The sequence below is a fragment of the Apodemus sylvaticus genome, chromosome 6 (genome assembly GCF_947179515.1).
Source record: "Apodemus sylvaticus chromosome 6, mApoSyl1.1, whole genome shotgun sequence".
Taxonomy (NCBI): Eukaryota; Metazoa; Chordata; class Mammalia; order Rodentia; family Muridae; genus Apodemus; species Apodemus sylvaticus.
In genome coordinates this window covers 15,757,398-15,829,486 of record NC_067477.1, presented here as the reverse complement: position 1 = coordinate 15,829,486, position 72,089 = coordinate 15,757,398, and the positions used below count along the sequence as shown (strand labels likewise).

Below are 72,089 nucleotides of genomic sequence, written 5' to 3'. Positions count from 1 at the left end.
GTTATGAATCAATCGTAATGTAATATGTGTTTTCCAACGGTCTTAGGTGACCCCTATGAAAGGGTCATTCAACCCCCAGGGGGTCACACCCCACAGGAGAATGGCTGGGAGCTGATAATTTTGAGGGGCCTCTGGGATGTTTGGAATGAGTCAGTTCATGACACATGACCTGCATACAGAGTGAAGCTGCAAGTGTCTGTGTAGCTGGGAGTGATCTCCAACACCCGATTCTCCTGAGCTGTCTCTGGAGTACTGGCTCCATAGGTATCTAGACGGCTAGCCCCTTGATGTTCTGAAGCCAACTGTGCAAAGCTTGGGTTTTTTTTTGTTTTTTTGTTTGTTTTCAAAGAGAGCTAATGCACGTTGATGCCCCTTTTCTTTCCTGAAATTTATTCTGAAGCTACTAACTGTGGTGTCTGTCATCTTTATAAAACATGACACAGCACAGTGGTGCATATTTTAGGAATTTACCTTAAGAGAAAATCATCAGAGATTCACTGCATATCATACATGGCTGCCCGTTGCCGGGTCGTAATGAAAAACCTCTAAAGACATCCCATTGCATTACAGTGAATTTCCTCAGCTTCTCAGCAGGAGCTTCTTTAAGACAACGGGCACACACAAATCTATGTGTGCACACATGGGCATGCCTATGCCCACCCGCAAGTGTTCCTTGGAAGACTGCTAGGTCAGTGTGTTCCCTCCGAGAGGAGACGGATGATGGATGAGTTTTGGTGGTGGTGTGTGCACGGTGTGTGCTGTATTTATTAAATTCTGCCTTCCAGATTTTTTTTCTGAGCATTGCATTTGTTCATTCATTCATCATTCACTCATTCATTCATTCTCAGGCATGTAGCCTGTGCAAGCATGACTGTGGACTGGAAATCAACATCATGTGTCTTCCTCACCACTGCTCACCTCAGGTTTCAAGCCAAGGTCTTTCACTGGACCTGGAGTTTTCCTCCTTGACCAGGCTGGCTCACCAGCCCAACGGTCCTGTTCCAGTGCGCATTATAGACACAAGTTGTCGCATCTAAGTTTTATGTGGTTTCTGGGGATCCAAACGCAGGTCCTCATGTTCTCACGGTGAACACTTTACCCACTGAGGCTTCTCTCCAGCCCCTTGCCTTAATCCTTCCAGCCCTGATTTCAGGCATGAGCATCACTGAGGCGTCAATGCAACCCTCGGAAGCTCTCACGCCAGCTTCCCAACCCCGGTGAACCACAGCGTCTCACCAGAACGGGATGAGTGCCAGCTTTCAATGAACCCAGAGTGTTGTTGTCTCAACATTTACCTTTGGCTGGAGGAAAATCCTTGCTATTTCTAGCTGGATCGTTAAGTCTGCCCCGCCATTGTTCTTGAATTAGAATGTGCTTTCTGTAATGGCACCTTCAGCCTAGAGGAGGGAAATTTATTAACACAACTCTTGATCCTTTGACTTTCTGTCGGTCCTTTCCAGAACACAGTCAGTGTGCGTGTGTGGAGAGGACACGCCTCCACAGATCTCAAGTAGTAAGGTTCCCTTGTGTCGTGACCTTCAAAAGTCTCTGGAGGTCATTTGGACACTCACTACATTAAGTGACTAAGACAAGACCATGAATGGATGCTCTATGTAAAGAACTATTTTAAAAACATTTTAAGTGGTTTGCTATATTCTGTCTATCTGTCTATCTACCTATCTATATCTAATTATTTATCATCTATCAATTTATCATCTATCTATATCTTATCATATAATTTCTCCATTTTCTTTTTCTCATCTAATTCTTTTCTGTCTGTTTATCTATCTATCTATCTATCTATCTATCTATCTATCTATCTATCTATCTCTGTGTGTGTATCTACCTATTACACATAATTTAGCATTTATACTTCTATGCAAAATCTAACCAATTCTCATAACCAATGAATGTCAACTACTGAGTGCCTATAAGCACTAGGGATTGCATACAGTACACGGGAGATATGTGTTGTCAAGCTGTTGAACACTGGCTGGAGGGCTTATTCCCCCAACATAGTCACAAAACAGACTTACCCCTAACCTTGAAGCCCAGAGCCTGCAAGCTCAGGTGGACAAAGTGTAGCTTTACCCAGTTCTTTGGCCCTGAGGTGTCGTACTTTCCTATCAGAAACTCTCAGTACCACTTATATCCACTCCGCACACTGCTGATTGTGATGCTGTGGGTGGGGCCATGGGCCTCTTCACTGCAGCACTGCAGAAGACATAAGAGTTTCTACACACTGATATAGACACAGTGATGTAGACACTGATGTAACAACCTTCCTCTGAGCCGCATCCAGACCTTGAGGGCATCATGGGACACATATATGTGCCTACTTATCCGATGTTGAGACAGTGGTCCCTGTGTGGTACTACCTCACAGCATTTAGACTCTAGGAGTCCTGCAAATGCCATGTGGGCTCTGAGGTTTCCGCTGACCCTGAGCCAAGGCCCAGCTTTCCCTCTGTCTGCTTGTAGCTGTAACTGTGCATAAAGACTTCTGCCTCTGACTATCTCTGGTAGCAGGAACTCCAGAGAGGCGGGGATAATGAAAGAGGCGTCCCCCCCACTTTCCCCAGCATCCCCGGACACAGAAACAAGGAATCTAGGTTTTCCTGGCATCACCCATGCGCACTTAAGTGGGTAGGACTTTGGGATCAGACTGCTAACAAAAGCGCTCAAGGCTTCTTGCCATTTGTGACTTTGTTGCTTTTTGTTCTTCCTGGGTTTATTTTGTTTGTTTGTTTTGTATCTGTCACGTTTTGAACAGACTCAGCTAATGCAAGAGTACAAGTGGACGACCCATGGGCCACTCTATGCTATCTGGGTAAGCGCGGCAGGTAAATGCCTTGAGTCCTATCACCCCAAGAAGCCAACAGAAAGAGATACAGATGTGGGTGAGCTCAGCTCCAGGGCCTAGCATCCAAATCCAGTTCCTGGTTGAGGTTCCGGGGGTGAATCTAGGCCCAACAATACATTGGCTCAGCTCTCTGCCGGCCTCTCCCTGAGTTAACACCCCAGCACACACAATACCAGCGAAGGTGATTATCTCTGCTAGCATAATTCCTCACTAACATCTGCTTTCGCCCATAACACTCCACTAATTTCCCCCTCATTTCATTACACATAATTTTCTTTCAACACAATCTACATGTATTAAGTGGTAATGACTTTCCAGTTAAGAGCAAATCGACACCAAGGGACCCCCGTCCCCCCCACGGTTGCCTGCCGAGCCTGACGCTGGCTATTAGAGATAAATTTGGTACCTCAGGAAGCTGGAGCGAGGTAATCAATCAATTAAGCGGTTAGGACATACATTATCAAACTTCCACAGTGCGGGGGGCAGGGGGCCATGCTGATCTTCTTGCCATGATTTTTTTTTTTTTTTAGGAATTCAAAAAAATGAATAAATAAGATGGAGAGCTATTACACAGGCAGGCTGTAATTTGCCACTCAAAGTCGGGGCTGGTGGGGCAGGGCTCGGTGCTGCAGAAGGGCGGGAGGGCCTTTGGCCTAGGATGTACACTTTCTGGGCTTTCTGTAGGGGCCTCCGCATGGGACCTTCTTGTGTTTTCAGAAGGGAAAAAGATGTGAAATAATGGATCCCTTTACCACCCTGTCCAGGAAGGTAAGGGCAGTGAGCTATCCTGTCACCCCAACCTATGGACTAGCAAGCGGGAAAATGGAGAATGACCCGGAGCTCAGAAGTCTGCCTGCAGACCCAGCCTGAACTGCAGTTGTCTCCGTTGTCAATGTCTCTGCAGTCACTGCCTCTGATTCCCTCAGAAGAAGCCAAATGCACAGCGCCCTGAAAATAAATGCAAAACATATTCCAGTCCTTGTTTGCCTAGTACCGTTAACTGTGTGTAGAAAAATAGGTGTATTACTCTCATCCATCTGCCGTAGAAAGGGTTTCAAAATACCCCCAGAAACACAGCAAACTGCCTAGAAAGTGTAAGGCACCAACAAAATAGGATTGTGCCTAATAATATAATTTAGTTGGCTGGTATTTTCCAAAATTCAATTCATCCCATAAATACTGCATGAGCTTGAAATGTGTCTTAGCTGTAACCTGCTTAGTTTCAAAGGTAAATTAGCCTGAAAGAGAGAGAAGCCAAATATATTTAAAAAAAAAAAAGAAAGAAAGAAAACAAATACTGTGGGGATGTGACAAGATAGAGATAAAATACCTTACCGAATAAATTAATAAACAAAACATTTTCAACGCATGCGGCAAACGTAAAAGGTAGAGTGCATAAAACAGGCTCGGGTGATTCATGGTAAGTAAATGCTTAGAACTGATTAAAATAAAATAACGTATAAGCTGTAAGGCCAAAGGACCGTGGCCGCTACAGGTCAAACATGGCTCCAGGAGTCTGCGTATTTTATTTAACACAGAACAAAATGAATAAGGGCATACGCATTGGCAGAATATGCACAAAGATGAAATCTCCTTAGACTCAAAGAAATACAATGTGACACTGATGGGATAATAGCCTTTCCTCTGCTGAATTAATAACCTGCTTTATTAAATATTTTAATAATCATTTAGATTCCATATGTGAAAATTTCATGTGTATACAATATATTTTGTATGTCATGTCCACATGACACATTCTTTCAGCACTTCATGCTCTCTCTCTCTCTCTCTCTCTCTCTCTCTCTCTCTCTCTCTCGTAAATGGCTGAGTCCAATTAGCACTGCCCATATGTGCATGACTTAGAGACCATCCACTGAAATGTGGGAACCCTACCAGTGGCCGGAGTCCCAGAGAAGAGGCCTGCTCCCCCACACATTAGCTGCCAACTGCCAATAGATAGGGAGCTAGGGACCAACCTCCGAAAGTGTCCAGTTTAATCCTCACCCGGCTCCTGCCTGCCCACCCGAGACAAAAGGAAAAGAAAAGAGCACCACAAGTGACCAGTGATCATGCATCACAATCTACACAAAAGCAAAGTTGAGTTAGCTATCACCATGAAGTTCCCACACCGCCCCTCCATCCTGCCCATGCTCAGGAAGTCTTGGGAGCCACCACAGTGGAATAGTTTATCCATGAAGCAGAAAGAAAACTCATGTATATTTTGAGCCCAAATTATGCAAGTCCATTTTGATCAGGATGTGGGTCTGGAAACTCGTCAGTGTCTGGGGTGGTCAGACAGCAAGAGGCTGGGGAACAGTCCTCACAGCTGACAACAGCATTGGGAGAACGACTCATGAGTGTAGCCAGAATCTAACTGGACATGCCCTGTGCGTATCTGCCACATTACCAGTCACGCTCAGTGCTTGTAAAGCTGCCAGACGTGGTTCTGGGAGCCTGGTGTCCAGTCGAGGCAGAGCACCCTGAATAGCTGAGGTAGACCGCTGGCCTGCAGATACAGCTGGGAAATGGGTGGGACCGGGAACCCTTTGGTACCAATTGGTTAAACTCCTCCTGTCACATCTCTCGCTTCTTCCCTCCCCTCCCCTCCCCTCCCCCGATCTCCTCTCTCCTCTCCTCTCCTCCCCTCTCCTCCCCTCCCCTCCCCTCCCCTCTCCTCTCCTCTCCTCTCCTCTCCTCTGCTCTCCTCTCTTCTGCTCTCCTCTGCTCTGCTCTCCTCTTCTCTCCTCTGCTCTCCTCTCTTCTCCTCTCCTCTCCTCTCCTCACCTCTCCTCTCCTCTGCTCTCCTCTGCTCCCCTCTCCTCTCCTCTCCTCTCCTCACCTCTCCTCTCCTCTCCTCTCCTCTGCTCTCCTCACCTCTCCTCTCCTCTGCTCTCCTCTCCTCTCCTCTCCTCTCCTCACCTCACCTCTCCTCTCCTCTGCTCTCCTCTGCTCTCCTCTCCTCACCTCTCCTCTCCTCTCCTCTCCTCACCTCTCCTCTCCTCTGCTCTCCTCTGCTCTCCTCTCCTCTCCTTACCTCTCCTCTCCTCTGCTCTCCTCTCCTCTGCTCTCCTCTCCTCTCCTCTGCTCTCCTCTCCTCTCCTCTGCTCTCCTCTCCTCTCCTCACCTCTCCTCTCCTCTCCTCTGCTCTCCTCTCCTCTCCTCACCTCTCCTCTCCTCTCCTCGCCTCTGCTCTCCTCTCCTCTCCTCTGCTCTCCTCTCCTCTCTTCTCCTCTCCTCTCCTCTGCTCTCTTCTCCTCTCCTCTCCTCTCCTCACCTCTCCTCTCCTCTCCTCACCTCTCCTCTCCTCTCCTCTGCTCTCTTCTCCTCTCCTCTCCTCTGCTCTCCTCTCCTCTGCTCTCCTCTCCTCTGCTCTCCTCTGCTCTGCTCTCCTCTCCTCTGCTCTCCTCTCCTCTGCTCTCCTCTCCTCTGCTCTCCTCTCCTCTGCTCTCCTCTGCTCTGCTCTCCTCTCCTCTGCTCTCCTCTCCTCTGCTCTCCTCTGCTCTCCTCTCCTCTCCTCTCCTCTGCTCTCCTCTCCTCTCCTCACCTCTCCTCTTCTCTGCTCTCCTCTGCTCTCCTCTCCTCTCCTCTGCTCTCCTCTCCTCTCCTCTGCTCTCCTCTGCTCTCCTCTCCTCTCCTCACCTCTCCTCTCCTCTCCTCTCCTCTCCTGTCCTCTGCTCTCCTCTGCTCTCCTCTCCTCTCCTCACCTCTCCTCTCCTCTGCTCTCCTCTCCTCTGCTCTCCTCTCCTCTCCTCTCCTCTCCTCTCCTCTGCTCTGCTCTCCTCTCCTCTCCTCTCCTCTGCTCTGCTCTCCTCTCTTCTCCTCTCCTCTTCTCTGCTCTCCTCTCCTCTGCTCTCCTCCCCTCTGCTCTCTTCACCTCTCCTCTGCTCTCCTCTCCTCTGCTCTGCTCTCCTCTCCTCTCCTCTGCTCTCCTCCCCTCTGCTCTCTTCACCTCTCCTCTGCTCTCCTCTCCTCTGCTCTGCTCTCCTCTCCTCTCCTCTGCTCTCCTCTCCTCTCCTCTCATCTCCTCTCTTCTCCTCTCCTCTCTTCTCCTCTCCTCTGCTCTCTTTTCCTCTCCTCTCTTCTGCTCTCCCCTCCTCTCCTCTCTTCTCCTCTCCTCTCCTCTCTTCTCCTCTCCTCTGTTCTCCTCTCCTCTCCTCTGCTCTCCTCTCTTCTCCTCTACTCTCCTCTCCTCTGCTCTCCTCTCCTCTCTTCTCCTCTCCTCTCCTCTGCTCTCCTCTCTTCTCCTCTCCTCTCCTCTGCTCTCCTCTCTTCTCCTCTCCTCTCCTCTCCTCTCTTCTCCTCTCCTCTCCTCTCTTCTCCTCTCCTCTCCTCTCTTCTCTCTCCTCTCCTCTCTTCTCCTCTCCTCTCCTCTGCTCTCCTCTCTTCTCCTCTCCTCTCCTCTGCTCTCCTCTCTTCTCCTCTCCTCTCCTCTCTTCTCCTCTCCTCTCCTCTGCTCTCCTCTCTTCTCCTCTCCTCTCTTCTCCTCTCCTCTCCTCTGCTCTCCTCTCTTCTCCTCTCCTCTCTTCTCCTCTCCTCTCCTCTCCTCTGCTCTCCTCTCTTCTCCTCTCCTCTCCTCTGCTCTCCTCTCCTCTGCTCTCCTCTCCTCTCTTCTCCTCTCCTCTCCTCTGCTCTCCTCTCTTCTCCTCTCCTCTCCTCTCTTCTCCTCTGCTCTCCTCTCCTCTCTTCTCCTCTCCTCTCTTCTCCTCTCCTCTGCTCTCCTCTCTTCTCCTCTCCTCTCCTCTGCTCTCCTCTCCTCTGCTCTCCTCTCCTCTCTTCTCCTCTCCTCTCCTCTGCTCTCCTCTCTTCTCTTCTCCTCTCCTCTCCTCTCCTCTGCTCTCCTCTCCTCTCCTCTCCTCTCCTCTGCTCTCCTCTCCTCTCCTCTGCTCTCCTCTCTTCTCCTCTCCTCTCCTCTGCTCTCCTCTCTTCTCCTCTCCTCTCCGCTCCTCTCTTCTCCTCTCCTCTCCTCTCCTCTCCTCTCTTCTCTTCTCCTCTCCTCTCCTCTCTTCTCCTCTCCTCTCTTCTCCTCTCCTCTCTTCTCCTCTCCTCTCCTCTGCTCTCCTCTCTTCTCCTCTCCTCTCCTCTCCTCTCCTCTGCTCTCCTCTCTTCTCCTCTCCTCTCCTCTCCTCTCTTCTCCTCTCCTCTCTTCTCCTCTCCTCTCCTCTGCTCTCCTCTCTTCTCCTCTCCTCTCCTCTGCTCCCCTCTCCTCTCCTCTGCTCTCCTCTCTTCTCCTCTCCTCTACTCTCCTCTCTTCTCCTCTCCTCTCCTCTGCTCTCCTCTCTTCTCCTCTCCTCTCCTCTCCTCTCCTCTGCTCTCCTCTCCTCTCTTCTCCTCTCCTCTCCTCTGCTCTCCTCTCCTTTCTTCTTCCCTTCCCTACTTCTGCCTCTCCCAACTTCCCCACACTTTCCTCTTTTCTACCCCACTCTGCTCCCTCCCCGTTCTCTCTGGGCCTCTCCTTCTACCTCCTCTCCTCCCCACTGTCCTCCTAGCTCCTTTTTTCCTTCCATCTTTTTCTCCTAGTCCCCTCTTCCTGATGCTAAAAGTGTCACTCTAGCTCCACTGTGTCCCACCCAGGCGCCCACCACCGAGTACCTTCCCTGGTCCCTGATGATTTTTTTCTGGAGGGACAGGACAGAGAAAGACTTTCTGTCCTTGGATTTCAATTCGATTTGGAAATGTTGTAAAAACATAAGTCAAGAATTTATTGGAGCGCTTTTCAAAAATAAGTAAATCCAGTGAAACCCATTGTTTCTGGATCCAACAGCCCAGCTGCCTGCTTGCCCCCTGTTTAGCTTTTGAACCACAAGCTCCCTACTCATCTAGATTCTCAAGCCAAGAAGCTTTTTAATTTTTTAAGAAGATCCTGTAGACAGGACATTGCGTGAATACCCAATGAACGGTAAAGTAGCTCATGACAAACAAAAGTGCTCACCTAACCATTTGTTTTAAGACAAAAGTAGTAGCATTATGTGGAACAGAGTCTTCTGGAGATTTATTCTGAGGTCATAAGCCGGTGTGGCGTGCAATTCCAGATATAGTTGGTACATTGACCCCAAGGCTTTGTTCAGCCCCCAACCCCCAGCTTCTTTCCTGATCTGGGAAGCAGGATCACATTATAAAACTGTGACTCAAAGGCCCTGCCTCACCCTGCTGCTCTGGATACATACCTCCCCTAGACCCCACAAAAGCTGCTACTTCATGATGCCTGCAGTCTCTTTGTGCCTAAAAAGTGGGCGGCCCACAGTGCTAGGATAGTGTCAGCTTTGCTGATTGCTCTCTCTGGACTCTCTTTCTCCCTCTTACTCCTCTCTTACTCAGCTTCCTTTCCTGTCATGAGATGGACAGCATAAAACCTCACAGATTCACTTCTCCCATTTTCCCATGGGGTTGGGATAAGAGGTCTTGACTCGCAGTCTCTCAGTAACCCCTAATTCCATCGTTGCTTTCTGCTCCTAGTAGGGACAACTTTCTCTTGAACCAGGTTTTTCCTAAAGAGAAGATAAATTCATGCATGCATCACACTAGGCACAGAAGTGCAGTTTATAATTGCTTTGCATGCTGTTGCTTTGTTTAAGAGGTTCCTGCTTGCTCCCCCAGGTTTGGGTTTGGTGGTGGTGTGTGCCTATAATCTCTGCAATTGGGGAACAGGCAGGAGGATGAGTTTGAGGTCAGCACGGTATGCATAAAAAGTTCTGTCCAGGTCAACCAGGGCTACATAGTGAGACCCTGTTATGTGTGTGTATGTGTGTGAGAGGGGGGGCAGTTAGAAGTGGTGCTACAGCCTGGGGACTAGCCACTGGATTTGGACTTAGCATCCTAAAATGTTAGTGTACAGGCAGTAAGGAATTTCACGGTTGGAATATCTGATTTCCTAAACTGGAGAAACTGAGCTAGCCAAAAGCAGGGAGGCTGCAAGGTCAGACCAGGCTCAGGACAGCACTCAGCAATTTTGGATTTTGGGTCAGGAATCTGACTGCACTCCCACGATGGTGGTGGCATCAGGGTTCTTGTGGCAATCATTTTGCTTTCTGGTACAAACATTCTCATAGCCTCCAATAACACGATCACACAAAATCAGTAGCTCTCGGGTCAAACTGCGTTCTCTGGATTCATACAGACTGCCTAAAAGTGACGACTTCATCCAGTGTGCATGCCTATGAATATGTGCATGTTTGCATGGAAGGACCAAGAACTCATTGTCTGTCCACCGTGTGTTTGAGGCAGGGTCTCTCTGTGAACCCCGAGCTCACGGTTTGGGCAGTCTAGTTAGCCTGTTTGCTCACGAGATTACCCATGGAGGCCCGCCAGGCACTGGGATGATGGGTGGTCGCCACCAAGCCCACCTGGCTTTCCCTTAGGCTCTCGGGATCTCAGCTCATGCTTACACCACAGGACCTTTATCCACTGAGCTGTCCCCAATGTTGTTCCTGGTTTCTCTGAACATAGGAAAGTGAGGCTGAAAGGAAGGAGAGCGTGCTGGCACATGGCTGGATGGAGGGATTGGTACTACAGATGACAGATATGTGTCTATGTATCTACGCACACATGACATCTAATGGCTAATTATTTTGTTGTCTGCACAGACCCCTAATGTCTAGATGCTCTAATATGCATCTCATTGCACCAAGGCAGGACCTGGCCTCCCTGCCCTGGCTTCAGAGCCTGGTGCCCACAACTGCAACCAAGTAGTTGCAGAAAAAGTCTTAGAAATAGAAACCTCTGCCGCCTGCCCCCATTGCCTGCCAGAGGCACATGAAGCTACCAAGCGGTGCACCACGGGTCACGGTTCGACCAAGCGGCTTCATTTCTGTTTGTTCCAGACAGGCTCGCACTGCACAGCCTGGGATGGCCCACACAGCATGGCAACCCTCCTGCCAGACTCTGATGGATGAGACAACAGGTGTGTACTACCTGAGTACAAACTCTTATCCTGAGTCCTGGTCTTCATAGATGTTCGTGTTGTCATTGGTCCTTCACTCTGGGGGATTCCAGGTGGAACCCAGTTTGGGATGTCAGGAGACATCATTCCTTTCCCTGAAATGTTTCATGGGATTTCCCAGGACAGGACTTTCAGCTTCCTCCTCCTCCTCCTCCTCCTCCTCCTCCTCCTCCTCCTCCTCCTCCTCCTCCTCCTCCTCCTCTTCCTCTTCCTCCTCCTTTTTCTTCTCCTCCTTTTCTCCTCTTCTTCCTCCCCCCTCCTCCTCCCTTTCCCTCCTCCCCTCTCCTCCCCCTCCCCTTCTCTTTCCCTCCTCCACTCCTCCCACTCCTCCTCCTCCTCTTTCCCTCCTCCCGTCCATTCCTTCATCCTCCTTCCCTTCTCTCTCTCTCCTCCCCCACTCCCTCCACTCCCTTTCCTCTCTCTGGCCTGTCTCTCAGCACAGCAGAAGCCCACCTTGTGCCCGCCCTCTCCATGGTTCAGGAGCACCTCTCTCCTCCAATAAACTGTTTGCATTCCATCTGGTGAGTGTTTGCTCCGAAGACATTTCCCTGTCAATCTCTCTCGCCACATTAAAAATCTGTCATTACGATTGCGTCGCCGCCTGGCTCCTGAGATTTCTGACTGCTTTATTGCTCGCCTGGTTTTTTCTCTTGCCGGCTACAGCCGAGAAGCAGAAATAAAGGTTTGTTGTTGAGACATGGCCGGGAGGGAAGTAGGAGGCGCACATCTGTCAAAGCATTACCTTTCTTCAACCAGGGATTAAGGTGTTTTACTGCGCTGGCTGCCGAGCAGTCACACTGAATAAATTTTCTCAGTAGAACATAAAAATGAACTCATACATTTTGAACCAAGTTTCCTTCTTTGGAGGCAGCCCGTGTCGTGCAGCAGAGACTGCACAGGGGCCCTAAGCTGCCAGGGTGTTTCTTGAGACCCACCCCACCTCCCACAGGAACTGCATTATTTAAATGCCAGTGGAGGGGAGGGAAGCATCTGGATTGGTGGGAGACAAGGCTGGGGAATGCTTCCTGTGAGAAACCAGAAAGATCCTGGCCAGCCCTGGTGACTATAGACTCTTCCCGTTGCTAACTATGCTTTTGGAATGCATATTGCACAATCCCTTCCCAGTGGCATCACAGGCAAGCTTTCTGCACTATCCTGAAATCTTGCACTGAGGAGAGGCTACTTCTGGGAGAGCGGTCCCTGCTACATCTGAGGCTCTTGCTTTGTGCTCTGACCTCTGCACACTGGCTAGCCTGCTTGAGAGTCTCAAAGTCCATTTCGGTTGACGCTCTTTGCTCTTGTATAGAGGAGCGAACGGGCACAAAGATGAGCTCAGGGGAGACCTTGTCTACATTCTGGCCATCAGTGAGCACAGACCTGGGATAGATGTCAGAGGTATGTGTATTCAAGCATCATTCCATTCTACACAGGGAGAGGAACAGTAAGGGTAAGGGAAGAGCAGCAGCATCGTGTTCTGTGTGAGTGTGTTTGTGCTTGTGTGTGTGTGTGTGTGTGTGTGTGTGTGTGTGTGTGTAAGTGAGTGAGTGCTTGTGCACATCGGCATATTCACACATACATAAATGTTCTATGTTCATCTGATATATAAAATCTCCCTTTACCTGACAAGAAGTGCTGGAGACTTTGAAAAGAACTTGTCCTCAGCCATGACATTCACTGGGTTCTTCTTTAAAACATCCATTTATAGGTCAGCTTCAGCAATGAGCACACACACACACACACACACACACACACACACACACGCACACACGCACATGCGCGCGCACACACACGGTGAACTCTGATATCCTTCAGAGGCCCTGAAAGAAGAACATGCTGTGTAGCAAGAGCCCTTTTGTATTGCTTATCAAATGTGGAATTGTTCTTTCAGAGAGCAGGATAAAGGAGAAGACACGGGGAAGAGCCAGCGGTGTTTTGAAGAGGGTTAGGGCAAGGCTATACAATTCTGTAATGCAGTGGAATTCTGTGTCAATGTCCCTAGTTTTCAAGAGGGACAAGCGACCCATCAACTCTCACAGACCTTTCCTCCAGAGCCCAAAGGGTTTCCACCTGGGTTTATTATTCTCAATCCCAGAACCACCACATAGGCATCCTATGGGCAGAAACTTTCTACAGCTTTCCTCCCCTGTTTTTAAGGACCTGCCTTGTGTTTTGTTCAGGAACATTTAGATCACAGAGGATATAGCTGGTTCTTTCCAAAACCTATCAGAGAAGTTTTCTCCTTTCTGTTTCTATGATCAGGCACCATGACCAGAAGCAACTTAATAGAAGCAACAAAGGTTTATTTGAGCTTATGGTTCTATAGGGATGAGAGCCCATCACTTGCAGGCAGCAAGTGGAAGGTCTGGTGTCAGAAGCAGAAAGCTAAGGGCTCACAGTTTTAAACGCAATCAAGAAGAAACGCGATCAAAGTAGAAGCCTCCCTCCCCCCACCCCAAGGCTTTAAACTCAAAGCCCATCCCCAGGGATATGATCCTTCCAGGCTCTTCAAACAATACCACCAGCTGGGGTCCACAAGTTCAAATGCCCAAGCCTAGGAAGGACATTGACATTTAAACAGCCACACCCACCTTCACATTATTTTATCCCTTTTGGAACATTTCTAGGTCCTGAAGGTGACTGATACAGTCTTGGGCAGGAGCTCTCAACCTGTCATGACTGCTCTGAGGTGGTTTTCAACCTGTCAACCACTCTGATGGCTTTCACAGAACGACCCTTTCACAGGAGTCACCTAAGACCATCTGAAAATACAGATATTTACATGATGATTCACAACAGGAGCAATGCTGCAGTTGTGAGGCAGCAATCAAAATAATGTTATGGTTGGGGTCACCACAACATAAGAAACTGTATTAAAGGGTCACATTCAGTGTTAGGTAGGTTGAGAATTGGGGATGCAGGGACTGGCTGGACCAATGGAATAAATTTACAGTGAGAAAGTCAAAGACTCCCACGTAAGTCAACCAGAGAGAGAAAGATTCTATAAAATGTCAGCAAACCTGTACCCCCATGGAAGAGGCCATGGAAGATGGGGGGCTGGGGGTTCCAGAAGAATAATGGAATGAAGGGAACAGATGATTAATAGAATTGCCCTGGGGAGAGACAAAGGACTCAGTCCCCACATTAGCCAACAAAGAGGGGTATTTTGCCAGCAAGCATTCTTGTTAAGGAAGAGGACACAGAACTTTTTGATGCCTGCATTTCTCTTTTCTGGTTTCAGTGACAAAAATGCAGCTCAAGGAAGCAAGACATTTTGTTTATTTTGGGTTACAGTTCATCATGGTGGAGAAAATACAGCTGCAAGGTGGCTGGCCTTGCAGGCCACAATCAGGAAGTAGAAGCAGAGAAACTTTGGGGGCACAGGTCACTGAGACCTGAGCCCAGGCATACATCTAGAGAGCTCTTCCCATTGTAGTCCATCTCATCTCGAAACTTCCTCAGAGTCATACTCAGAAGTTAACTCTTAGATAAGTCTAAATCCTGGCAAGGTGATCTGGGTCGATCTTCACAAACCCCCCTTTCCAGCTAGATGAGGGAATTGATGTGGCTTAGTAAAAGTGGGTGATCGCAGAATTACAAACATTTTCAGATAACATTGAAGATTTACATGGAAAATATTTCTGGTAAAATTCAAGAAATAAACAGACAAACACATTAAAATTGACTATTTCATAGAAATTTTTACATATGTAATGATAGATATAAAAACCCTAAATTAATTGAAGGTGAAATTAGAAACATTTGTGATAAAATGAAAGATTTACATTGAAAACATTTCTGATAGAATAGAGGAAGTATATAGAAAGACATTAAAATTGAAGATTATCATGAAAAATAATGCAGATAAAATGGTAGACATAAAAACATTATTAAATTAATTAAAAGGGGAATTATAAACATTTTCTGATAAAATTGAAGACTTTTTTTCCCATTTTCTTTTTCTTTCTTTATTTTTAATTTTCTATATTCTTTGTTTACATTCCAAATGATTTTCCCTTTCCAGGTTCCCCCCTCCCTCTATGTCCCATAAGTCCTCTTCCCTCCACCAGTTCCCCAATCAACCCCCTCCCACAATCCTGTCCTGGCAATCCCCTACAATGCTGCATCAATCCTTTCCAGGACCAGGGCCCTCTCCTTCCTTCTTCTTGGGAATGATTTGATATGTGGGTTGTGTTTTGTGTATTCTGAGCTTCTGGGCTAATATCCACTTATCAGTGACTGCGTTCCATGTGTGTTCTTTTGTGAATGAGTTACCTCACTTAGTATGATATTTTCTAGTTCCAACCATTTGCCTATGAATTTCATGAATTCTTTGTTTTTAATTGCTGAGTAGTATTCCATTATGTAAATTTACCACATTGTGTAAATATACCACCCTCCATTGAAGGACATCTGGGTTCTTTCCAGCTTCTGGCTATTATAAATATGGCTCCTATGAACATAGTGGAACATGTGTCCTTATTGCATGGTGGGGAATCCTCTGGGTATATGCCCAGGAGTAGTATAGCAGGGTCCTCCAGAAGTGTTGTGCCCAGTTTTCTGAGGAACCACCAGACTGATTTCCAGAGTGGTTGTACAAGCTTGCAATCCCACCAGCAGTGGAGGAGTTTTCCTCTTTCTCCACATCCTCGCCAACACCTGCTGTCTCCTGAGTTTTTAATCTTAACCATTCTGACTTTTGTGAGGTAAAATCTCAGGGTAGTTTTGATTTGCATTTTCCTAATGACTAATGATGTTGAACATTTCTTAAGGTGCTTCTCAGTCATCCAAAGTTCTTCAGGTGAAAATTCTTTGTTTAGATCTGTACCCCATTTTTAATAGGATTATTTGGTTTTCTGGGGTCTAACTTCTTGAGTTCTTTATATATATTGGATATTAGACCTCTGTCGGATGTAGAGTTGATGAAGATCTTTTCCCAATTTGTTGGTTGCTGTTTTGTCCTTTTGACGGTGTCCTTTGCCTTACTTTGTAATTTTATGAGGTCTCATTTGTTAATTCTTGATCTTAGAGCATAAGCTATTGGTATTCTGTTCAGGAACTTTCACCCTGTGCCCATGTCCTCAAGAGTCTTCCCCAATTTCTTTTCTATTAGTTTCAGTGTAAAATTGAAGATTTACATGAGAAATATTTCATTAGTTTATGTCTTTTCGTTGTTGTTGTTGTTGTTTTGTTGTTTTGTTTTGTTTTGTTTGAGACAGGGTTTCTCTGTGTGGCCCTGGCTGTCCTGGAACTCACTCTGTAGACCAGGCTGGCCTCGAACTCAGAAATCCACCTGCCTCTGCCTCCCAAGTGCTGGGATGAAAGGTGTGCACCACCACTGCCTGGCATTCTATGTCTTTTTATTGGGGAGTTGAGTCCATTGTTGTGAAGAGATATTAGGGAACCGAGACAGAGACAGAGAGAGAGAGAGAGAGAGAGAGAGAGAGAGAGAGAGAGAGAGAGAGAGGCAAGGGAGATGAGATGAGAGAAGACAAAACAAGGTGACTCTAAAGGAACAGACACCTAACAGTCAACAACTTCTTAATTAAATTAGAGGGAGATTGACAAAGACAAAAGAGGACAAACACATGCACACACACACACACACACACACACACACACACACACACACATAACAGAAGATTATTCCTGAAGGGACATACAGAAAACACACTGCATGCTTATTGCAGATACAAGGAGAATTCCCCATGAACTCATCCCGTGGGTCTGAGTTCTTCCTAAGGTGTAGTACTGCTCGCATGACACCTGAGATCATGTGATGCTAAGTGCTCTGCTACACTTAAGAGCCAACCTACAGTGCATAGGCAGGAGCAGAGTGAGCATGCCCAGACAAGGATTTGTGAACAGTTTTGGCCCAGGCCAGGAACCTAAGTCAGAATTCCCATGGCCAAGTGGAGCCAACTTGAGCCAAAACCTCTTTCGCTATGGCGCCGCCTTTCTGACCACTCATGCACTGTGCGAATGTCCTAGACTCCTTTTAGCTACACTTTCTGATCATGTGACTGGGCCAGATGAGAGAACCATTGTGAATAACTTTGGTAGCCCCAGAGTTACCTGCCTATAACTAGGATTCTAGAATCCTAGTTATAGACCTTGGCCTGGGTTGCCGTAATGCCTGAACATTACTAGTCACCATCCAGCCACTTGCCAAGGTTTGAACCATTTCCTGGTAGTCTTGCATTCAATTCTATCTATTGCTGATAGCAAGCCACTTGCAAGTCAAGTGTGATTGATTGGTTGCAAAGTCACATATGATTCAGTTCAATCTTATCTTTGGCTACTGTTTTTAATTGGATATTTTATTTATTTATGTCTCAGATGTTATCCTCTTTCCCCATTTCTCCCCCAGAAATCCACTATCCCATTCCTCCTCCTCCTGCTTCTATGAGAATGTGTCCCCACCCATGCACCCACTCCCTTCCTCCTGCCCTTGCATTCCCCTACACTGGAGCATCCAGCCTTCATGGGACCAAGGGTCTCTTCTCCCATTGATGCTTAACAAGGCCATCCTCTGCTACATATATGACTGGAGCCATGGGTCCCTTCATGTGTATTCCTTGGCTGGTGGTTTAGAACCTGGGAGCTCTGGCTAGCTGTTCTTCCTATGGTCTTGCAAACCCCTTCATCTCCTTCAGTCCTTTCTCTAACTCCTCCATTGGGGACCCCATGATCAGTCCAATGGTTGGCTGTGAGCATCTGCCTCTGTATATGTCAGCCTCTGGCAGAGCCTCTCAGGAGACAGCTATATCAGGATCCTGTCAGCAAACCTTTCTCAGCATCCACAATAGTGTTAGATTTTGGTGACTGTATCTGGGATGGATCCCCAGATGGGGCAGTCTCCGGATGGCCTTTCCTTCAGTTTCTGCTCTAGACTTTGTATTTGCTCCCATGAGTATTTTGTTACCCCTTTGAAGAAGGACTGAAGCACCCACACTTTGGTCTTTCTTCTTTTTGAGCTTCATGTGGTCTGTCAGTCTGGAATTCCCTCAGAAAATTGGACATATTACCTGAGGACCCAGCTATACCACTCCTGGGGATATACCCAAAGATGATCCAACATAGAACAACAAGGACACATGCTCCACTTTGCTCATAGCAGCCTTATTTAAAATAGCCAGAAACTGGAAAGAACCCAGATGTCCTTCAACAGAGGAATGGATACAGAAAATGTGGTATATTTACACAATGGAGTACTCAGCTATTAAAAACAATAAATTCATGAAATTCGTAGGCAAATGGATGGAACTAGAAAATATCATCCTGAGTGGGGTAACCCAATCCCAGAAGAGCACACACAGTATGTACTCACTGATAAGTGGATATACCCAAGATATAATTCAGTTCCATTTCTGTGAGATGAGGTAAAAACACATATACACATATACACATATACCATATACACATATACACATATACATATATACCATATACACATATACACATATACCATCATTGCCGGCATCCTTTCCTGCTGAAACCATCATCTCCTTTGGGCTTCCCTCACTAACAGAAGGCCATATGCACACACAGAGACATGAATCCACAATTACATTCTTCTATCCCCACCCAAGTTTTAGAATCAAGTCTTGTGTGATATTTCTTTCCTCACGAACATTTTACAAAACTGACTTTAAGTCCAAAATAATTGCAGTGTGAGGGCATTCATGCAAAGTCCCTGCAAGGACACAGAATGGGATTTACAGATGCATTCTTTTTGGCTTAACAATATCATGTCCACATATGGTCTTGGCAGTCCTCATTGCCTTGGTGAATTCTGGAGTTTTATTGTTCATCAAATAAACCAAATCATAGTTATAAATTATCCCCAGATCATCAGTTTAATTATGTAGAAGGAGTGGGTCCCATTGGATGGAGTACTTTGGATTCACTCTTGCCTCTTTCTGAATGCTTCCTTCCTCCTGTACTTCCCCAGGGTCCTCTTCAGCTGCCTTTGAAGGCATAGGCTCTGCAAACATCATGGCACTTCCAGAGACTAAAATTGTCTTTCTCAAAAAAAAATACATTCAAAAATTTTTAACATGCTCCAGTTTGTAGGAGTCCCTGACTCTTTTGTAAAAAACAAGTTGTTCCTTCCACCACTTACCCTGAGGTTCTACAGCAAACATTGACCAAGAACTCTGTCAATGACAGACAGGGTTATGTGCTGGCATCTAAGAGAAGGCAGGGGGCACTCCTTATCAAGAGAAGGCAGGGCTCAGGGCTTCATCAGCGGGGTGATGGTAGGCTTGGCACGGCCATCCTCTGATCCTGATGCTTTGCCTTACAGTGAGCCTGCAGAGGAGGAGGTTCTTGAGCCTTGTGTTTATTGATCTTCAATTAAAAGCACATTCTTTAGAAAGTTCAGCCATAACTATCATACCCAGTCCCACAGACTCTGAGCTCTTTACTGATGGGGTCTCTTCCCTTCCATCCCCTTCCATACAGACTGCCTTTTCTACATCAAAAGTCTGCCATGGTCTTCAGACATGCTTTCTTCATCTTGACCTTGGTACTTCTAGATAGGAGCATTTAGCTGTTAACATGGGGGAACCAAGAATCAGGCTGGCCACACATGGGTCAGAGTCAATGGGCCATGTGCATGCTGCCCTAGAGGAGATCAGCACTTTTTTTTTTCTGTACCAAGTCCTTAATATGAAATTTCTTAGCCAAGCTCTAAAGGGATCTGATTTCAGGCTGATTCATGTTTAAAACTCAAACTCGGAACGATGCTGCTATGGCTGTGTCCCCTTGCCCTCAGGACCTGTCATCAGGAGAAGATCCCCAAGAAATAGTTGTCCCAGGCAACTGGCATGGGACAGTTAGCCTTTAGCCTTTCTGTCACCCGAGTCCTGGTGTGAGTAGATGTGCAGGTGGCTAACCTAAGCTTCATCCCATGTCATTCAAGTGGGTGTTTAGCCAGTTGACACCATGGCTTGTGGTTAACTCCACTGAAGCACCTGCCAAACTGGGGTGTCCCTCTGCGAGATCACATATGCCACAGGGACAAGAGCTCAGATTCTTCTGGCAAAGAGTGTGGCTAACTGAAAGCAATAAAATGGGGCAGGACTCTGGAATGGGAAGGAAATGAATCGTCGCACATTGTCCTGCAGTTTCTTTGTGAGTGATTTTTTTCCTTTAGCTTTACCTCTTTGATTGCACTTCTTAAAGGAACAAAACTGCACAGGAAAGGGAGTAAATGCTCATTAGAGGATGGAAGAGAGATCGTGATTGGAAAAGACTGTTCTTCAAGAGATGAACTAAGGTTTAGGATGCTGTCACTAACTGGCCAGTGAGAGGAATAAGTGCCACTCTCTGGGGAAAGCTCAGATGTGAGAGCTGGGTACGAATGTCACTGAAGAGTTTCTAAGAAGGTGTGAGGAGTTGGCACTAAAGTGTCAGCAACAGACACAGAAAGCAAAAGAGAGTGTTGAACAGTCATAGATACGATTTCAATAAATTTCAACTGAACTTACCACATAAAAGAGACATTCAGGCAGATACCAGAGTCCAACCAGAGATGCCAGGGTACAACCAGAGATATCAGGATCCAGTTCAGAACCAGAGTTCAGTCAGACACCAGCACACAACCCCGACACTAGAGTACAATCAAAGGTAACCAAGTTCAGTCAGACACCTCAGTACAACCAGAGAGGCTACAGTACAACCGTACATCCAGAGAGTACAACCAGACTCAATGGAGTTGAGTTAGAGGCTTCAAATTTGAGTCAAAGCTACTACAGTTCAGTCTGAGAAATTAGAATTCAGTCAGAGGCCCCAGAATTCAATCGGAAATCCTCAAGTTCAGGCAGAGAGACATCGGATTTCAAAATGGTCTAGTCAGAGACATCAGAATTCTACCAGAGAAATGAGAGTTCATCCAGAGGTATTGGAATTAGGCAAAGAAATGAGGGATCAATAAGACACCAGAGTCCTGAAATGGAAATGAAAGTTTACTCGTAGACATAACCATTTAGTTAGAGGGGCCTGGAGCTCAGATGACCAGCATCAGTCCGGGACACTTAAGAGTTCCGAGGGACTCAGAGTTCAACAACAGACCCAGAGGTCAGTCAATGGTATCAAGTTCAATCTATATCTTTCATATAAAGAAAAATCCCTCCCTTTTTTTAAAATCAGGAAGCACAAGAAAGCATACATTTTCCTATCTACGTTCAAATTCCATTTTATGGGAAAACCATGAAAGTCTTCTATAATCCAGAAAATACAAAATAAATAAAATAAAAATACAAAACTTGAAAAGTTCAGATCAAGGATTAAGTTTGAATCGGACTACATTGGTGCAGCCACCAACCAAGCAGGTTCACTGTGTGTGAATGGCCTCTTCTGGGCAGGAGAGGGTACAAGTTTTGATGCCAGACTGTCTTGGTCAAAGTGTGTCATGTTTATTGTAATGGACATCACATCAGTGAATGTTCATGTACTGTTAGAGCTCTGAGAAGCTGGCTCTGAAAACGCCCCATCACCACCCACCCCTGGTAGAGAGGACAGCAAAACAGCTGAAGTTTAGAATACCATAGTGGACACTGCTATCTATTACTTATCCAGAATGTCTGCAATGGGAGCGAGAACCTGGAAACTCGTCCATGGAGAGACACCTCAATGGGGAAGCCACGCTGCCGGAATCACCTTGCTCAGGTGTTCCCACTGTGCGAAGCGAGCGCCTGATTAGTCAGTGTTTCGCTGTCTGCCTGCTGCTTCTTTCTGCCATGAGTTATATGTGCTTTTCCTTTGCTTGCCATGCACTTAATAAGCTCATGCATTCAAAGGAATTTCCCAAGAAACTTGAAAAACTGGGAAAGAATCCCTTCCCTTGGAGGCCTGTCACAAACATGACTGTGGATGGTACGTAAAGATTCTTGAAAAGTCGTTGGCACAAATTAGGTCCTGAACAACTGTTGACAGAAGGTGGGGGACCAAGAGCTGCCTGGTGTGGTCCTCTGTTCCGGTATCATGGCTTTGGCCGGGCCAAGCAGTAGAAAGCATCTGCCGTCTCTAGAGCTTCTCATCCGTGGCGCTGGTGACATCTTGTCTAATCATCTTTTAGGCATGGCCAGCCCATGCCCTGAAGGATGTTGAGCAACCCTGGCCTCCACCCACTAGATGCCAGTAGCTGCCCTCCTCCAGTTGTGACAAGGGGAATGTGTCTCCAGGCACTGTCAAGTGTCCCCAGAGGGCAAAATCATCCCAGGTTGAACTTACCATCCTAAGAAAAGACAGGGTACACAGGCAGTGGGTGACAGAGACCTTATTGAGGATAGCCTATGGAAATCATATGGGGGCCACTACAGTGTCTCCAGTCTCTGGGCCAACACCAGGCACACAGTAGGTTCTTGGTAAAGTAAGAGTCACAGAAGAATTCTTCCCAAGTACAGGTTATGTCTATATTGAGTAAGGCTACTGTCCTGTCAGGCTACTGTCCCTTGGGCTGGGTGGCTGCAGTGGGCACCACCTCGGGGGCCAGGCCATGCTGGGTGGCTGTTTATCTGTATGCCCAGGGCTGCCTGCTGGGTGTATTAGAGGCCATGCAATAATGATGAGGCCTAGGAGGGGTAATTAAAAGCCACAGTGACATTGATCTGCTGAGATTTCTGAAGGAGCCCAGAGCACACGGGGCAACTCTCATTCTTACCTCATGCAGGCCCAGCCTGATTGGCCCCCTGGGCATTGCTAGGGCCATGGAACCTCACCTGTGGCCGGGAGACTCCCAGGGCAGCAGCCAGGCTGGCTTCAGAGGCTGTGCAAAACAGGAGGCCTGGGCCTGGGGGGCAGCCCAGCTGCCGTGCTCTGCCCAGAGAAGGCAAGGACAGGACACTGTTAAAGACACAGCTCGCATTCACTGGGCCTCAAAAATTCACCTTCTCCCTCCAGGCCTAGAGCCAGGCGGGGAACTTGATGTGTTTCAGGGGACAACTCATCCTTGTCCTTTGGGGCCACGGAGCCCGCATGAAAGATTTCCTCATGAAGGAAAAGTAACGCAACACTGACTTCTTGACCTTCGACCCAGGGCAAGGAACTGAGCATGCTTTCTCCACCAGGAACAGTTATTATATTCTTATAGTAATTATCTCTTCAAAGCAGGACCCTCATAGAATCATTGTTTCCCTGTGTCACACTGATGATCAGCTAGTTATCTTCTCTCTCTTTCTCTGTCTCTCTGTCTCTCTCTCTGTATCTCTCTCTCTCTGTGTGTGTGCTTCTGTAAATGTATGTGCACGCATTTGTGTTCTTGTGTACACACACACACACAGATACACACGTGTATGCCCATGGACATACACATACACTCATACAAGCACAGATGCTTGCAGGACAACCAGAGGACATTTCTCAGGTGCTACCTTTCTTTTGAGATGGGATCTCTCCTTGACCTGGAACTCAGCAAGCAGGCTAGGCTGGCTGACCAGAGAGCCCAAAATATCCACTGTTGAGAGTAAAAACCTACAGCAAAGTATTTGGCTATGATGATATTGTTGTTGTTGTTGTTATTGATGATGATGATGACGATGATGATGATTGATGATAATGATGATGATGATGTTTCTGGGACTCAAACGCAGGTCCTCATGTTTGCAAAGCAAGCACTTTGCCAACTCTCGGCCAGCTCCTGGGCCACGTTTTAAGGTAATTTTGCTCATAGTTCGACAAAACTGAATTTCTACCAGAGTCTGATGACTGGAGATCTCTGCAGTCCTGAGCAAATCCTGTAAGCACACTGTGTCTGAGTGAGCCTGCGAATCAGCAGGGGTAAGAGGACATACACTAAGCCAGCAAGGGCTCAGATGGGACCCTGTTTGCCAGGTATCGATCTTGAGAAGTGGAAACACATTAGCTCTGGGGCCGTGTGTTCGAGTCTGGCCCACACTCCAGATCCTATGACCCAGCAGTCCATTCCACAGACTGGCTCACTGAGGCAGTTCAAACTAGCCTGTGCTGCAGATTACCAGGGTCCACACCGCACAGGAAACCTGGTTGGTTGTTGTTAGGCTTTTTGTTTTGTTTTGGTTTTTGTTTGTGTTTGTTTTGTTTTGAATTCTAGCTGCTAGAATCAGTCACAGGCAGTTGGTTCCTCAAAGCCCCATGACTATCTTCCTTCCTTCCTTCTCTGAAAGAGCAAGCGCTGTACCTCCATACATAATGGCAGCCTCTGGCCTTCCTTGGTGACAGCCAGCCTGTTTTCTGCCCTTGCCTCTGTCATGTGGTTGGGGGACGGGAGCCACACCTCTGATCTCCACATGGTGAAGGGCGAAGGAAGTCAAAACTCTATCAGAGGAGCCGGGTGAGAGGTTTTCTTAAGCCTTGACAAATCAGCTCTCTTCCCGCAAGGACAGAGTTGGATGCTTGCTCTGAGGTCAGAGGACTCAATGTGAAGACACTCTATCTGCCTTGGGATCTGCCTGGAGCAGGTGGAAAATGTCTTCCAGAGTCGTGGAGAGGTGTTCTGAGTTCACGTCCTGGGGAAAGCCAGTCCTGTTGTCTCCAAGGAACCCCACCCTTCCTGTTCCTCGCTGCACTGTGTTAGTTCTGACAGGGGCTGCATGGTGCCAGGCAATGGGAAGTTACAACTCTAACATGCCCAGAATGATGGTGGACTGGACCTGGCTGGGGCCAGGCTTGAGCAGTTTGAGTGAGCACTTATTGAGTGCCCAGGATATATAACCCTACTTACTTCATATAGGTCTAACGCAATGGCCACTTCTATTGGCTCTTCCAGGTTATTACAGCCCCAGGCTACATTACCAGACACTGTCTGTACCTCAGCCCCTGAGGTGATGCTTTGATTCAATCCCAGATGCCTTCCATGAAAGGGGGCCAGAGTGACTGGTGCAGACCAAGGCCTGGTGATGCACCTACGAAAACTATCCATGAAGTCAGTCAGGCCAGCAGACAGGTCCACCTTCCACTGCTGTGAACAAGGGTTATCTCAGCTTTGCCCACACCTTCTTCCATTTCTGAAGAGCTGGCTTATAAACAGAAGCTCCAGTCACCCCTGGGTTACCATCTATGCAGTGGGAGCAAAGAAAACTTTTCTCCTGCTGCTCTGCTGGTGACTGGCCTGTGATCTCAGAGTCAAATGGTTTTCAAAGTTTCTTATCAATTCTCTGTGGGTAAAACCTGACCTGAATTGTTAAAACTCCTTGAGGTCTATAGCTAAAGCTCCATTCTCCTCACGGTGAGAACAAAGACGCTCATGCTGCACCCATAGAAACACAAACTGTCCCTGGGTGTCACCTTGACCCCACGGGGAGCACTGCACACTTCTGATTTATAAAATATAATAAATCACAGCTTTAGGGTTCTGTGAAAGAGACTGGGGATCACAGATCAAATCTGTAGGCCCAGTTCAGAGCTGTATCCCTTCAGCAGCTTGGGGAGGGGGGCAAGTCATAGCAGTTTGACAAATAGAGTGCTGTTGACTACAGTTCTGATTCATGCAACTGTGGTCTGTGATGTCCTCAGCCAATCGGGAGCTCCTGGGAGACTGAGGCCCAGTGTCAGAGACCAGCAGGAGCCTCTTTCAGGCAAGGTTATCCTGAGGTGGTCTGAGGTGTGGGCATACATGGAAGATACCTGAGGAAGGGGTATTCTGATGGAGGGGGGTGGTCCTCACTTCTCTAGACAATTTGTGATGACCTACAGGCCCTGGGCAAAGAGGCAGGGAAAGTTTAATCTCTCCAGAGTTTGCATCTGTGTGCTTGGAGAAGTATAGGGCCCCTGGGAACTGGGGCTGGGGAGGAGGGAAGCGAGAATTAAGACCTGCTGAGGCCACAGCAATTAGCAGGAGCCACCAAGACCTTTTTCTGTGGTAATTGGCTGTCCCTGACCTGGTGCTACAGGGGACGCCCGGGTCTCTAGGGGAGCACTCAGGGACGTCGCCACTCACAAAGGGCTCAGGGCTGACCAGGAGATCCTAGTAAATAAGATGGCACTCAGTTTCCAAAGGGCAAGGAGATGATGTAATAAGTACTCCCTGTGGGCAGGTGCCAGGCATGCCGGCTAAGCATGGCCTAAGGCTCTGGGCCCAGCCTCAGCTGTCCACTTCTGTGCTCGGGGCTGGGCACGTCTTTCTTCCCCTCCTTGGGTCTCTGCTCTCATCTTTGTTTTTCTTCTGCTCGGTCTCTCTCTAGCTCTCTTCCCCTCAGGTTTTCTTCACCTGTGATCTTGTGATTTTTTTTCTTATGTTTCCTGGGCTATTTCTTCTCATGTGCATGCAAGCTCCTGTGTGTTCAGCTGCCCTCGACAGATATAAGTGGTCACCGCAGCTGATGCTTCCTGCTTCTCAAAGAAGAAGCCTAGGATCTCTACAAAGAGAATGGGGATTCATAGCACATTTCAGGCATACATAGCCATTCAGGAAATGTTTGGGGAGCACGCATGAACCTGGCCCACCACTTAGGACAGCACCAAGAATGGAATTGAAGAAGACAGCAGAAACATTAATAAGTAAAAATGCTGTTTCAGGAAATAAACTCCATGAAGAAAAATAAAACCAGACATGGAAATAGACTCTATTGAGAGCAAATAGGGAACAGGGTTGCCAGACAAGGTATCTTGGAGACATTCTGAGGGAAGTGTGGTGTTGACCAGTTGGGGACCATCCCAGCCAAGGAGTAATAAACAGAACACAGGCCCTGCGATAGAAGCCCGCTGGGTGTATTTAAAGGCAAGGGAAGAGCAGTCAGGGGATGATAATAGAAGGAAAGGCTCCATGCTTACCCAGGACTCTCAGATGAAGAGATTTCATAGAAATTGTATGGGTGTTACCAAGATGAGATTCTAACTGGCCTCTGTGAGGAGGAGGAGGAGGAGGAAGAGGAAAGAGGAGGAAGAAGAAGAGAAGGAGGAGGAGGAGGAGGAGGAGGAGGAGGAGGAGGAGGAGGAGGAGACATTCCACAGAACCTTGGTAGGAACAAGAGTAGAAAATATCAAATGGTGTTGGGTGGTGCTGGAACTCACCTTTAACCCCCCAGCACGCAGAAGGCAGAGACAGGTGGATCTCCCCAGGTGGAGGCCAGCCTGATCCATAGATCGAGTCCCAGGAGAGCCAGAGCCACATAGAAAATATCCAATGGAACTCTGAGTTACAGGCAGTGATTAAGGGCCTGTCTAGGAAAAGCTCCCACCAGGCCTCTGAAGATAGAAGCAAACACCACAGCAATGGTCTTGAGGTCTACATCCCATCACCATCAAGGAAAAGCAGCATGGTCCTAAATGAATCTGTTGCTTTCAGCGAGGAATGGAATTCCAGGGGAGACATTTCTTCTTCAGCAACTAAAAACCATTTTTTTTCCCTGTCTGCCAGGTTTCACAGGGCCAGAGTAGAAGTCTAAGGTACTATTGGTAAACTGGGGGTAACAGATGAGGAAAAATTAGTCTTTTGACTTAATACTTGACCCCTTGTAAGTAGATGGACAGGGCACATGCACTGACAGACAAACCTTGATTTCCACAAAGGGCAAAACATATGTCACCCTTGGACCTGACTCAATGTTTTAAATTGTAAAATGTGATTTTGAAAAAGACTCATTACAGGTATTTTTGTTACATGGGAACTCTGCCCTCACCAACGGCACATCTACTCTCTACAGCTTCCCTACCAACACACACACACACACACACACACACACACACACACACCCCTAATATGGGACACCCAATTCACGGAGTACACAGACTCAACTAGTAGACACTCCCGGGAGGATAAAGAAAGGATAGTTTCCACACTTAGCACTGGAGATAAACTTTCTCATCTGCCCACCCCTCCATGCCTTTTGTGTTTCCCTCCCTTTTTCTTCTTCATTAAGCACACGTTTTCTGAGTTCCCATTGGGTTTTGAGTTCCACACTAAGCTCTGTTCAAAAATAAAGTCCCTACGGTTTCTCAAGCCAAGGCCACTTTGAGACACAGGTTGCATGCAGAGCTGCAGTCCATGCTATGAGGTTGTCTTTCCAAAGGAGAAGGCAGTGTGGAACATTAGCTCCCTCTGACTTGGACATTAATGAGACATTAACTCAGCCTGGTGGGAGGAGCTGCTGAGGCTGGGTGGAAGTCGCACACTGAGGAACGAGGGATGATTTGCTCAACTCAAGCTTGGGATGGATGTTGGCTTGTACAGCCATAACCACCAGGCTCCTGTGGAAACAGAGGGCAGCGGAGGGCCCCAGTGAAAGAGCAGAGTTGTTTGTCTGTCCGAGAGGATGTGAGGAAGGACACATGCATTGCTCACTGTATGGAAATTCTGATCACTGGCTGAAGACTCTGAAACCAAACGTGAGTCATGTCATGGGGCTGGAAAGCCCCTACCCCAGTTCCTCCTCAGGGGTTCAGCCAAAACACTGGAAACAGACTGGGGGCCCAGTCTCACAGTCACCAAGCAAAATTTTTGTTCTGACCAAGCATGCTGCTAGGCCCTTGAAGATGTAGTATGAATGTCAGGGCTTCTAAAGGCCTTGAAAGGCAACCTTCTCCAGAGATGAGCCGCTACAGAGGTAGGCGCACTACTAGAGGATATTAGGAAGACAGAAAAGGGGGACTACAGCCTCCAATTAGCTGCAAGGCTCAGGGCAAAAGCACATGGCCTTCACAAATGCCTCACATCAATCTTACCATTTAAGAAGAAAGCACCAGAGCGCACTCCATCTGAAATCGGGTTAAGGTGCGTACGAGCATTCCATGACCCCCACGAAACATATTATCAATATGGGAAATTAGCATTCATTCAAAAGGAGAGATTGACATAATCACAGGTGAGTATAAATAATAAGTTATCTCTGTAAGCAATATCGCACACGCCAATATACGCAATTTGATTTCAGATGGGTCTTCAAGTGTTATTTTAACTCTCAGAGATATATTTTTTTTGATAGCCCTGGAATCAAATTAGTCCACGGTTATGATGGCCATGGGGGAAGATAATTTAAGGAGAGATAAGAATCGCAATATCGGTTACTAGCAGCCTGCTAATGAAACTTCAAAGCTGAAACCTAAGTCAGAGGGTGCAAAAAGCTTCAGAGGAGAAAGTCCCGTGCCTCTGCTGTCCTCAGTCTGTCTGCAGTGGACGCTCTGCCCCATTGCGTTTGAACCTGGGCAGCGTGGACAGCTTTTCTTCTAGCCCACACAGGGTTATTTTGTTTTTTGTGTTTTTTTTTTTCACTTTTAATCCTGAAAATGTGTGACCATGTCATCAGCTCCTTCTTAATTATACCATATTCTTTACATCTGTCCTGCTAAATAACTGTAATTGAAATAGCTCCGGCGTGAATTTTTGTAATGTTCCCCCCAAGACATCCCGAAAGTGACTCACGAGGAAACAGACTGAAGTCACAGCTGGAAACCCGTCAAGGATCATTTCCATTTTTACATGATTAATTTGAATTTAATATCTTAAATCAAAACCTGATTAATTTAAATAAAATTTTGATGGTGCCCTGCTTCTAATATACATTGCAGTAATTAGATTCGGCTTAATGTGATTTTTTTTTTACATAATTAAAAAAAAGGGTGAAGTCAAGTGTAACAATGCAATGTTGATACAAATCTGTCTAAATATATAGAAGGGACCTCGCTTTCGGACATGAGTCAGGTGCAGAGAGCCTGGCTAAGGACGGGGACGTAAGTGGGCCAGGATGAAGGGGGCAAGTCTGGGCTTACCCTGTGTCCACAGCCAAATGGCTTGCACTAATGCAGAAAGTAAGGGTGGATATCATCCTAAAGAAGTGATACATGACTGGCTGTGGTAAAGAGATGTGACCTTACAACTTCCCTAGTGCAAAGCTTTCTTGTTGCGTCCATTAGACAGTGGGCAAGGCTTCTGCTGAGGTCTGAATGGGCCTTGGGTGTGTCTCCTTAAAAGTTCTCGCGCTGGGGATTTGGTGGGGGGAGGGGTACTAATTGGCGGTGGGACTTTAAGAGGCAGAGTCTCGTGGGATGCATGCAAGACAAGGTGTACCGCCTTGAGAAGGGCTGTGATCCGACAAAGTGGGTTAGCTCCCACAAGAGAATCAACTGCAAAGAGACCTGGGGTTTCTCAGCCAGCTCGCCTGCTTCCTGTTCTGACCTCTTTGCATGGCCTTCCATCTTTCTGACACTGGCCCCACCCAGCTCTCACAGGGCAGAATGAAAACTGGTACGCGGGGTGGAATCGATGCTGGCAGCATGCTTTTGTACCTCTAAAACGGACAGACCCCTTTACTTCATCATAATACAACCGCGTTCCAGTGTTTTGTTACAGCAGCACAAAGCAAATCAAGGCAGCCTGCTCTGTCCATGCATCCCTTTGGGAAGGAAGCATTGACAAGAATGATGGGGATGCTGGACCCAGGCAAGCCGGGAGGATGTGATGTCTGTTTGCATATCCCATCTTTGGAAATTCAGCTTCTGCATCAATCTTGAGGGACCCCCCCCCTTTTCTCAGGACTCTGCTCGTCTTAGTAAAGGTCATAATTCTAGAGTCTGGGGCTCTACCCAAGCTTTAGGGGTTTGGGGGTTTGTACTTTCACAACTCCTAGAAACAGGGCACCCACATGCAGACAAAAGGAAAGTCCAATGCCAACTAGGCACAGTGCCGACACGTTCTATAACCAGCAGGACTGGCCGGATCAAAGAGTGCTACAAAGAGGTTCTGGAGGGTTCTCTGATGAACTTGGTCTTTGCTCTCATTGTTTTCAGAAAGCCTGCTGCAGTATTTCCTTCTCAGGCCAGAATTATGCCAGCCTTGGATGGGCTAAGCATGATACCATACTCCACAGAGCCCTCACCTCAGGAAGCCCTCTCTGGATTTGAAGCCATAGACCCAGACCAAGTCCTGAGCCAGGCAAAGATTTAAGAGTCGTACCTGGGCTGAGATCACCTCAGAGGCAAGAAGGATGTATGTGGAGTCCTGCCCAACTTGGACCAGAAAAAAGTGAAAGAGGCACAGCTACACACACACATACACACACACACACACACACACACACTCATATATAAGGACACAACCATACACATTCATGCACACACAATCGTACTAATATATATTCAAATAGTGCTCATGAATATTCAGATACACAAATATCATGCAAACACACATCACCAACATGTGTACCCACACACAAAAATAAACTGGTAACTAGACAAGGTGATTACTATGTTAATTGGCTTCATCTGTGTGACATACAGTGCATGTATGTATATGTGCATGTAAGAAGAAGTCTTATACTTTAAATATCACACTCCTAAAAAAGCCAGTGCATGTTCCGTCTACTTGGTATTTCTTAAATTAATCCAGATTTCTTTTAAATGTGCCTGAGTGAAAACGGTAGAGAATAGGATGCATGCATTATACAGAATAAAGTTAGTCAGGAATGGTAAAAGTTGCCACTGCCAACCCAAATGAAATGCAAAGACTCACTTGCAATCCTGTAAATATCAGATGATTTTCACAGGCACAGTATCATGGAGAGAATAGCAAACTTACCACTCCATGACTCTAACTGATAAAACAATAAAATAAAATAGAGTTGGCAAGACAGCTCAGTGGGTAAGGGTTCTTGCTACCAAGCTTCAAGACCTGAGATCCATCCCCTGGGCCAACATGGGAGAAGAAAAGAGAAAACAGATTACTGTAGGGTGTCCTCTGGCCAGCACAGCACACTGTGATATGAATAAACCCCCATAGACTCTCATGTCACATATATATGACTATATAAATACATAGTTAACTTTAAAAACTATGAAATGTTGTGATATGTCTGTAAGAGGACTCCGACCACACACAAATTCGTCCCACTCCACCCCTTTTACGGTTCTCTTCCTTCTCTCCCCTCCTTGGTTAGTCTCCCCTCCCACTATCTAATTTTCATTTCTTCAAACACACCTTTATCCACACACTCTACTTTCTGTAGGACCTTAGAGAAAGCAAAACAAAACAAAACAGAAGTACCAGAAAATTCCTGTACCAGGAGACAGAGGCACAGGAAATGACTCCTGATAAATTTCAGTGTCTAGGTTCACACTGGCTTTATTTTCAGCGGCCTGATCACCCCTCAGAGGACTAGATGTCATGACCCCTCCCTGTGGGTTGTGGCCATTGTCCCAGTGTGGCGAATCGTGTGAGCAAAGCTAGGTCTCCTGTCGCTCAGTGGTGGGGTAAAACTGACTGGATGGCGCCCGAGCAGGAAGGCATAGGTAAACAGGGGTGGGAGGTGGAGCAACTTGCTCATTAATTGAGTAACTATGGAAAAACTCACTGGACGGTCCCTCGCTGGATTCCCCTGTGGATTCCGTGTTATGAAGTTACTGTGGCTGTCTGCTAACTCTACACTCATGACGCCTGCCACCGTGCTAAGACCCCTCTGAGAGTTGCTTCCTGCACACCCATTTCCCATCATCTCCAGCCTCTGGTCCTCCCCATGTTGTATGTAGACCATGGATCACAGAAAGAGGCAGGGACCAGGGTACCCACCAAGGCTGGCCACAGAATTCAATCCCAGCATCATTTGCTCCTGTAGTGTAGCTTCAGTAGACAGATGAGTGTGGCCACACACTGCCTGGCTGTGGTCCCAACCTGCAAATCTGTAACTAGTGTTGGGAAGTCTCCTGCCGCCATCCAAGCCATCTTCAGACACTTCCATTGACATACCATAAAATGGGTCTAGAGGAAATCACTCATTTGTTATTTATCACCGAGGGTCTGCCAGGATGACTTTAGAACCTGACAGCAGGACTTTTAATGGCAATCAACAATGTCATTTCTTTCCAAATTTAAATACCTGCCCCCCTTTTCTGCATCAAACCCAAGAGTTGGCTAAAAATAGCTGAGCACTGTGTTAGAAGAGAGAATTTTTACCTCTCCAGTACGATCTTTTTTTTCTTTAATGTCAACGTTAAAGTCAAAGCAAAATTAATCAGGAGGGGTTATCTATAATGAATCGCTGCAGGGCAGGAGCAAACGTATCTCCCACAACAGCCAGAAGAAAGTTCTTTCAAAGAGAGCCATGGACCTCAGAGAAAGGTTGTGCATCTTCCACACTTAGCAGTGTGAACTCTCCTTTTGTATCACAAAGCAACAGGGGTTTGTATGGGTTGTGATTTAAATGGTTAATTGAACGGAAGCTGTGAGGAACCGTGCATGGCTATTATTTACTGGCACAATCTTATCTAGGTATACAGAGCTATTTCCAATATGTAAATGCTCTCTGCATTTCTACCAGTTAAAACACTTGAAAATCCAGGAGCCTGGTAAAGAGACCTTGCCTACCCTCTGGCTCTTCACCCTGTATTGTCCTAGGAATTGTCCTTCCTCCCCCCTGCTACAAATTAATGTCATTGCTCAAGCTCCAACCTTGGCCATAAGGATGTAGAATACAACGGAGACTTGTCCGGAGCCCGTGAGTCAGAAGAGAAAAAAAAAGATTCAGAGAGACCTGGTGATTCTTCAAGGTATTGCAATGGGTAGGTGAGATTGTAGAGACTGGAACCCAGCTCACATTCTCCTAAGCCTTATACCTTCTGAGTGGCAGGGAGGTCATCAGAGTGTTAGGCACCAGAGGACTTAAAGACAGGTACACATGCATGGTTGAGCGTCAAAACTGTCTGCCACAAATATATGAATGGAGTATAACAAGGCTTGATCTTTCTTTGTCTAGGAAGAATTAAACATTGCAAATACCTTTATGGCTTCTTCAGTACCCCTTGAATCCCCAATCAGGAAACTATCCTACAAGATTCTGCTTTAACTAGACCCCAAAACTTCACAGAGGCCCCACTAGTGCTCTGCCAAGGTTAGCAATGTTCTCACCAGGACAGGCTTAATCACCATACTGTTGATAGGTCCTGAGGACCAGGCTCTGACATGGGGGACTGGGAACAATCTATGATACAGGCCAGATGCAGGAAGGTCTGGGTCAGAGCAGGATCAAGATGGACAAACCTTTGGAAAAACAACAGAGAGCTCTTGGTATAAACCCCCAGTACTGACTAAGGAAGACCTGGTCTCTCTGATGTGAACAGATGGCTTGCCCTCCTGCACACCACTGGTCTGTTGAGGGGGATGTGCTGATACCTAACACATTGTACCTTGCCTCTGTATAGGGGTCTGGGGAAATGCAAATTGCAGACCCCAAGGAGGCAATGCTCTGCATTTATTCATGGCTCCAAGAGACTCTGAGACCAGGCAGCTCTATCTGAGTGAAAAACATCCAAGATGAGAAGTGGAAAAGAACAAGAAGTGGCCGTCCAGGGACCACAAAGCTCCCATGTCCACTCCAGGGTCCCAGAAACTGTTGAGATGACACAATTCAATATATTTGACTTTGGATAGATTTCTTAATGTCATCCAGGCCAAGGGCTACAGCCATGACCAGAAAAAAACTACCCAAGCTTCCACCACAATAGAAAGACTGCAGCACACAAAAGTATAATGGCTTCCTAAAATCTACAGAGGAGTGTGAAGCACACATTGTCATGAGTTTCTCTGTGATTCTCTCAGTCTTTTGATTAAAAGCAAAACCCCATGTCTGAAACATGTCCTGTCAGAAGCTCAGGTGTGAATTTGACAGAAACCAAGTTCCTTTTGCTCCTGGCTTGCTGGGCGGGGCAGTGCTGTCTCTCCATCCTCTGTGTTCCTCTCTTGTCCTTCAAGTAGTTGAGGAGTGTGACAACCTCCAAAGGAGTCCTCAGTCCCTCGACCCCATCACTGCAGCCCTTTACCCCTGCAGCGCATCACTTCCACGTCTCTGGAGAGCATCACCTTTGCAAATCCATCTCTTGCCCGAGATTCCAGGAGTGTCTCTGGCTTTGTTTCCCTATTATAATAGATGTAAATTAATGTTTTGCCTTTGTTTGCTGCAGTAATCATAGAGGCAAGCATATATTCCTAACAGCTATCTTATTTTCAATTTGCACAGCATACTGTGCTTAATCCCACGAGGCAGCCCATGGCTCTAGATATGAATTTTAAAAAGTAATTAGCCGGAGCAGAAGGTGTATTCCGTGACAAGGAGTGTGCACCACAGCCTGGTCAGAAGGGTCCTCCGGGGGACCCTGCCAGGTCACACAGCCCCCCTGTGGTTTGTGGTGTGTTTTGTGTTTTCTTTCTTTTTTTTCCCCTATCATTGCTGCCTTTGTGCAAACCAGCTGATTTGTTCATGAAAATTTGAATCATGTCTATACTAGAAGCTGGAGTTTCTCTTTGGGGTGGTTGTGTGAGGATCCCCTCCCATTCCATTTCTACTGATATTTATTTCCTATGATATTCATGGCAGGTGATAATTTTTTTTCTTTTTCCTTGTAATGCTTTCCGGAAGGAAGAGTGAAGATGGAGTTGGTTAAGGGTAGATTACATGACCCATCCTTAGGCAGGTCCACAGAATGCCCTGGGCTAAAAGGATGAAGCTCCTATAGGCTTTAGCCATGGGCTGTGCTCCTAGGAACTTGATACTCGGGAGGTCATTTACAGAAACGGCAGGAAATCTGACCAGATGACAGATCTGGGTCCTGCCCATCACCCAAAGGTCAGTCTTGACCCTTTGCACACTCCTGTTCAGTAGGCAGGTATATAAATAGGAAGCCTTTTTGTGCCTGGCACTGAACCAGTGCTGTGAGTATGCGCCCAGATGACCAGGCAGGACCCATCTTGGTGTCCAGGGACACCATCACTGGCAGTAATGGCCAGGACCTTTGAGGATAGTTAGCTTGAGAGGTGCCACCAAGGTATATTTTCTCCCACTGTGAATCTGGGAGGCCTTCCACAAAGAGGCAGCAATGAGACAGTTTGGATCAGGTGACTTGTTTTAATGAGGTCATAAATTTAGCTGAGGTGCTTCAATCTTGATAGGGTAGTGTGTCCTTTAATCAGGTCACATATTCTGACATTACCATCCTTCAGGTCAACAAGAACTGGGCCATTGCAGTAGCGCATTCCTGGTACCAAGTGATTTCTGAGTTGTCCTCCACTTATTTGCTCAGGAGGCTCAGAAACAGCCACTCACCAGGTGGCCAGGGTCATTCTTGCCTCCTAGGGGAGAAGGGACCAGAGAGTTCTGAGCTTCAGGTTCAGTGATGTCCCAGTTCCACAGCCTCTGAGAGGAGCTGAAGACCCTGCAGCTATTTAGACTCAAGTCTGCTGTCATCCAGACACCAAGAGCTGAGCACAGCTTTGACTATGTAACTTGAAGAAAGACAGAAAGGAAAAACACTTATGTAGTTTAAGGTCCTTGTTCCCTTTGTGAGAAGAGCTAGGGAATGTCCCTTCTGAGGAGAAAATGTCATTTCACTTCTAATTCTCAAAAACCTTGTGCTGCCAGAGAAGTGTGTCTGTGTGTCTTCATGTGTGCATGTGTTTATCTGTGTTTGCAGGTGTCTGTTTGAGTCTTGTGTGTCTGTATGTATACATGAACATATGTACATATGTCTGGTTTTGCCTATGTGTTCATATGTACATGTATGTGGGTGTATTTTTATAAGTGTATGTCTTATGCATTATACAGATGTGTGTGTGCCTACATGTGTCTGCATGTGTGTCTGTGTCTGTGTATATGTATACATAATGCTTGTGTATGTGCATATATCTAAGTGTCTGTCTGTATATGCATTTATGTTTTTAAATGTGTCTTTGTATGGGTGTGTATCTGTGTGTATATACCTGTGTCTGTCAGTATATGTTTACTGTTTGCATATATATTAATATATATATACATATGAATATATATTCATCTATATGTGTGTATATGTATGTTTGTATATGCATATGAATATGATGTGTATATGTGTTTGTGTATACACATATGTCTATGTATATTTGTGTGTGGATGTGTCTTTGTAAATACATATGTATGTGCCTGTATATTTTTGTGAAAATGAAAATATATACTTGTACTTGTGTTTTCGTGTGCAAATGTAAGTATGTGTATGTGTGTGTGTATCTCATATCTACGTGAGAGGGAAGAGCAAGCAGGTTTCAGAATGATTTCCAGTGAACTACCAGAGTCTGGATACATGTTCTGACTTTCACTCGGCATCCATCTCATGCTCCCACGCTTGCCTTTGGCCTTCTAGATCTTCAGAGACTTTATTCACTGTGGTCACACAGGGGGCTTGGCGGTGCAGTGGATTGAAAAGTATTTAATACGACAAATCTCTAGAGCTCTGTACCTGGAGCACAGAGTGGCTGTGGAAGGCTTGGCTGCCTTCCTCTTCTTCAAACAAACCAAGAAGGTTGCCATCCCTGGCAGCATTGCTCCTTGGGGTTAAAATGGTGGGCGGAAGATAAGATGTTTCCACTTAAAAAACTCTCACTGGTAAGCTCCATCCTCCACTTCATAGCAGCACACGGTCTTGCTTGTTTCAGGCTTGCCTCACGAGGGAAATCACTTCAGCCCTGTCTGAAGATGTCCTTGGATCTACAGAAAAGCAGACCACAGGGTGAGGAGGTGGCCTAGCTGTTAGAGAGTTGGCTCACATGAATGTGAGCCCTTGAGTTTAGAACTTCAGCACCCCATAAGGAGCCGAGAACGACATCTTGCTGCTTTAACTGTAGCTTTGCTGTGGGGTCAATAGATCCCTTCTGTCCACCAATCAGTCAACCACGTGTGCAGCTCCAGATGAGATGAGAAACTTTGTCTTAAAAAAAAGTGGAGACCAACGGACTGAACTCACCTTATGTCTGTTTCTTGCCTTACACTCACATGCATGCACACATACACACACACACACACACACACACACACACACACAGAGAGAGAGAGAGAGAGAGACAGAGACAGAGAGACAGAGAGACAGAGAGACAGAGAGACAGAGAGTCACATATTGAGCCAGTCATGAGCGACAGAGCCTTCTCTTAGTACATTGCCACAAGGCTCTGAAGCTTAAAGCATATTAGTCTATAAGCATCTCATGAGTTTGTGGGAGAACACTCAGGATGAAGGAATTCACTCGTGTGCAAAGGTATACAAGAATGGATTTTATGAGTTATGGAGCTCCAAACTACCCACTGTACCTTCATCAAGCGGGGATGGGGTGAGGGTGGGGTGCACACCTTCAGTGTGGACAGGAGATATTTCATCAATTATAGTGTGCCGAATGGGAACTTGCTTTGAATGCTCACTTGCTGACCCAAGTGTGACTTCCTCAAACCATGATGGCTTCCTTACATGTAAGGTGTTAAAATGAGCAGATGTCTGAGCAGTGAGCACTCAGAAGGGAGTGTTTTGTGGGTTACAATCATAAAAGTGGGATCTGAGGTAAGAGATCACTTTTATATTACTCCTTTGAGAACATACTGATAATGGGATGACTGGCCCCTGAGGGGAAAGATGCTGACCTAGGCCCTCCACCCCCCATTCGTTTCCCTGCATGGGGAAAACACAACTATTTTAAGAAGTTGATTCAGAATACATTCTGAGGATCGCTCCTTCAGAAGGACATCCATGTTGATGTCTGTACTGAAGGTGGCCTCCTTTCTCTGCTCAAGGAAGGTCCGGTGGGTGGCGTGTGGGTGTTCCGTTGCTCCTGAAATCCTCTCTTGCATGCATACCTTCAGCACCATAAGTGAATCCTTTCACTCTGTGCCTTCCCCCTCATGAGAAGAAAGGTAGGGTGCCCTCAATTATGGAAGAGCAGACAACATTTTGACCAGAGCAAAAATAGACAAGTGAGAGCACACACGTGCTCACCTCTCTTGGCTCTGAGTGGATGTAACTAATTTTTTGGCATTCTTATCTTAGACTTACACTGATGGACTGTAGCCTGGAATTGTACACTAAAGGAAAATCTGTCCTCTCTCAAGTTGCTTTTTGTTGGGATATTTTATCACAATGACAGAAATGAAACCAGAACCATGAGCTAGACAGCCTTGCCTGGCTGTGGAAGGTATGAGCACAGTTGAGTGTTTAAGGACAGAAGCTTGAGTCTAAGAGTTTGACCATTCTCTATAAGCTCTTCATTTCAAGGTGACAACCTCTCTCCTGAAGTAGATGATTTGCCTTGGCCCTGAGGATTAGAATATCCAGGATATTTCTTCCCACAGCCCATATAATCAAGAAACTTCTAGGTGAATGGGGTGTGGATATGTAGGAAGAGGAAATGGAGGAGTGGGCTGATTGACCTTGAACTCTGAAGCAATGTATAAGCAATGTGCAAGAGAACTTCCTGAAGTACCCATTTTTGCCCTTGTCACTCCCCTAGTGGGTCTGTGTGGTGTAAATTTGTGCATCTTTGACAGGATGCTGGGGACTGAATCTCCCTGGAGGAACGAGTTACCAGGCATATTGAAGATCCTGACAGGGGTTTGGCAAATCACAAGTCATCATACTTCAAAATCTCAAGATGAGGAAACAAATGGATCATGTTTCCTGTGTGCTGCAGGACACAGCAGCAGCTCAGTGCCTGGACATATCTTGACATCAGTGTTTACCTCTTGAATGCAGGGTCCGAGCGAGAGATGCACAAGGCCTTCAGAGTTCAAGTCCTTTAGGAGTCTAATCTTCGCAGTCAGGAAGCTCTTTGGTTCTATTCTGCTTCTCCTCTTAGGCACCAGTGCTTACCTGTCAATCTCATCTCAACTCCAAAAGGAGACAGGCTCTCCTAACAAATCTGTGAGGACAATTAGAGTCATGTGAGAAGAGAGCATGAAGAGGTAGAGGCATGAAGCAGGCACTGTGAAGGGAAGGACACACACTTGAGGCCCTGTGTCCCACAGCAGGCTCAGCAACTGTCAAGCGTCCCCTAAGGTGCAAGGCCACAGCCTTACAGGAGCCCTCCAGACATCATTCTGAAGGGCTGTGAGGGAGTATGCAAGATAACTTGCCTATGGCTAAATGGTTTCATCAGTATCTGCTTCTCCTTCTGCAGGTCAAAGCTTTGGACAATTCAGGAGGAACATAGGGAGGGAGAAAAGAAAATATCTCTCAAGAGTATCTTGCAAGAATACAATAACAAAAATAGTCTTGCATAAAAGGAAGGCAAAAAAAAAATGAAACTGAGCCATGACAGACAACATCCGCTCTCATTTCGGTTTCCTGGAAGCGGAGTGTGGTTGGCCAGATGGGTGCTCTTTCGTTTCTCTAGAAGAAACGATAAGATGTAAATACGCATGGCCATCTTCAGAAGGGCAGGGAGAAGAAGGGCGTCTGTGCCCGGTGGTGGCTTCTCGGCTTGTGGCAAGCTTTCTTCTTTGGGTTGTGGCCCCACCTGCTGAGGTCTACAGCTACAGCTCTCAGGGGCCCAGGAGCTCTCTCATCTCCCAGAAATGGGTCATCAGGGGGGTCTGGCAGCTCCCTTCCATGCTGGCACATTTTTCTGGAAGGGCTTCTATGTCTTTCTCAAGATTGCCTAAAAATCCTATGACCCTGGCTAGCATCTCGTAGGATCTCCCACCCTGACATCCAGTTGGCTTCCATAGAGATCCAGGGCCTTGTCTGGCCTCATTGTTTCATGTCTGCATTACTCTGGGTTCTTGCAGAACTCTCTTACATGTCAATAAATACTTAGACTGAAGGCATGAGTGGTAAGCAGCAGGCTTACCCTCATTGGGCAGTAGAAAGATTCGAGTCTCAGACATTTGAGGACTGAAGAAGAGAATGGAGGAAGACAGAAGTCATTGCTCCTCAGTCCTGCTGATCACTTACAGGGTTGGCACATGATTAGGTTATTGGAAATAAAAATACTATTTTAGTCAATTCTGAATTTCTAGTGCCAAATTGGTCTGTGTTGGGGGCAGAGGGATGCTCAGCTATCTGAAGTATTGCTAAGCAGCTGAAGGTATGGAACAAGATATAGATACACAAGGAATGAGTGGCCTGGCTTCCAGATGTCTACCATAGATTCCTTTAGTGTTTTCAGGTGGATTTTCGCTATTTGCAGAAATGACCAGCTGCAGCCAAAGGGTGAGAGTGAATTTTACCAGATGGCTTGTAGTCATGAATATCAAAGTCTGTTGACTAAGGAATTCCCATTATGCAAGGTTCTATAACCATGCCTTCTCATGAGAGTGCAACAGCTGAGCGAGCCCTCTGGGCTGTTAGTAGACACATGTTGTGTGGATTTAATTCAACAGATTATTCCTAAGCCAGCCATAGATCCTAAGTGACCAAACTAGAGCATGTTCCTCAGAGTATTAGAGTCCACTCTGAGATTCCAATTCCAGCAAGCAAAGAATGGATGAGATGGACGTGTCAATCTTACCAAGAGGCTCTCCAAGGCATAGGGAGATGTTGCAGTGAGAGTTGTAGCCCAAGGTTCCTGATGAAATAAGAGTTGCAGAGAAGGCGAGGTGCATGCTGGGAGTGTGGTGTCAGCCTGGGTCTGACCCATGTGTCCAACTGGAATCCCAGATGACCCTGTTGTCTTCACACAGATAGAAGAATCTTGTTTGTAGACTTAACAGGGATTTGCTTTTGAAACTCACATACTGGGTTTGAGACATACCACAGTGATGGAGTGTTCACCTAGCATAGGCAAAACCCTGGGTTTTATCTCTACTCCTATTCATAAGTAAAATTTAAAACAAAATAAAACATTTTTATGACCAATCTAGGTTGTATGATGTGGAATACATTTCTAGAAAGGGAACATCGGCTGAGAATCCTGTATGGTTTAGAAGTGAGACCTACAGAATTTGAGTACACTACCTGGGACAAGATCTCGCCCAAGGTGCCAACCAGTCACCAAGCCCACCTGAAGTAACTTCAGGGAAAGTCACCATAGCACATCCTTTTAAGCTTTTTAATGTGGGGTGTAAGATACCAGATGGAGGTAAGCAGAGCTGAACTTCACTGCACAACAAAGCACAAAGCTTTCCAGGCGGTAGGCGTGCCACCTATCAGCTCTGAGGTGCTGGAGTCTGGAGGGGGCACGCTCATGGTTGCACACAGTTTAGTTTGTCCGGTGAGCATACACCAACATTCTCTTTCTTAGGTCTTCCTTCCTCATCCGTTTGCCTGCAAGATAACCCCACAGAGAAAACAGAAGCTCTGCTTCATGAAAGAACAAAGCGAGGACCTAGAAAAGATGATTCCTTTCTAATGGGATTCTCAGAGAGTGAACCCTCTGGAAAGAGAGCATCCCAAAGGGGGCTGTAATCCCGTGCACTCGCACCAGTTGCTGTAAAGATAAGCCAGCAAAGCAGGATGTCAGATGGTTAGCTCACCTCATCTGAGACGGAGAGAAACCCCTCCCTGAATCCGGCACGAGCTGTTCAATAGACAGTTTATCCTCACTGCACAGAAAGGGCACTGAGCCCCTCCCTTCATCACCTGCCTGGCTGGCGGTTGCTTCCACAGGTCCTTAGGATCAACTGGTCTTCATTCTACAGACAACAAACAACAAATGCATCTCTGGTTTGGCTAAGATCAAACATTATTCGTTTGTCAATGTTCTTATGAGTTGGAAAACAAAATTTTAGAATCCTGGGGCTTACTCTCAACCATCATTTCTGAGTTGATGGAGTTTAAAAATATCTTTGGTCCTTCAACAAAATACTGGATCTTATTTTAATTTTACAGTGTTTATGGAACACCTACTGTGTACATCCTAATTATTCAATATTTATAAAATACCTATCACATGCATTTTATTAGTTATGAAACATTTACTGCATGTATTCTAATTATACATTGTTTATAAAACACCTATTGTGTGCATTTTAATTAGACAATATTTATGAAACACCTACTGTGTGCTGCCAGTTTTGCTGGGTACTGAGAAAGACTGAGTCCTTCCTTCTTCCACCTAACAAAAGTCAAAGACTGAGAGGGCCTATGAAGATGCGAGCATGACTTCAAGTGTTGAATCAAAGCAAAGAAGGAAAAAAAGGGAGGAGGGGGGAGTGAGTATGAAGACCAGGAAGGCAGAGAGCTGATGATGCCGGGGAGGAGGTCCTGGAAGAGTCCTAGGAAGAATCCACAGTAGACAAAATAAGACTGAGATTTTCCAATGCAGGCGCTTTAGCTGTCCTCCTGTGCGTGCTGGCATTAGCCTTAGATGGTGTTGGTATTCTATGGCTTGGAAGATATGTGTGATGTCTTCTTCCTGCTCTGGCAGTGCTCCGAGCCCTTCCCGATGTGGGTGAGAGTGCCAGCAGCATTGAGGGACCTCAGCAGACCCGCAACAGCAGTTTAGATGCAGCTTAAGATGCAGGGAAGTCAGCGTGGCCATTTGGACCACGGTGGTTGGATCCGCCCACTCCTCACTGGCAAGCTACCCACTGCACTTCTGGAAGGAGAAAGAGAAGAAAATGTTGCCGGCACCCACACTTCCAAAAGGAAGAAACATGTCAGTTGTACCCACTCATGTCATCCCCACTTAGTGACAGGCAGAAGGACGCCTACTTGGAGTGCCCCAAACTCCAGAAGGCAAGGCGTGCCTGAGCTGCCCACACTCAAGAACAGCTTGGGAGTTGGTCAGTGGCACAGAAGACTGAGAGAAAAAGAGGTCCCATGACAGGAGTGACACTATGTCTGTGTTCACTATTCCTCTAGACAGAGAGGACCTGGAGCCCAGGGATAGCTGGGGCTTAGTCATCTATGTAGCACCAGGAGACCCAAAGCTGTCACACAGCACGATTTAACAGAGATGAAGAACAGTAAAGGCTGTGGCATGCTGCACTGAACTTGACTCTCAGTGGACACAGGGACACGCACAGAATGGGAAAGGGGTTTTATTTTAGAACACCTTTGGTTCAATGGCATTGACTCATATGCATTATCAAAGCTCTAATGAGTGTCAGAATGCATCAAAGGGCCTGGGGTGCTCAGTGGGAAAAGCACTCACCACACAAGCCTGACGACCTCAGTCTGGATCCAAGGGAACCATGTTTGCAAGTCTGGATGGAATGGTGTGTGCTTTTGTAACCCAGGATTCCAACAGCAGGATTCCATGACCTGCAAAAGGGATGGTGAAGGGGTAGAAACCAGAGAAATCCTGCACCAGAATAAAAGTTGTCCCCTGACCTCCACATGTGTGCCATGGTATGTACATGTATTACGGCACCTGTACTTGCACATATAAATATCACATATATTCACATATGCCATATGCACATAACACACACTCAAATGCATGCACACTATTCACACATACATTATATATACATCACACACACACAAACACATACACATCTTATATCATATGTACATACATACCACAAACATGTATACTCATCTCATGTGCACAAACCACATACATACATATAAATCATATACACATGCCATATGCACACATATACATATCACATAAACACACAACCACATATCAATACAATGTACACATGCCATATACATATGCATATCATAGATACATGCCGTAGACATACTGAATGAACACATCTCAGGCACATGCATACTTATGTTCACATATCACATCATATACACACCACACTTGCACACACATTCCATATGCAGTTGGTACACACACACACACACACACAGTACACAGGTTCAAATATATCAAAGAAGGCAAATAATCAAATAAAAGAAGCTTCAGGTCTAAGCCCACGGCAGTCATATGAGCACAGGCTGAGAATATGAAAACTGACCGCTAATACTAAGGCAGACAGACAGTTCCTACTGCAAGCACAAAAAGGTTCCGAATGTTCCCAAAAAGCCAGCATGGCAGGGCTACAATGTCTAGCCAAAGCTGATAATTGTTTCTAAGTTCCCAAACTGACAGAAATATCTATGTGCATATGAGGTTCTCAGGGGGGATACATTCAAACCTAAGGTATCTTCCTAACTAGATCCAGACCTCCTTGTTATGACATCGGCTATGGACCATGCTAACTGGGGCAGGACTGTGGTTCCAGGAATGGTGTAGAATGCTTAGGGAAGTCCTTTGTCAGCTGGGTCTTTTGTCCTTCTCCTGGACTGTGAGGATAGCGCATCTGCTGAGTGCCCATCAGAAGAAAGGGAAGCATCCTGTCTTGTAATCCGATGCACAAACGGATGCTGCCACCTTTGCTACTTATCTGGTAAGTGACAGAGTCTGTTTATCCCAAGGGAAGCTGTTTCTGCCCTAGAGTTGTAGTTCTTCACCTCAGCTACCTATGAGATCAAATCAAGGAAGCCATCGTTTGTCACTCAGTCAGACAACAGCCTTGAAACAGTGCTTACAGACTCATCACCACACATTGACCCGAGGGCAACGGAGCCCAGCCTTGGAAACCCTTAGCCTTCAGGGGTGGGATTGAAGCCTCATGGACACAGCTCCACATTTTCAGGCTTGTGACTACAGTGTGAGGAGCACTACTCTGAGAAGCTGATGGGGTGTGGGGTGGGGTTTGTATGGTTCAGAAACAAAAGAAGCAGTGGCTTGGTGGTGTGGCTCCTTCCCCATTTGTCACCTGTGCCAGTTGTTAGGAAACACCCCAACACTCTGGCTGTCATCTAAGAACTGCCCAGGCTGAGAGTTTAAAGTGGCTAACTGCAGACAGAGCAGCCTCTTCTAGAACTGAGCAGGTGTGGCTATAGGTCCTGTGCTATGACACCCATTCATTCAGCATAATCCTGTCAAACTCTACACACCACACTGCAGACAACTGTAATTCTGGGCTAAAATGGATCCAATTTACCCTCTTGAAAAAAGTGGGCTGGCTACGGTAGAATCAGAAGACACTAAGAACTCTCCAGAAGCGGCATGGAACATTCCCCCAAAGAAAGAACACACAGGTTCACCTTTTGTCTTGGGGCAACCAACAAATATTCTTTGGGGGAGATGATCATGCAAAAGTTTTACATTTCAGGCTAACTTTAGTTTGAAATGAAGAGAAGGAGACTGAGGTTGTGGTGAAGTTGAGCTTTGAACATGAGCCTGTAAATCTCTTGGTTTAGTTTATGTGAGGGGCTATGTAGCACACTGACCCTGCCTGGCAGCCATGGGCAGTGTGTTCAGGTCCTCAGAAAAAGCATTAGAGGATTTTCTGCAAAAAAGTAACATGTTCAGTTGACCCCATTAGAAGATAGAAGTCAGGGATGCTGATGGAAGCAGTGCGGGGACAAGTCCAGCAGGAGTAAGGCTTTGACAAGAGCTCCGGGCTCATCAAGCCCAGACTCTCGATCCCCTGACACCCAGCTAAAGAAATATCGGTGTGGCTATGAATTAGCATCGCATAGGTCGAGACTGTCCCCTCTTCCTGATTAGAAGGAAGTAGGTATTAAGATCCTTTGTCCTGATGAGTCACAGTCCACTTCTCAGACTGACTCTTACAATTCCCGGTTGATAGCCACGTGGGCATCAGTCAGCTGTTGAGGTTCAGAACCAGAGTCTTGAAGCTACACAGAAGGCATTGACATGCTCACCAATACCTACATCTTCCTGTCCAAGGCTTAGTCTCTCTTATAATGCATGGAGGAGGAGAATCTGCATCTTGTGGCCTTGGTGACGCATCAGCTAGGTGCCCTGAACACCGAGACTGGAGGGCAATAGACTGTCGTCTATCATGGTGGTCCTCCATCACCTCTCTCTAATCCTGAAGGCCCAGGCACTTAGAAAGTCCACAGTTGATAACTTATCTGGCTGTCACATCTAGCCTGACCTGAACTTACTAGGCAGCAAAAATTGACCCAGACTGACACTGGGCTATTTATAGCCTGTGTTTATTTCACTTCATGCACATGTTCATACATTTTCTGTAGAAATATCACTGTGCCTGATTGCAAGGCATGGCCCCGGGTCCCACTGGGGGTGTTAAATAATACTAATGCATGCAACTGCTTACATTCTAAGTGGGAAACATTCTGAATGCCAAAGGCCACAATGGCCTTGAGGTTTCTTTTATAGAGTCATGGATTCATTCACATGGTATAAAGCTCATTCTGTTTTGAGGAGTGGCTGGTGGCTTCCTCCCTCAGATAAAAAAAGGAGTTCAGGGCTAGAGATATAGCTCAATTGGTAGATTGTGCACCTACTGTGTATAATGTACCTACTATGTGTAAACCTCCTGGTCCAGTCAACCAGTACCTTAGGCATAAAGCAGGTATAGAGGTGCATACTTGTAAACCAGTACTAGGGGAGCAGAAACTTCTCCATGCAGGGAGTTCAAAATGAGCCTGAGGCCAGGCGATGGTGGCACATGCCTGTAATCCCAGCACTCTGGGAGGCAGAGGCAGGCAGATTTCTGAGTTCGAGGCCAGCCTGGTCTCCAGAGTGAGTTCCAGGACAGCCAGGGATACACAGAGAAACCCTGTCTCGAAGAAAAAAAAAAAACCAAATCCAAAAAACAAACAAAAAAACAAACAAACAAAATGAGGAGATGCTGTCTCAAAATAATAGTAGTAGTTGTATTAATATTAACAACAAACCAAATGTTATGCTTTTAATCCACCAGGTGCAAGGGAAGACAAGGAAAGTTTGGGGCTGCTGGAAGGGCGGGGTGTGCAGCTCCCTCCTACATAAGTAGACTCTGCCTCCAAAGCCTGCTTCCTGTGTTTACCTTCCGTTTGCAGGCTGTGAAGAGAGGGTAGGACGTGATCATCCCTCCTCTCAGAGATGAGAGAAACTGAGGCTCAGAGTGTCCCAGTGATTTGCCAGAGACATCCCATCATCTGAAGAAGAATGGATATTCATGGGGTTGGAATGCTAGAAGCTAAGTTCTGGGCCTAAAACCTTGTTTCTTTGGTTTTGTTAATAGCACACAGTAAGTGCTCAATAAATGCACTTGTGGTTGGACCATTTCTTTTTACATTTTCCCTTACAGCCCTCATCTCCTCCAGCACCAGTAGGGAGGTAAGGCAAACCACACAGAAACTGCAGACAGCGCTGCTAAAGTGCTATGCACCCTAAACATAGCATGGTAGAAACATGCTGTCTGTCTGTTCTTCTTCACCCTGTCTGATTGATTAACCATGACCAGGTTCTCTGAAATATCCTCCCTTCAGATAAATAACCAAGGCGCCAGGCTGGATCTGACTTGTAAGTTGTGACGTAATGGAAAAACACCTCCCGTGAAACCCGCAGGGTGAAGGCCAGCAGAGGTTTCTGGATCATAGAGGAAGGGGTTCAGGGACCCCCCCTCCCCCGAGCCCCACTGAGGGCCCTTGCGCCGGGCCTCTTTCAGAAGCCCTGAGCGTTCATTCCTGGAATCTTCTTGCCTTTTTGTCTCGTTTGCTGTGTGTAGTAGCCGGCCTGTCCCTGTCCTTCCGAGAACGTCTCAAGCCCTGCCTTGACTGTAAAGCCCCAGTTCCTTTTCATACCTCTCTCGTACCTCTTTGTGCCCCTGAGCTGTAGTCAGAGTCAGGGTACCAAGGAGCTGGGCATGGGAAACCCCGTGCTTTGTCGCTCTCTCTTCCTTCCTCAAGGGTGCAGATTCCGGGGGTGAACACACAGAGTGTCAAGAGAAACTGTGCCATTGCCTCTCTGTCCTTCATAGATGCAAAGAGTCATTCTCATCTTCCCAATGCTGTCCTCCTACAAGGAAGCATGGGTACCGCGTTCTCTGGGGAAGGCAGAACACTCTGCGGAGCCCTGCAGCTATCATCCGCTCGACGGCTTTTCATTGTTTTACTTTCTGGCTCTTCATTGTTTGATGGTCCTGTGTCCTTTTTGAGACCATGTGGCACTGGAGTCTCCTTTCCCCCCTTGATTCGGTCTTCTCAGTGTGGCCTTTTGGGTAACTGCTGGTACATCCCTAAGGGTTTGCTTGAGTGTATTCTAAGCTTTGTGCTCATTCACGCAAGATAGACTGAGAGAAAGGACAGCCACCCCAACCTCATAGGCTGGTGGTACCGGGGCTCAAACCTGGGCTCAGGTTATGATTAGCCCAGTAATCACAGCCCTATGGGTTTCCAATAAACAGATGGATGGGTGATGCAAAACACTGAGGTGGACCAAAAGATTTTGAGGTGACCTAAGACTTAGATAAGAGACAAAAAAAAGCATCAACATAGTCTCATGGGTTTTCTCAAATGTCCAAGCCCCGCAAGAGTCAAGACCCTTCTAAGAAGGCTGCACACAAGGCTAGTTTTTAGAATGGATTTGGTCTCCTTCAGGCTGCCCAGGAAGGGTCAGAGATGGAACCTTTTGTCTGTGAGGACACCCTCTTTCCTTGCGAGTCGCTGCCATTCTAACTTCAAATATGGCATTTCTGAGTGCCTGGCAGGCAGGCCCTTTTGGTGAATGCATAGAGAGGGGACACAACACCAGCACCCTCATCCCGATGGGACTTTACGGGGCTGACCTGAGCAGGTTCTATAAAGAAGTGACAACTTGCCTGGAGGCCCTTATCCTCTGACTGCTAGGGATAAAGCTACAAAATGCTATATCATCCTCCCCAGCCCTCCTCACCCTCCTCACCCCACCTCAGGGCAGGCGTGTACTGCTGGGCCTGGCGCCAGAGGAACTGGTGGTTGCTTTTGTGGTCACCCAGCAGTTTTATGAAGGCCCTTGAGGTACTTCAAGTACCAGGTGGCCCCAGTGTGGTTAAACTGTCTGGGGGCAGAGCTCTGTCAGTAGCCGCCTGAGAAGCACAGAGGCCTGAGGGTGAGCTGTTCAGTTGGCTGTGGTGATAATTACATAACACAGGGAAGGTACAAGGGTCGTCATTGTCAAGTGGCCATCCACTGCACACTCACATACGATGAAAGAGTGCATTCACAGTCTTCTGGAAGCTGGCTGTCCAGGGTTCAACTGTCAGATTCTGGATACTGGCTGTCCAGGTTTCAACTGTCATAGACCCTTTGGTGAGCTGTGTGAGACTGTTCTTCGTCATGGACCCCATGAGCCAAGAGTGCTTTCTGTACTCTTTCTTCACAGTGACACTTTTCTGACAGTGACAGGAACAGCCCTGAGTCCAGTAGGGGACAGTCCTTCTGGGACCTTAAGCTTTCAAGCAGGCATGAGGTAGAGAGCTCTCTGTCTCTTGGTCTACCTAGATGATTTGCCACAGGGTGCTTCTTACGCTGAAGTTGGATTACAGAGTTACTCAGATCCCTTATCAAAGCACTTGGGAAGGTTCAAGGAAACATTTCAATATGAACTTCTCCTGGTCTCAACCCTTTGTTCTTCCTTCTAGAATGGTCTTTCTCAATCTTCCTAATAAGCTTTTAATAACTCTTTAATAGAGTTTCTCATTTCCTGGTGGCCTCCCAACCATCAAATTATTCCATTACTACTAATCGTAATGTCCCTGGATGGCATGCAGGATTTCTGATATGCAACCCCTATCGATCCCCCAGCAAAGGGGACACCACCCTTAATTTGAAGACTACTATTCTAAAAGCATTCATCGCAGTCTGGCATAGACTGGCAACCAGGAAGAGAGACAATTAAGTACATGTGTGTGCATGTATGCACATGAATACACAAGCACATGCATGCCTATATTTGGATACGAACACACTCATTTATACACATGCATGCACATCAACACCAACACTGAGACACAGACATACCTTCCATCCTGAAAGTCAAATACAACCCCTCCTCCCTGGAGAAGATCTTGTCAAGGAAATGCAAAGCAGTTTGTTCAATGAACACTCTATAGGTGCCCAACACCACATTCTGCTCTTAACTGTTTTGTCCATAGCATACCTTCCTTGAGGCTCCCAGAATGTTCCCTTCACTATCAGCTCTTGTTAAAGGCTGTGGTGTGGATGCACTTATCATCCTGTTTATCTCTTTAGGTGATACACTACCCTCAATGGAAGAGCTCCCTGACCCCCAACTGTCAGTCATTGCAGGGCTACTCACTAAATCAGTCAGCAAACATATGTGGAGTTTCTAGTAGGCACTTTGTAAGTACAGACTCAAGGGTCTGAATATAAGTGAGTAAATGAATGAGTGAATGAATGAATGAGTGACAAACTAATTAGGGGGAGATAAACAGTGGATTCACTGAAGTGGAGGCCCTCAACATAGCCCTCAGAGAAGAGGTTGTTTGTGAGCTTGATACAGAAAGGTAGAACAATTGAGGTGGTCAAGTGTAATGGCTGAAGACAGAGTCATGCTTCCCATGAAGGGTCATTTTCTTAGAGTGGCTGAGCACGTGCTGACTCCCTGGACTTTACATGTTACAACATTAATTCCTCATGAGACAGTACTGGGAGGTGGGGCCTGGAGGGAGGTGTCTTGGTCATGGGACAGAGTTAAGCAATGGAGTAGTACTTTCCAATCAGCCCACAAAGTCCCTTTTCTCGACTCAATGCATGTCCACTAGCTTCTAGTTTCTGCTGTCAGTTGAGACAGCGTGAAGCTCTCACTAGACGTGGCCACCCAGTCTTGGGACTTTTCACCCTCCAAAAGCATCAGCCAAGATAACAAGTTATCCCATCTCCTGTATTCTGTTATGCCAATGAACATGAGGGAAGACCTTACTAGGTCATAGTGAACAGCTTCATTTGTCTCCCCACATCAGTATTCACAACTGCAAGCTAAGAATTTAAAGTCCGCACCTCATGGGGGTTATTTTGGTGTCATATAGATTCATGCATGTGGACATTTAAGTTTATGTTAGAGAGACCTTAAATCTAGTTGTCTGGCAAGTATTTGGAAATTGTACAAGTATATAAATATATTCATAGCTAAAATAAAACCTCAAACCAAACAACAGGAGAGAAACAAGGTTGACCCATCTTTACCCTTCAGGACTCCAACTCTTTTCTGTCCTCTGTAGAAGACTCTGGCAAATTCTCACCAGATGCCCACATTGGAGTCTGGAGATCTCAACCCTGCCCTAGTCATCTGGTCTCCATGGTCAGACCCTTTCCTCCTCTGCCCTCTTCTTCCCCATGGAGTTGAGTTACTTCAGCGCTAATAGCCAGAGCCACAAACTCCCTAGTCTCATGAGCCTGAGGTAATCTAGCCCACCAATTAGGTGAAATTAAAGCCAGGTAATTTGAACCCATCTGCTGGGCACCTGACCACAAGCCACCTCTTAGCTAACCCTGAGTAGGATCTGATTATGCCCCTAGTGCCTGCCCTGCTTCATTACCACAGCCATGGGAAAGGAGGAAACCAAAGGGTTACCGAGGTCTTCAGTTAGTGCTTTGTCGGTTAGCATGCTTATTACCCAAGTTACCTCTCCTGGGACAGCTGGAGACAGTGGGGACCAGAGGTTCCCAGGGCTCAACAGATGGATACAGGCTTCCTCATACAGGCTGGCAAGGACTGGGGCTCACCTGTCAAGGTGGGTGGATTCCAAGAGGCCAAGCTAGGACTCATGGTCCCACCTCAGATGTTTAACAGATGGCTCTTAGGGACAATTATGGTATCCAGGCCTGGAAGCTGCCATCAGGTGAGCCCAGGTTTGCCAAGTGGATACACACTTTAGATCGTGGGAAGATTTGTAAATACTAAAATCAAGGTTGTTGATGATACAACAAAACTCTCCCAGTGGGATTTTGAGAGCCTTAGACCAGACTCTTTTTCTAGAACCTAAAGTCTCCACTGAGTTAGCTGGGGGACAGCCCAGCAAGCCAAATACTTGGTGCACCAGCATGGGGACCTGGGTTGAGACGTCCAGCACCCACATACAAAGCTGAGCTGTAATCTTTGCACTGAGCATGAGGAGACAGGAGGAGCCAAGCCCAGCTGACCATTGAGTCTAGCTGAATAGGGGCTTCCGCTTCCATGAGAAACCCTGTCTTGAAGAATAATCTTGAGAAAGACTGAGGAAGACACTTATCAGTGACTCCCAGTCTCTGCATGCACGTATACCTGTGTGTGTGCTCACATATATGGACACACACACATGAACACACATGCATACATAGAGTGTGTTGGCACACATGTCTCCACTGAGGGTGAGTGGCATTCCAGAAGTTAGTGCAGAGGATTCCACCAGGCCAAAGGCCTCCAGGGTTACCAAGCCCATCTGTGGCTTTCCTGGATCCTTACATTTTCCCCTCTGAGAGTGAGTGAGCTCATCATCATTCTAGAGATTGAAGATATAAGCACTCCAGAGTCATGCTCCGCTCTCTATAGGAGAGATCACCTCTGTAGATGGCAATGCACCCAACACAGGGGTGAGGAGACACACAGGGTGTGTGGAGGTGATGGGGTGCCCTGGTCACTTTCCCAATTGCTTGGTCATAATGCCCGAAAAAAGCAACTTGACGAAGGAAGGAAGGAAGGAGGGGCTAATTCTGGTTCATAGGTCAAGGTATAATGGGGCAGGGAAGTCACCAAGTCACTGCAGCAAGAGCAAGAGAGTGAGGCGGCTAGTCACATTGTGTCCACAGTCAGGAGGCAGAGAGAGATCAATACTGGGATACAGTTCATTCTTTCTGTCTCTCTGTCTTTCTGTGTCTCTGTGTCTCTGTCCCTGTGTCTCTCTCTGTCTCTGTGACTCTGTGTCTGTCTGTCTGTCTGTCTGTCTGTCTCTCTCTCTCTCTCTCTCTCTCTCTCTCTCTCTCTCTCAAGTCTGGGGATGTAGACCATGAACTGATGCTTTGTGGTGGGTCTTTCCACTCTAGAAACTCTTTCGCGGACATGTTCAGAGGCTTGACTCCTGGGAGATCCAGATCCTGTCAAGTTGCCAGGACTAGCTATCCAAGAGGGTAATAGGACTTAAGCCCCATCCATTTTGATGTGTCTCCCCGGGGCGTTCAGCAGCTCTGCAGCCAGTGGCATCCCATTTCTCAGTGGCAGAGTTGTTTCAAGATCTCTAGAATCAAATGGGGATGACTAGTCCCTCCTAAATATGATTATATCTTAACCACATTCTGTGTTTTTCTTTCCTTCAGTCTGGAAAACTGAGCATTTGGGTGATAAAAGTCAGTTGACTTCACTGGTATAGAACTGAGGATATCTGAGCAGAGATTAGATTGGGATACCCAGGCCTCCATTGCCACAATCTGCCATCAGAAGAGATGAAAGCAGTTTTGATGCTGGAGTCTTTCCGAAGTCCTAACCTAACAGGGGCAGGGACTACTTTTTGATGTAGCATTGACTCGGTGGTGCCATCAATCGAATTACCTTCATCTCTTAACTCCCTATAATTATGAACAATAATGACAGGCCAACATAGGCTCCTATCAATTTATGAATACATTCATTTACTTGCTTAGTTCTGGGCTTTCACAGTCCGTGTGAGATGCTGCTGGGGTTGCCTTTGCTATCCAGTTCTAACAAGCCAGGCACAGCTTTGTCCATTCCCTGTGGTGTCCATGGTGCTGAGTTCCTGGCCCCTCCTAGGTTGGCGTCTGTACCACCCTTCTCCACCGAGATGTTCCTCAGTGTTCTGAGGTCCATCTGGTTAGGCGTGACACCATCTGAGACTAAAGACACGGTGGTAATGAAGCTTCAGGACAAGCACCTTTGGCCAAACCTAGCACTCAAATCCCTCTTGGACACTTTTTCTTACTCCCTCGCTGCTCACACTCCTGCATTGGAAAGGACTCACTCCATCGCATACGGCCTGCTCTCATTCACTCTTCTACATGCTATATGTGTAGATGAGTGTACATGACTACTTGCATGTACCTCCGTGTGTGTGTGGCCCTTTGGAGGATCTGAGTGAAGAGAAAACTACCAGGAAAAGTGTTTAATGTAGCCCTGGCAGAGGGGCCCGGAACCCCTTGGAGAGAGGCTGGGAAACTGGGAGAGAAACAGAGGAGTAGATACCAACCCAGAAATGGGAATACAGAGCTGAGGCCTGGCTGAGAGTCGGGTGAGGGCCTCCTCAGCTATGCCTGTTCTACCCGCAGATGCAGAAGGCTAACTTACCCACTCACCCCTGTGGAGACTGCAGCTGGAAAATGGGGCCCAAAAGGTATAGAAGAGGGTGGTTGGGTTTTTGTTTCTCTTCTTTTTTCTCAAGTTCTCAGGACAACCTGCAAATAGAAGGGCTCATCAGTCAATCCTGAACTGGACAAGACAGAATCCCAGCGGTTCTGGGCTTGGTTCCACATACAAGAGCCTCACTTAGAGCTTTCTGGGGGATAAAATCAGGACCTGGGAGCCTGCTAAAGTTCTCCTGGGATTCTCCATGTCAGCCTGGTGCGGGATGCCGTGGAAGCAACCTTGAATGCAGGCAGGATGATGGATGGTAGCCATGGAGTTCTTTTGAAGAAACCACTTTTCTCACTGAATCAGTTTGCTCTTGTTGGAAGGAGACCCACAGATCCACAGATCCAGAGTCTGAGGCAGTGTTGGCTTAAGTGACACCCAAAGTGACAACCATGGGCTGCCCATGCTGACAAGCATCCTAGCCAACTAGGCAAGCTTCAGGTGAAGTGAGAAAATGCCTCAAAAAAAAATCAAGACAGGGAACCACCAAGGTGAAGAAACCTTTTGACATCAACCATAGGCCTCTGCACAAGGGTTCAGACCCCTGCGTGCACAAGTGCAGGCACACAAGTACACACACACACAAAAGTACACACTAACAGATGCATGCATCATGCGCAAATGTAACAGCGTTCAGGTAAATAAATAAAAAAATAATAGAAGATGAGAAACAAGTAGGGGGATGAACTGTACTAACTGGTCACCCTATGATCATCATTATTAGCCATAATAATTAATATTAGTGTCAAGTCATTGTTCTGCTTTTGATGACATTAGTCTTAAAAACAAGTGTATATATCATTAGCAATGGTGAGTGATTCATCTCGCCCTTCTTTGACTCTTGGGAAAGCCTGCTTCCCCATGTTGTGTGGACACTGCCTCTAATCCTCCCACCCTGAGTTCTTCTAAGGGTCAGAACTCCTTGAGCAAGCTTCATTTGCTCCTCTGTGAAGAGGAGAGACCTTTATGCCTGAACACACAATTCTTCAGGAGAAGTGAAGAGGCAGGAGAGTACTGAGTACAGTACTTACCATGATGGTGAGCACTGGGCAGCAAGCACCTGTATCTGTGCTTTGAGCCACCATTACGCCATTCCTTTACACTGTCAAGCGTCTAGAGCTCAGAGGTTACCTCCAGCCAAATGTGCCTCCGTAGCCTATACCCATGATTCCCTCGGTCTGCCTCAGAGTCAGCACAGGTACATATTGGTTCCTACACCAAATACCCCAAAATGGTCAGCCAAGAAAGACATTACCCATCCCACCCTTGACAGTGACAGTGTGCATATGTGATGTGTTATGTGTGATGCTGGCACTGTGCACACGTGATGTGTGATGTAGACATGGCCTCTTTAGCCCACTACACAAATCTGATGGGACCAGGTCTCTGTGAATCTTCCCCATTGCAGAGACAAGAAGGGACCTGTAAGAAGACAAGGGCCGTGTGATCTTACCCATACCAGGACCGGAACAGATTGATCTCACAGAAGCAGAGAGTATAATGGGGTTCTCAGGACTTAGGAAGCGTGGCGGCGGCAGAAGCAGGGGCGGGGAACAGCTGAGGGGAGCTGGGCTGGTGGGAGCCAAGTTACAACTAGGTGGGAGCAAGAAACAGCATGTATGACTAAGGAGAACTGGGATATACCGTTAGTTTTAATTTTTGTTTATTTTTATTTTGTGTGTATGAGTGTTTCCTCCATGTATGCACCAGACCGCCTGCCTGATGCACATGAAGACCAGAAAATTACATGGAATCTTCTAGAACTGGAGTTACACACAGCTGTGAACTGCCATGTGGGTGCTCAGAACCCAGGTCCTCTGGAAGAGCAGTCAGTGCCTTTAAACACTGATACATTTCCCAGGCCCCATACTATAAATTTTAAAGATCTTAAGCCTGGCCTGGAATCTCTCAAAACACTGGAGGTAGAGGTAAGAGGGTCAAAGGTTCAAAGACAGCCTCCATCAGATAACAAGTTAAAGACTGTACCGAACTACCCCCCTCTGCTAACACACACGCACACATGCACACACACACACACACACACACACACACATGCACACACACACACACGTACATGTGCGCAAAAGCTAAGGAGCTAATTTGAATGTATTTCTAAAAATTAATTAATATTCAAAGAAGCTCATATTTAACCCAGGTTAAACATTCCTCAGTTTGTACCCATGGGGAATTATTGCATGGCATTGTTTTTAAGTATCAGCTTAAAATAATTTAAATTAAAAACATTAAGTTTAGTCAAGCAGTTTGTGGTGGTTCATGCCTTTAATCCAGCATGCAGGAGGCAGAAACAGGTGGATCTCTGTGAGTTTGAGGCTAGCATGGTCTATAGAGCAAGTTCCGGGACAACCAAGGGTACAGAGAAAAAAAAAAGGAAAAGGAGGAGGAGGAGGAAGAGGAGGAGGCAGAGGAAGGGGAAGAAGAGAAGGAGAAGGAGAAAGAGAGGAGGAGGAGGAGGAGGAGAAGGAGGAGAAGGAGAAAAGGAGAAGGAGAAGGAGGAGAAGGAGGAGGAGGAGGAGGAGGAGGAGGAGGAGAAGAAGGAGAAGAAGAAGAAGAAGAAGAAGAAGAAGAAGAAGAAGAAGAAGAAGAAGAAGAAGAAGAAGAAGAAGAAGAAGAAGAAGAAGAAGAAGAAGAAGAAGAAGAAGATGTTGATTAAATGCAAGGGTAAACACCAGTTTCCCTCAGGAAACAAATTTCCTGGATGTCCTCTTGCCACTGACAGTGCCTGCATCTATGGGGGCGCAGAATATCAGTCGAGGTCTAAGGTGCTCTAGACACCAACCCAGCCCTGGGATGACCATGTGGTGGGCAAGGCATGCACATCCTCAGAGGAATCATTCTGAGCTCAGCCCCATTCCCTCTGTGCACTGTTCGCAGGCCCCAGGCCAGGTACAGGTAAGTTTCACCTCAAGCCCCAAGTCCCACTGCTAGGCCTTCCTGCAGGAGCTGCAGAGGCAGCTCAAGCCTTCTGGAGCTTCTCTCTTCCCTTTGTGCACAGGCCTGCTGCTGAGCCCGGGCCAGTGACCTGCTGCAGATGGGGCAGCCTGGGCAAGGCTCAGGATTCTCCTCCTTGGGAGTATACAGGATGCTGGCGCTGGATTTGAGCAGGATGTGCCACAGAGCTTAGGTGTGCCTGTAAGGTGTATGGAGAGGGAGAAGAGGGCTGGGGAGGAAGAGAACCCGGACGAGGAGAGAGGAGGAGAAGAGAAGGAAGAGACAGGGGAGAGCTTCAGAAAGGAGAGAGGAGGGAGGGAGGAGCTGGGGATTAAAGGAAATAAGATGGGGAAGCAGGGGTCAAAAGAGAGGAGGGGAGGAAGGAGGGGGAGGGGAGAGGGACAAAGAGGAAGGGAGGAAAGCAAGAGAGGAGGGGAGAGAGGAGGGTAGGGTAGGAGAGGAGAGGGGAGACCTCTCCTTCCTATGTAGCCTTGCTTACTTGAATTCCCTATCAGAATGAAAAAGTAGCTTAAGGCATATGGAAAGGAGAGGGTGGTTTAGTGCTGTGTGTGTGTGTGTGTGTGTGTGTGTCTGTGTCTGTGTGTGTGTGTCTGTGTCTGTGTGTGTCTGTGTGTGTCTGTGTCTGTGTGTGTGTGTGTGTGTGTGTGTGTGTGTGCTCATTATTTTATGTGTGGTGTGCCTCTCTGTATTTCCTGCTTTTGATGTGTGGAGAGTCTCTGGTCACCTAAATCCTCCTGAGTGTGTCCAGACTGAAGTAGTTATTTTTGGTACCTGTGGATGGGGCAGCTGTCAGATTACTGTGTGTTCTCTGTGGGACCAAAGTGCCCAAGTCACGAGCAAAGCTACACCTTGGCATCAGCAATCCCCTCTCAGCAAGGAAGGGTTCCTAGGGCATTAGCATCAAGCAAACTGTTCCAAACAAGAACTGGGGACAGCTAAGAGTCCCTTCCTGATTCAAGTTTCCTTCCACATCAACAAAGGAGCAGGCAGGCCGTGCTCTGCCTCATCTGAGCCCTGTCCTGTGTCAAAAAGCATCTTGCAAATGCTCCGACTTCAGCAAAACCTCAAGTGTGTTGGGTTAAGGCCTCCATCTCATCCTGGGATTGAAAGAATCATGCAGACTGATTAAAATTATATCCACATGTCCTTGATCTGCTAACAACCAGATCATCAAAATATTATTTTTAGGGTTTTTTTGATGTCTAGGAAACGTTTTAAGGTCTTTTAAATATGGTTTTAAAAGCCTTTTTTTCCTTAAAAGATGGAAACTTTGCTTGCTACATGTAAAGAAGCCAGTGGAACTGAGTGACTTAAGTCTAGAAATGTCGCAGCGTTTGACAAGGGCTTAGAAACAGTGCACTTTCATCAAACACTACCGCAACCTGAAACAGACAAAATAGCCCTCCATCCGGCATCTAAGGATGCTACTCCTCCCAAACCAGTGGCTATGATCCGAGGAGACAGGCGTTCATTGGTACCCTGGGCATGGCGCCTGGCACTTCAAACTCAGACCCTCATGTCAGATAAGGAAGAGGGATACAATGAGGTGTGTCACCTACCCAGGCCATCTGATGACTTTGATATTGAAATCTGGATTCTTCAGACATCAAAGTGTCCCCACAACGGTACTGTGACACCTCTACACATATAGTCATAAAACAGCTATAGCCCCCCCTATAGCGCTGGGAGTTCTCTTAGAGCCTTGCCCATGGGCAAGCATCTCTCCTAGGAGAAATGAGCACACTGACTCCACTCAGCCCTGTCCTGTCGAGCACTGCTGCTTACTGGGCGTCAGCTACTTCAACCCAAGCCACAGAGGCGGTAAACCTGAGCAAGTGGACTCAGAAGTTGCAAGGCAGGGGACAAAGGCTTTCAGCCTAGCAAGTGGGAAAAGCATGCTCGGGGTCATCCACCAACACCCAAACCTGCCCATTGGCTAGCTCAGTCATGTCTCAATGAGCTAAAATAAATAAACTTAAAAGTTCCAGCCTTCCTTTATTTTTTTGTTGTATCTCAAGAGGTCACTAGCCCCATGGTGCCTGCGGGCTAGTGAATGACATAGCTCAAATATAAATTACCTGCGCTGCAGAAAGTTCCAGAGAGCAGCACAGGGGGCCTCCTGCTCTGGGTATTTTAAAACAGTCACCTACAGAATCCCACCACTCTTTCCTTCTGTGTCTTGCAAAAGCCTGCTCTCCAGATTGCCATCTGGGTTCCAGAGTCTGCACCCAGGACCCTCCTAACAAGACCCTTGACAACAGTTGCTAGAAGACCCGATGGCTGTCTTCCCTCAGCACCCAGAGGCAGCTTCATGCTCTGCCCTCAACTCTTTCCCCTCCCTGACAGCAGAATTTGAGGGGGAAGTTTGCGGGAGGAGGGGGAAGGCCTGAGAATGGTAGGCCACAGCAGGGTGAACAGGAGCCTGCCAGGGAGGCAGACATCTGTGCCCAGACAGATAGAGTTTCACTGATAGGATCTTTCTTGCTATCCTTGTGAGAGATAAACAATTTGCCAAAGCAGCTTGCAGGGGAGGAAGTACCCCGCTGAGAAAGTGGCACTCAGAGGCCAGCAGCTCACCCCTGCGGTCACAGACCCAAGGCTAGGAAGCAAGCGGGGGAGGGAAGGAGGGGGGAGGCTGCCCAGGCTTCGCACAGGTGACAAGAGTGATAGGCCACGCCTCCCTCTGATGCTATCAGACAGAAGAGTGTGAGCTGGCTCTAGAGGGGGATCAGCTCCTGTGAGGAGTGAGACCGAAAATGCACCAAAGGCAAGTGAATCTAGACAACGCTTCTAGAGGGGTCTCCTTATACCTCACAGGGCACAGTCTCTGTGATGTGTGTGCACTCTGTACACAGCTCCAGAGGTTGCCCACAGCTCCTCCAAAACGCAGCTTTGCCCTCGACTTCTGTCAGAAAGATTCAGGGATAGACATCGCCCTGGCCAGAATCAATGTCTTGTTCTTCCAAGAATTCAGTTTCTGGAGGAGAAATGGGTGGATAGCAATTCAGTTCTGACCAATGGGTTCAGAGTATTTTCTCAGTACCCATGGGGACTGATTCCAGGAAGTCCTCAGGTCCCTCATACAAAATGACACATTTGCATATAACCTACATATATTTTGCTTTGCCTTGCAATCAGCTCTGGCCTTACCTATAGCAGGGAGTGGATATACATGATATTCTAATAACGGATGGTTGTTTAGGGCGTAATGTCAGTGAGCTGGGAAGGGTCTGGCTCAGCTTATATCCTCACAGGAGCAAGCCTGCAGAAGCGGCTGCCCAGGAAACTAGAAAGAGAGGTCAGGGGCCAGGAAGCGAGGAAGAGAATGCCAAGCCCTAGGTGTGAAATGTCCTCTCATTAAATTTTTTGTCTCCTGGGAACAATTTCTCAGCAGGGTAATGGCCTGCAATTCTCATTTGCATTCTTGGTAAGACTGCAAACAAAATACGGGAGATGCATCCATGTTCCATCACAATTTCAGAAAACCAAGAATTTGGTTTTTTTTTTTGTTTTTTTGTTTTGTTTTTCTTAGTAGATCTCACATCGTGTTTGGGACATGGTGGCAGTACTTAAAAACACCAGGTAACTTGTGTTTTATATAGCAGCACTTATATAGGAAGCAGTAAGGAATAGCTGGCCTTTGGGCTTGTTATTAATCTGTGTGCGTTTGAGCAGTTTAACTGAGTTACTCAGTTAGACTTGGGGCAGACATGTGGTTAACAGGGCAGGCCCACTCTGCTTGCTGCCTCCCACCAATTCCTTCTGTAGACATCCACGCCAAGGACAGCACAGTCGCTAAGCCAAACACACAGGACAGAATCCCAAAGACAGCTAGTGATTCCCATCCCTGGTGACTTGGAGATTGTGCACAGACTCGGATCTCACTCTGCATGCATTGGAACTGAACAGACAGATTGCCAAGATTCGGCAAGTGATGAGAGTCTCAGCCACTCCTGGTTCTCGTCCTCATTTGGGCTCACTCCTAGAGGCACCAAAGGCTCAATACAAACCGGTGTCAATCCCTGAAACCACTTTACAGGGAGCTGGAGAGATAGATCACAGCTAAGAGCACTGACTGCTGCTCCTCTAGAGAGGACCAGGGACCTGCATGGTGCCTCACAACCATCTCTAATTCCATTTCCAGGGGATCCAGTGTCCTCTTCTGGTTCATTCAGGCACCAGGCATACAAACATACATACATCCGTGTCGTGCACACACATAAACGCAAGCAAGTCACCTATATGAGTAAAATAGCAATAACAATATAAACCAACTTTGATAGAGACCAGGAATCATTGACTCCTGACCCATGCGTTTTTACTCATTTGTGTTTGGTAACTGCATTCCTTTTTTTGATCAGAATTTCTTTGATCAATTTTCTCTAATGATACATCCAGGGTCACCTGATACATCTGGTAAAGACATCTTTTTGTCTTTAACAAGCAGCAAGCAGTTTCCCTTGGGGTGGAGCCCCCTGTTCACTATAATCAGGACACTCCTAGTATTCTCTCTCTCTCTCTCTCTCTCTCTCTCTCTCTCCATATGTTCCTTTGTCAAAGTTTCTGCTCAGGATGAGTGTACAAGAGGATCTCCCAAAACAAGAAGAATTAACACAAATTTTTGTGTTCTTAACAGTGTGCTGGTGGGATTAGAGCCCCCGGTGATGCCAACTCTTTGGGCATTGTTTGATCTCATAAAGAGCTTCCATTTTCGAGATACCTCTCCTTCTCATTACATGACGATCTTCCCTGAGAGAGAGAGAGCAGCCACCGTGATACCACACTGAGGACATGCTGTTGTTAAGAATGGCCTTCTTCATGACGCATTGCTTCTGTTTTCTGGGGGGATTTTGATTCTAGACAGTCAAGTTGCTTGACACCCACTGAGGAGGTGATGGACCATTCATTATTTAAAAGTTTGGAAGTCACAAGAACTACTGTGTCTTATAGGATTGGATTGACTTTTTAGCTCCTTTAATTAATAATTCATGAATCCGAGGATGTGTGAGTTGAGTGAACACTAACCTGTTACCACAGGAGGGAAGGGGATGAATGTTAACAGGCCTCTGTGGTATGTTACTTAACACTTTGGATCAGCCAAACAAACCTATGTGTCAGAGAACCTGTTTCCCTGTTGCAACCTGAGATCAATATTTCATGATTTATGAGGTATATGTCCCCCTAGGTCTTCAGCAGTCTCCAGTTCACACACGTGTTTCATGGGATGATGGACAAAATGCCTTCCTTGGGAAGAAAGAGTTTGGTTATTCTAAAGAGACTCCACCTTCTACTCACGCTCCAGACAGTTTGGGATTTTAATCTTTCCTCTCTGAATTTCCTATAAGGCCTAAGTGTTCACTGTCCCAAATACATATTTGGACCTCAAGTAACAATTTACTCTATGAAACAAGAAGGTTTTTTTTTGTAAGCCCTGTTTGAGAAGGTCCATTATCAATTGCAAGTGACTGGTTTTCTCCTTGGCCTGGCTAAATATTACCAGGGACCTAGGGTTTGTGCTCTGCCTCTGTCATTGATGAGGTCTGTGACCTGACCCTAAACTCTCTTTTCTGAGATCTTCCTTTTAACCTATTGTATAGAGACAAGAACTAGCCTGTAGGTATTGTTCAGAATGGAACTGGGCTAGGTAAGGCAATGCCAGGGTTTCTGGTTTATGACAGAACTCACCTCGTATATTCCTTTAATACGTGTATGTTGTTAACTGTTATTAACATGACTAAATATTAAATGTTATTTAAGATGTTTTATTAGTCAATAAAAAAACATTAAACCACACCGTTGGCGTGAAGTACTGTGTATTAAAAGCATTTTGTAAATGACGAGATTTTTAAAACAACTCTAAGTAACCACCATGGATATTATCCAGCCTTTAAAACAGTGGCTGTACTTTTGCACTCCTGTTGAAGTGATATAAAAATTTCCTTCCCTTGAAAGTGCATCTGGAGAGGAAGATCCACTCTGCAATCAACGAATCATAGGGCATTAAAGACAAGGTGTGAGGACATTTATTCTGCCTGCTTTCTCCTAAGGCTCTCAGCTTCTGATTGTTTGGAGTCAGGGGTGCCTCCACCCAGGGAAATTTTACTTTCACAATCACTCCACAGAGTGCTGGGAACAATCAGACACTGGGCCGATGGAAAGCAATCCAAAAAGGGGAGTCACGGGGAGAAGCTGGAGGAGGGAAAGGGAAGGGGAAATGATATAATTATATTTTAATTAGAAAGAAAATGAAGTAAACAAACAAAACAAACAAAAGCAAAGCAAACAAACCCCCCAAAAGGATGATGGGAGATCTACCAGTCTGAAACTGTGCTCTGGGTTGTGGGTGCAAACACTCTGCCCTGTCATGCCTTCCGCCCAAGGACAACCCCAGGTTGTTCTGAGAGGTAGGCTGAGTTTGGGATACTTTGCTTATGACAACTGGAGATGAGACAGCTTTTCTTTAAGGAGCACACAAAAAGATGACTTTTAAAATATTTACTGTAGTAATATTTTACTTTGTTTTTTGTCTTTCTCCCACATATCTCTGTGCACTAGCTAGCTGTGCTGGGTGTTTGCAGGGGCCAGAAGAGGGCATCGGGTCCCCTCTTTTTGGTTACAGGTGCTTGGAACTGAACCCAGATCCTCCAGAAGAGTGGACAGTGCTCTCCTGGAATATTTTCTAAGTCCATAAACTCAAGTCTGAGAGCATTGAACTCAGACCTTACTATCAGTCCTTAAAAAGAATGAGTGACCTTCGAAGCCTGATTCTTTGCGCCCTCAGGACTAAAGAGAAGAACATTTGTATTCTGCTCCCTAAATCCAGTGAGCAAAAGGGGGAAGTGGGATTTCTAATCAATTTTTAGTTTTCCCTGTCATCAACAATGTCTATGTCTAGGATGTTAAGAACAGTTTCATCCACAGGATGTTTTGTTTTGGGGGAGAAGGTGGGATCTCCCTGGATATACAACCTTCTCTTCCCTGGTTGTACACCTTCCCTTTTCAGGAGCTGAAAGACTGAGGTCCTCCCCTCCCTCTCTGACTTCATGGTCCTCCACCCTCCCTCTATGATACCACCTTTGACCATAAGGGAATTAAGTGGCAAGCAGAAATGGTTCAGTCCGTAAAGTGCTGGTCATGCAAGCCTGACAGACTGAGTTTGATTCCCAGCACTAAAGCTACTTGTGGATCTCTACCCCTGTACTCTTGGCACTTGAGAATGACAGAAAGATAGCAGGCCCCCTGGGTCTGTCAGTGCAGCCAGACCAGTGAGCTCCAGGGTCAGTGTGTGGAGAGGGATTGAAGAAGTCAGCTAAATTGACCTCTGGCCTCCCTGCACATAAGAACATGCATCTGCATGGAAGCACATATGTGGAAGAAAGAAAAGGAGGGAGGGAGGAAAGGAGAGGAAGACAGAGAGACAGAAAGTCAGAGAAACAGAGACAGAGACAGACAGAGAGCCAGACACAGACACAGACACACACAGAGACACAGACACACAGAAAGAGGTAAGAATTAAGCAGAGACAATAGACTTGCAGCAGTCAGGCAGGGCTTGGTCCGTCTGCCTACGAAGCTGCTGTCGCTTTGTCTCTTGGCATCAGTATCCTTTGGTTCTCCCCCAGATGTATAAATAAAAGTCAGGACAGGAATAGCAATGCATTAGGACCAGGTCATCAACATGCCCACTTGGTCTTCCTTCGAAGTCCACGGTAGGGAAATAGAGGGTGGGTAAGAGGAGAGGAAGGCTCTGCCCTCTCTTCCCCTGCATGATTGGCCTTGCTGCTGCCCTCTCTTCCCCTGCATGATCTAAGCTCGCAGTTTTGGCTGGACGATGCTCTTTAAGACTCTGCTAGGCTGGAGTCCCAGCTCTTCTGACCTGCATTTCGAAGACCCTCAGCTCTGTGGCCCCAGCATGCTCTGCCTCCCTCAGACAGACATCTCCCACCCAGCCTTCCAAACAGCCCTGCACAGAAACAGGCAGCATTTGTCTTGGTAAGCTGCCCCACCCCCACAGGGGATTAGGAAGAGCAATCACCCTACCTCTCATCAATTCCGGTCCTGTATCTTTTGCATTTTCCTGCAGAACCATTTGCAGGTACAACACGGTGATCTTTAGAGATGATCTGGTGATTATGACAAGCCAGCCTCCCCCGACACAGGCATTAAGAGATGAAAATTGCCTCCAGTCCACTCTTGTACACCCAATCTGTACCTCTGGACTCCTGTCCCGAGGTGAAAATGCAAACAGAGCAGATATTTAGAATCATTTTGACAGTTCATAAAATTAAGCAGGGATTAGGGATTCGCTTTTTTAAATAATGCCAGAGGGTACACAACGGTGGTAATCATATCATTCTGCAACAGGTCCAGTCAAAGTTGAGAGAACCAGGGGGGAATAGAGGGGGTGCGGGGCAGTCAGGCTATTAAAGCCAGCGTGTACCTGCTGCTGAACATCCAGTTTCTCTTAACTACTAACAGACATGAGGCACCCAGTTCCCAGCACCAGCTCCATCCTTTCCTTCCACGAATTTAGTTCAGATGGTCCACGATTCAGTATCCGTGTCTATGCACACGCCTGCATCCATTCAGAGGGATGGCCAGATACATATGTATGCTGCATAAATAATTTTAACTGGGACAGAGGAACAGAAGTGGAACTGATTGTGTAACTTTGAACATTCAGCACAATGCCATGTGTCTGAGTGTGTCTATAGGATCCCAGAGAAAGCTTATTTTGCGATGTGTTGAGGGCAAGAGTCGGAGTCCTTCACCACACGTTGATGTCTCTCCTAACTTCTTGAATTTCTAGACAGAGGTTCCCAACCTGGGGGTTTTCTCTCTCCTAATGTTTCTGAAGGTTCTTAGACCAAAGTCATTTTTACAGAGCTCTTCTGGAAGATTACAGAGTCCTTCATAATCAGGAAGAAGAGTGGTGCTCAGTGTTTCAGACAGGAAATTCCAGGCTAGAAGGCAGTAACAAACAATTCGAGGTCTCAGTGGTTTAATGTAGTAGCTGTTGGTGTCTGAATACAGTCCATGGAGCTAGGGTTGACATTTGGTTAGGGACCTTGACTGGCAGAGCCTCTACCTGCTTGCAGACATTTTGTTCATAAGACCCAGTCATTGTCACAGGCTGAAAGGGGGGGGGGGGTCAGCTTTTGAATTGCATGGAGGGATTAGGTGACTCCAGAAGCAGTCACTCTTAAATACAGGGGACTTTGATGCCTGTTGATTGGCCCTACATCTGCCTTAATGATATAAAATATATTTTTTTATAAAAAATTAACATTAAAATATAAATGAGTACATGGGTCTGAAGTACATACAAATACTACGAAATTCATACGTATAAATGTAGAAATAGACATATTCATGGGTTCACGTGTGTGCAAGGATATACGTGTATGCTCAGATATGTATACATTTACAGATGTGTGTGTGTGTTCATATGTGTGTGTGTGTCACAAAGGACAGCTTATGATGGGGTGTCACCTATCAGGATCCATCTACTTCTGTTTTGAGGCAGGGTCTCCCATTGAGCCCTGGGGATCTCCAACAAAGCTAATCTGTTTCACTAGCGACCCTGGGGAATCGGCCTGTCTCTGTCTCTGCAGTGTTGGGATTATAAGCAGGAACCACCACGAATGTTGTTTCTTTGGGTTCTGGGGATTGTCTTTGGGTCCTCACCTCATGCCTGTGCAGTAAGGGCTTTATAGCTGTGCCATCTCTCTAGGAGGAATCTGCGGTCCTTGTTATCTAAAGCTACAGCTGAGCCTCCCATGCAACCTCGAGAGGGCCATGGAATTACTGTGGTACGGCTTCCTTTGGCACAGGTTCAGAGTGGGTGATACCTATATCCAGTGCCTCAATGTCACTTGCTCTCAAAGTCTATATTTAAACATAAACTTCATGGACTCCCACTGTGGTCAGAGACATATCAGGGGAGACAAACAAGATGCAGCTGTTGGCTTTCCTGCCTGAAAGGAAACAGAACAACAGAAACATGCAAGAACAACTCTTGAATTTGCAACTCTTCTCAAACTGGCATCCCATTTCCCTCACCCACAATTCCTTCAGCACCCCACTACTGATACTGGATGACTCTTGGGTCATCTCAAGGTCCAAATGAATGGTTGGAGTCATAAACAGAGTTCAGTGTGATGTCAGGGGGAATGATACCCTCATTCCTCAAGACATAAATGATGTACCCTATTGAAGTACACCCTGTATCAATTTGCTACAGATACTGAACATCTCATTCCAGGCTTTGAACTCTACTTCATCCTCTTGGGAGCTATAAGCAATCACAGGCAGAGCTGTTCTCACAGAGGAGAACCTGGATGCACAGCTATCTACCAAGCACGAGGGTAGAAGATCATCGCATCTGTTTAGGAAGGTTCTACATTCCTAAGGCTATTGAGTGCCTGGGCTGCTGGCTCTCTGTTCTCAAAAGGGATTTCACTCCTTTCCCACTGTCTTCCCTGAGACACCATTGCAGAAGGTCATTGAAATTACAATGAGCCTAAATTTTATCCTTCTGAGCATGAATCAGGGTGAGCTATGACTTGGTCCTGTGATTATTATGTAGTGTTAGATCTTGAGATTGAATAAGGTTTTGGAACATTCTCCTCTTGTGAAGGGGGTGTGAGTGAGCCCTCATGAATCAAAGGTCACTTGTAACCAAGCAGGTAGGTGACTGCGGGATCATTGCGGGAATGGTCTCCCACATTTCCTGCCACAGCGGTGTCACTGTTCACCGCGTGGCTTGGTTGGGCTGGTCATGTGTCAGTGGAGGACATGTGTAGTGCATGGAGACTCTGGAATCCTGGCTTGGCTCAGCCTTTTCCCGGTTCCTCTTCCACAACACGCCCTGAGGATGCAGTGCCCCACTGACTGCCTGTGACTCCTGAGATGATGGCAGACATAGGCAGACAGAGTTCTGCTTCCGTGACTTGCAGATTACTTGTTCCTCTAGCACCAGTTTCAATGGCCGACCCAGAGTCAGGTCTACAGAGCATGCTGTGTCTATTCCCATCACCAAGCCTTCTTTGCCCGTCTAAACTGACCCTGCATTGATGTCTTTACTCTTTCCTTCAGGTTTGTAAAAGCAGTCTGTGGGATCCATAGTCCCTCCTGCCCTGTTATCCTCAGAGTCGACAGTAAAGCCATCCCAACCCAACCCCCACCTCTCTGGCCTCTTTTCCACACAGCAGCTCTTCATTACCTCTATCAGCTTCACCTGGAATCCGAGCTGCGTTCTCTTCCTCCAGTCCATCTCCTGCCTCACTTTGATTTCCCCCACCACAGATCCTGCCCAAGCCTCCACTCTGTGCCTCCATTTCTCATCTGTGAAACTCTCCATGTGAGGTTCCACCTCCCCTCTGCATGCTCCCTGCTGGGCCACGTGACCCGCCTGTGTGATTTTAGATCACCTCGTACCTTCCTCCTGGTGCCCTTCTCCATCCTACTCATGCAAACTAGTTGCCTCTTCCTGTGCTTGCTTCTGTCCATGTCCTCTTACGTTGTCTCCTCAGTTTCTAATGTGATCCTAGAGTGCAAGAGCCGCCATTTCAGGTCCACGGCATCGGAACCAGCTTGCTGGGGGCTAAGACCTCTGAAACCGCTCAACCAAACACATCTTTCCTTCTCAGTGTGCTTCATCTCCTGCATTTTGCCTCACCAATGGAAAACTAACACTGCAGAGATGCTAAAGATAATGAATTAGAAGCTATTGAGCACTGGTACACACTGTGTAAGGAAGGTGACACTGTGGTCATTACTGTATAGACAATCTTGGATGGCATTGAATCATATGTCCATGGTCATGACCAGAAAGTCCTATGATTAAAACAAACAAACCAAAAATGCAAGAACTCCATTATCACACAGAGCCATGAGATATGACCATCTGTCCAAAATGATATGGGCAGGTAAGCAACAGAGATGAACTCCTATCCATATCTTCCGATATCCAAGTTACATTTGTCCCGACTCACAGAGACTATTTATGAACAATAGAATGTGTATAGCCATAAGTGGATCAACCTCATTAAGTCGTGAGGATCTCCGAGCAGTCGAGCAGGGCAGACACAAAATAGCTTCTTCTGAGCATGCTAGGGCTGCCGCAGTCAGGAACCCACAATAACTGTGATTGCCTCCACAAGTCCTATACAGGACAGAGTCAGCCAATGTCTCAGCATGGAGTAGGGGAGTTCTAATGAGACCTCTAGTTTTTGGCTGCTGGAGAAGAGGAGCAAGTTTTCTTCAGGGGGGTGACACCATGTGCAGCCAACAGAGTGTGTACTATACTGGGGCTCCAGCTGTTCCCCCAGGAGGCCTACTATGCTCACTGGCAACCCTGAAAAGCCTGTGTCCTACAGTGCTGGCTGTAGGCTGACAGTCTGAAGCTGGACTTTGGAGAAGTTAGCCAAACATATTAATGACCTGCTTCCTAAATTAAAATACAGGTCACTGGAGCTGGGAACATAGCTCAGCCCAAAAAATAAAATAAAGTCCTTGCTATGCAGGCATGGGAATAGAGGGTGCAGGTAATGCTCAGTTGATACCTTTGGAGCCTCACGTCCACCTGCTCTTCTCCCGCCATCTTAGAGGAATGTATCCCTCTTCCTGATGGCATTAAGGAAGCGTTGACACAATTTGGGAAGAAAAATGAGATGAATTGCCTAGGATGTCACAGCTAGGGAGATGTCCAAGGACAGGTCCCACACAGCTCCTCTGACTACCAAGTCACACCCCCTCCAGCTCACAGCCTCATCACACTGGGACCGGTGCAGTCACGTGCTGGTTTTCCACATTAAGTAATGAGTTCCCTGGTCCTTTGAGCAGTCAAGCAGATTGCGGAGATTCCACCGATAAGAACGCTCTGAAAGGCAGCCTTGCTTTGATGAGGGAAGGCTGCTGGATTACACAGACAATCCCCTTCAGCACTGTAGAAACCCCATAGCTTTTGGCATCCTAATCCCTGCTCTCTGGCTTCCTCAGAGCAGAATCTAATATGAAGCGTCTACCTTGAACATGGGCCTTTGTATCTGGGGACATGATGGAGGTTCGGGAGGGAAGGCAGTATATTAACTCCCGATGATTTGTTTTTAGAGGTAGACTTTCTCGAGACTCTAAATCCTTTGAAGTACGAGGCAGCGGATGCGCAGAGATCTCAACTTCCAGGACGGTTGTCTTATAAATTCAAGTCAGTGACAGCAATTAAACCCGCCAGTAGAAGACAGCCCCTGAGAAGGAAGCCCACAATACATGTATACTGTATTTTATATTCAAATCATTGTAATTATTACTTCTAGAAAATAATGTGTCTGAATGGGGTTGACTAGAAAATGAATCATAAAACAAGATACTGATATTAAATAGACCACATTAAATTATTTCTCGATGGGATGAGAGAGAGATAACTGGCTTCCCACTCGGCAGATGGAAGTGGCTACGACGCTATGTAAATATATGTGGCAATCTCCAACAGGCATTGTGGGGCTGGGTTTTGTTTTATATTAATAAGATGATTTAATCAATGTGACGAAGCTGGGATCTGCCTTTGCCTACTTCTTAGAGGGCCCAGCAATGGTAAAGCATAGTCATCCTCAAATAACGAGTGTGATCACTAACTATTAATAGTTGTCATTATCACTGATAAGGTTATTATTGCCAACAGCTATTATTCTTTTTTTATATTAGGAATGATATTCAGACATCCGGCATGATGGGAGGCCTCCACTGGTGCATTGGTGGTACTTGAGCTAGCCTCCAAAATAGACTTTCAGGATGCTATAGCTATATGTGTGATTGTGTGTGTTACACACTCATGAATAAGTGGGTGCACACGCCTGTGCATGCACACATGTGGAGGCCACAGCACAGTATCATGTGACTTTGCTTAGGGTACCTCGCCTTCTTCCTGGAGACAGGGTCTCTCATTCAGGCAGCCCCAGGGATCCCTCTGACTCCGCCCCGATACTATAGTTAAAGGTACATTGCACTTTGCCCTTGCCTGGCATTTACTTGGGTCCTAGGGATTTGCACTTGGTTCCTTACATTTGCAAAGCAAATGCTCCTAACATCTGAGCCATCCATCTGCCAGCCCTGTGGGTGTTTGTCCCAGGTGCTGCCTGTGGAAACTAAGGTCCTAGAGGTAGGAAAGTAACTCATGCCTCTTTTTCTCCAACTTTTTATTGGTTCTCAGTGAAGTTTATACCATGCACCCCAATCCCTTTTGTCCCCCCATTCCTTCATATCTGCCATCCACCCTTGCAACCTCCCCCCAACACAGAAAAAAAATCCCCTTCTGGAATCTATTGTGTCCACACTTCCACATTTCTTTGCTTGCAAATGTTCACTGCAATGAGTCACTGGTCTGGTACAAGGTCTGTGGCTTCTGCTAAACCATCAGTCCTGGAACCACTGGGACTCCTCACTGATATCCCATTGTTGCCCTGTGTCTTGAAGATCCTGTAGTTTTGGATCTGTCGGGCCGGCCCCTTCATGCACTCCAGCAGGTCCTCAACGGAGTAGATGTTGGGGCTGGCCAATTCAAAGGCCGGATCTGGATGTGAGAGATCTCTGAGCTGTTC

General features: G+C 46.7%; 1 long non-coding RNA gene across 1 annotated transcript; it reads right to left on the bottom strand.

The window, feature by feature from the left end:
* Positions 1–36,454: 36,454 nt before the first annotated feature.
* On the bottom strand, positions 36,455–41,113 carry LOC127687844 (uncharacterized). The gene is made up of 3 exons (XR_007978509.1): positions 40,991–41,113; positions 39,222–39,400; positions 36,455–37,209 (listed from the first exon to the last, which is right to left on the bottom strand). It is a non-coding gene; the product is annotated as an uncharacterized LOC127687844 (long non-coding RNA).
* Between the last annotated feature and the right edge of the window lie 30,976 nt (positions 41,114–72,089).